Here is a 71,125-nt window from a genome sequence, read left to right on the forward strand (position 1 = left end):
CTCAGACTCCAATCTTTGACATTTTCTCTTTCTGGCGGCGACTCCGATGAACAACTACGCGACCTCAACCAACAAGAACTCTTCTCCAGCGTTAACCTCAAGTCTCCGGCTCGTGCCCCCATCTTCCTCAAGACAATGGCAATCAACTTCGACGTCCCTGCGGTTCGTTCCACTTCCATTACCTTTTACCTCGATTCCCCTAGTTTTTGCATGTTCATACAGTTGGTGATTTTTCTTTTCTTTTGTTCTCCGGATCCTTTAAACTTAGGAACTACGCAATAAATTAGTTATTCCAACCGATCAGCCGCATGTCCAATGCCTAGGACCAATGGGCAACCCAGATCCAACTGATCTGATTAATGCAGAGGTTAACAGAATCCCCTTTAGAGCCCAAAATTTCTCTCTGAATTTATGGAAAGACACATTCCGATCTTGGCCCAAAACCACCAAAGGGTGGAAAGATTGGTACTTGAGGGTTAATAGATCGATGCAACTATACTGGGCAGAACGGAAGCTAGACCAATGTATTAGGCTATCTATTGCCGATATACAGAAGAATGAGTCAATGATGATTGCAGCTGCTTACTTCTGGTCAGACACAACAAATACTTTTATGTTTGGACATGGCCCAGCTACCCCCACACTTGCGATGTATACATGCTCACTGGTTTGGATATTTCAACTGCCGATGAAGGTTCTATCTACGGCAGAAAATCTGAATATAGGGTGAATACCCGCAACATCGGCGGTTGGATAGGATACATCCAAGAATGTCAGAAGACTGGAACAGTTAATCAGAGGGAACACGCCACATTCTTGAATATGTGGTTAGAAAAATTTATCTTCTGTGGTCGATCAGTAGGACTAACCAATGCTTTCCTCCCCGCTGCTGAACTCCTGGCCAATGGTGTAAGATTCCCTCTCGGCCGATACCTTCTGAGCTCCACTTATCATCTTCTTCATCAAGTGTCTCAGAAACTTCTGCTTGGCGAACCCATCGGCAACTTAGGAGGCCCATGGTGGTTCATCAACATGTGGCTGAATACCCATATGCACAAACGGTTGCAATGGGACTTCTTTGCCCAACAATTCCCATGAGAAATTGCTGAAGACCATGTGCTTGGGGACGAGGAATCGGCAACACGCTCACCTCTCAATTTTGGTGAAGCCATAATTGTCCTCCCTAGAACAGAAGCTAATGAAGACCAGATCGGCAGATTCTTTCAAAGCTTCTACAATGGTCTTTCTCGTGATCATAGGGCCTGGGTGCCTTATATTGACGAAGAAAACAGATTCCCCCTTCTTTTCAACTTTGCCGATGACACTCTGAATCAAGATAATGAGCTCATGATGGCTATCATTACTCCTAGGGCAATTCCAGTAAACACATTCGGTAGCGGGAAAAACACCAATATCACATATGAGTTTTACAACCCATCGGCAGTATCCCGTCAGTTGGCTTTTGGGCAACTGCCAATCAAACTTTGTTTTGCCGATGTGATCAAACCCAGAGAAACAATCACCTGCGGAACAGATTGGAACAGGGTAGTGCAACTCTCCCCCGATGCCTATACTACAAATGTCGATATATCCGTCTGGATGCCAGTGTCTTTTATCACCGAATCATATAAGCAATGGTGGTGAGAGTGGAGGGAACAACTGTTTGCAACATCTGTTCACACATATCGGCACATGATCGACCCTGAATACGCCATTCCTGATGACGCAGTAAGTTCCTTTTAGCTCCCTTCCGCTTTTTCCTTTCATATATCGGCAACTAACTTTCTCGTAACAGGTTAACAACCCAGCACCAACTATGAGCAAAAGTGGGAAACCCTTCGATCTTCGGCCTGTTTCCCTGATATCACCAATCAGCTACAATGCCCCCACCTTAGCTGCTTTGACTCACCAGAAGATCCGTACCAAGACCATCACCTCCAAGTCCAAATTGGCTACAGCTAGGGCCACTCCATCGTCTGCTGCTACAACCTTGGTCAAGGCATTTAAGGTAACAACCTTGTTTATTTCTACTTATACCGATCACAAACTGTATTAACATTAATCATCAGGGGGTAAGAGCCGCTGCTGGATCATCATCGGCAATTCCTCTGATATCAAGCACCACCTCTTCTGACAAACCTTCAGAGGTATCCCTTTGATTTCATATTTTATCTATTAAATATCATACCTTACACTTGTTTTGCAGCAACAAATGGGTACATCGACAAGCGTACTAGATGTCCAAGCTTCACAACCAACAAGTGCCGATGCCCCCCAGCCAACCGTTGCTGATGCTCAGGCAAAGCGCAAAGCTTTAACAGATGCTGAGGCACAGCCAAAACGACAGAAGTCCATGCCGATCCCTACATCTGCCCCAATGTCATCAGTCATCATACCTCAAGAGCCAACCACCGATGAGGTTGTAGAGGATATCCCATCGGCAAGCTCAGCCGATCCCCCACACGGCATACTCCAGGTTGCTTCCTCCAGTCAAGCATAGGAAATTGCCTTGAAACATGTAAACCGATTAACCTAGCTGATTTACAATACTCATACTTATTCTTAACTGACCTCCTTTTCTTTTCTTCAGGAACAAGACTCCCCAAATAGCCTATTCTCCTTTGCCATTGACGTCTCTGACGATGATGGAGAGGAAACAAGTTCTTCCCTTGCACTGGGAACAATATCGGCAGAAACTAAGTCCAAGTTGGAAGCTCTCCTGAGCTTGTTACAGCAGGATACCGCCCAACTGGTAGATGACTCGGACCCTGCAAAGGCAATTTTCAAAATAATCCGTGGCCAGGTCCCTGCCGACGTTGAAGAAGTGCTCTTCCCAGCAGCCCATTTAGAAAGCCGCCAACTGCAATATCAACGGGCTGCTCAACATATTGCCGATAGAGCAGCTCAGGCTCAACTCAAAGAGGAGATGCTACAACTGAAACAAATTGCCGATGAGAAGCACAAGGGCATCGACAACTTGCAGACTTCGAGCGCTGAACTTAAGCAGAAAATCTTAGATTTATCAGCCAAGAAGATGGCTCTATTGGCCGAATTGAAAGAAGTCGAGGCAGCCTTAACTCATGCTCAACAAGAAGAAAATCAGCTACCCAATGCCATCAAGGCCCTTCAGCAAGAAAGAGACACCCAGGCTCGCAAAGCCTTGGCCATGAAGAAAAAACTCAAGCCTGTGGAAGGTGCTGCCGATGAAGACATCAAAGAAATGAAGGAAGCCGACCAAATTCGCCTACGTGCGATATTAGCTATTCAATCTTTGTTAAATTTGTAAATCTTGTCTATTGCATCGGCACTTTACGAGACATTGACATCCTTGTATAATTCTAGCCGATAGGACTGTTATCGGCACTTATACTTTTATGCATCCATCCAGATACTAGGGTAATATTTCTTTAAATATTTTCCATTTAATGCTCTAGGAAACACGACCCCTTCGAGGGTTTCTAGAATATATGTGTTACCAGGAACAGACCGATTTATCCGATATGGACCTTCCCAATTAGGAGACCACTTTCCAAATTTTGAACTTTTAGTCCCAATCGGTAAAATCAATTTCCAGACCAGATCTCCATCGGCAAACTCTTTTACCTTTACCTTCTTGTCATACCATCTGGCTACTCTTTTCTTATTTTCTTCAATGCTAACTAAAGCCCTTAACCGATGACCTGCCACATCTTCCAACTCATCCTTCATAAGAGTATCATAATCATCGGCAGTCAGCTGATTTTGAGAACGTATTCGTCTAGAGCCAATTTTAATTTCCCAAGGCAATACTGCATCATGTCCATATACTAACTGATAAGGCGTTACTTTGGTTGCACCATGACATGACATCCGATATGACCACAAAGCTTCATTTAATACTGCATGCCACCTCCTAGGATTTTCTTCAATTTTCCGCTTAATGAGTTTGATGATCCCTTTGTTAGAAGCCTCAGCCTGACCATTAGCTTGAGCATTATATGGAGAAGAATTTAAAACTTTAATTCCCATACCCACAGCAAACTCATCAAATTCTCCTGATGTAAACATAGTACCCTGATCGGTAGTGATAGTTTGAGGAATACCAAATTGGTAAACAATATGCTCTTTCACAAAATCAATCATGTTAGCCGATGTCACCTTTTTTAAAGGAATTGCCTCAACCCATTTTGTGAAATAATTGGTAGCAACCAGAATAAATTTATGTCCTTTGCTTGATGGTGGATAAATCTGACCAATGAGATCGATAGCCCATCCCCAGAACGGCCAAGGTTTTATTATAGGGTTCATAGTCGATGCAGGCGCTCTTTGAATATTACCAAACTTTTGACACCCCTGACATCCTTTAAAATATTTAAAACAATCTTCAAGAATAGTCGGCCAATAGTATCCATTCCTTCTGATCATCCACTTCATCTTGAAAGCCGATTGATGCGCTCCACACACTCCTTCATGAATTTCACCCATCAAACTTTTCGATTCATCATTGCTAACACATCTGAGTAAAACTCCATCTATAGTTCGATAATATAATTCATCATCGAGGAGCACATACTTGGTAGCTTGGAACCTTATACGCCTTTCAACCTTTTTACATGGGTCCTTTAAATAATCGACAATCTCCCTTCTCCAATCATCGGTATTGACTGCCAATGTTAGCACTTCCTGAATAGGTTGATACCCTGAAGCATGCTGAGCCAGTCGATTAGCCTCCTCATTATGCAGTCGAGGAATGTGTTCAAGACGAAAATCTCTAAACCCTTTCAACAATTGCAAACATCTTTCATAATACGAAATTAAAACTTCACTTCGGCATTCATAAATCCCAGCCAATTGATTTATAACTAGCATAGAATCACCAAAGATTTCAACAGCATCAGCACGTATTTCCTTCAGCAATTCTAACCCTTTTATCAAGGCTTGGTATTCAGCCTGATTGTTTGTTGATGTAGCAACAATCGGCGATGAAAACTCATACTTCCTTCCTTGAGGTGAAATCAACACAATGCCGATACCTGCTCCTTCACCACATGTGGACCCATCGAAGAAAAGTGTCCAAGGAGCAACCTCCAGAGAGTCAACTGCATTACAATGTTGAGTGACAAAATCAGCCATAACCTGCCCTTTAACTGCCTTAGCCGATTTGTAACGTAGTTCAAACTCTGATAATGCTAAAATCCACTTGCCGATTCTACCACTTAATATCAGCATCGACAGCATATACTTGACCACGTCGTCTTTGCATATGACCGTATATTCGGTAGATAACAAATAATGTCTTAATTTGACGCAAGAAAAGTATAAGCACAGACATAATTTTTTGATGGCCGAATACCTTATTTCAGCATCCACTAATCTTCTACTCAAATAATAAATAACACGTTCTTTCCCTTCAAATTCTTGAATAAGAGCTGAACCGATAACGGTATCATCAGTTGACAAATACAACCTGAAAGGTTTCCCGTGTTGAGGTGGAACTAGCACCGGAGGATTTGTTAAATATTTCTTAATTTCATCCAGGGCTAACTGCTGCTCAGCTCCCCATACAAATTCCTGATCGGCTTTCAATTTAAGTAATGGACTGAAAGCCTTGATCTTACCCGACAGATTAGATATGAATCTTCTGATGAAATTAATCTTACCAATCAAAGATTGTAATTTAGTTTTATTGGCAGGAGCAGCCACCTTGTTAATTGCATTAATAGACCTCCTACTGATTTCGATGCCCCGCTGATGCACCATAAAATCCAAGAATTGTCCTGCCGATACACCAAATGCACATTTATTAGGATTCATCTTCAATCCATGCTTCCTTGTGCACTCCAATATCTTTCGTAGATCGGCTAGATGTTTTGTGATATCTCCAGACTTAATCACTATGTCATCAATGTAGATCTCCACTAATGTGCCGATGTATTCATGAAAAAAATAAAGTTCATAGCTCTTTTATAAGTAGCACCGGCATTTTTCAAACCAAACATCATGACTATCCACTCAAACAGCCCTACATGACCTGGACATCTAAAAGCAGTCTTGGGAATATCTTCTTCAGCCATGAATATTTGATTGTAGCCTGCATTACCATCTATGAAGCTGATAATTTGATGTCCGGCTGCAGCATCAATCAACAAATCAGCAATCAGCATTGGATAGCCATCCATCGGTGTGGCTTTGTTGAGATTCCTGAAATCAATACAAACACGAAGTTTTCCATTTTTCTTATAAACAGGAACCACATTAGAGATCCACTCTGCATATCGACACTGTCAAATAAACTTTGCCTCAATTAATTTAGTTATTTCAGCCTTAATGTCAGGAAGTATATTAGGATTGCATCGGCGCGCTGGCTGCTGATGTGGCCGAAATCTAGATTTGATAGGTAACCGATGTTCAACTATCGATCGGTCTAATCCAGGCATCTCAGTATAATCCCAAGCAAAACAATCTTTATACTCTTTTAACAAATCAGTCATTTGCGGCTTACACTTGGAATCTAACTTAGCACTAATAAAAGTAGGTCTTGGCCTATCGCCATCACCAATATCTACTTCTACTAAATCATCTGCTGATGTGAACCCTTGACCTAATTTTCCATCATCGGCAAACCTATCCATTAAAACTCTTCTTCAGAACCGACTGCTTGGATCGGTAGAATTTCATAATCAGCAACTCTAAGGAACTCTCTTTCCCAAACTTCTCCTGATATGCATCTGGTTCGCTTATAAGTATCTGATTCTGCCGATGCGATGATATAAGAAGAATCACCAGAAACAACCTCAATCTTATCCCCAATCCACTGTACGAGGCATTGATGCATTGTAGAAGGAACACAACAATTAGCATGAATCCAATCCCTCCCAAGAAGCAGATTATATGCACCCTTGCCATTAATAACAAAGAACGTCGTCGACAAGGTTTTGCTGCCAATGGTCAATTCAACGCATACTGCCCCTTTAGCCGGTGACACATTGCCTTCAAAATCCTTTAGCATCATATCGGTTTTGGTCAAGTCTTGATCTCCCTTGCCAAGTTTCCGATACATCACATAAGGCATAATATTAATCACAGCCCCTCCGTCAATGAGTATCTTAGATACAGGCTGCCCATCAACTCTGTCTTTCACAAACAAAGCTTTAAGATGTTGTCTCTCGTCATTGGTAGGTTTCTCAAAAACAGCCATCATTGGATCTAGTGTCAACTGAGCTATTTGATCAGAGAGAACAACTTCTTCCTCATTATCAGATAGTGCCAAAAACTCCATCGGCAACATGAATACCATATTAACATCTGCCGATGGACCCTTATTTTTGTGTTTTACCTGCCACTGCTGATGACCAGACCTCTCATTGGAGGGATTTTTCTCTCGGTATAAATCCTCCTGATGCTCATGTTGCATCCTCCTTCTCTGTGTCTTTGTTAGACCCTCTGGGCACCATCGAGGAAACTTGATTTTCCAAACCGGCTGATAACAGGTCCTAGTTGATTCTACACGGCATATATTAGGGTCCCTGTAGAATATTTCCTCATCGGGAACTCTTGCGTTTGCCATCTCCTCAAGCTCCTCTTGACACCTTGGAAAATATCCAGCGCGTTTACCAAGCCTCTCATGTACACTTAGTCTGCCCCCCAGCCGATCATGCACTGATGCTCTGCCTCTGATCGGCTCACTGATAGATAAACCCTGATTACCACGTTGAAACCTCCTTTCTGACCGATTGACCCCGTAATAACCATTGCACTCCGGGCAATTTTCAACAGTTGGCAATTTAATACCTTCTTCCCAACAATGGATGAAAAATAGGCACCTCCAATGATCTTTATGCCGATGCCATTCTTCCCGACGTCTCTCTTCTTGCTGTTGTTGATATCGGTCATTTCGCTGACGCCAACTCTCCTGCTGCCTTCGATGAGTAATGCCAGGTCGAGGAGGATTTTTGGAACTACTGCTTTCTCCCAACAAACCCTTACTTTTTGCATCATCGGTAGTTATCCGATGTTGGGGATCCACTGACGCGTTTTTCTCAGCAGCCTCTGACGTTAATACCTTAGTCTTCCCTTTGGCCTCCAACATATTTGCTGGAAAAGGGTGTTGATCAATTTTCATCGGCTTCTGGGCCTTGGAAGTACCAAACTTAATTCTCCCAGATTCAATAGCCGATTGTAACTGTTGCCTGAACACCTTGCACTCATTTGTACTGTGTGAAGTTGCATTGTGCCATTTGCAGTACAAGATCTTCTTCAACTCTTCTACCGATGGGATCACATGATTAGGTGACAGCTTAATTTGGCCCTCTTGAAGCAGAAGATCAAATATTTTGTCGGCCTTGGTGATATCAAAGGTAAACTTTTCTGGCTCTTTTTGACCAAAGGGACAAGATATCGGCTTTTTATTCTTAACCCACTCAGCTAAGCCGATAACTGGTTCTTCATCAGAATCAGAATCTCCCACTTCTTCAACAAATGATACCTTTTTACTCCAATTCTTTTTAGGTTCCAAAACCCTAGTATCTTGATCAGAGATCCTTTGTACAAGATGACTGAGGCTTTCAAACTCCTAAGAAGCATATCTGTCTTTAAGATGTGGCAATAACCCTTGGAAAGCCATATCGGCAAGCTGCCGATCATCCAGCACCAGACTATAGCACTTATTTTTTACATCTCGTAGCCTTTGCACAAAGCTTTCTACTGATTCATCATTGCGCTGTCTCAATTTTACTAAATCGGTAAGCTTCTTTTCATAGATTCCAGCAAAGAAATACTTATGAAATTGTTTTTTCTAGATCAGCCCAGGTAATAATAGAATTTGGTGGTAATGAAATGAACGACGTAAATGCCAATCCAGACAAAGATGATGAAAATAATCGAACTCTTAATTCATCTTTGCTAGCTGCCTCTCCACATTGAATAATGAAGCGATTGACGTGTTCCATTATTGATGTGTCATCTTGCCCGAAGAATTTAGTGAAATCTGGTACCTTGTACCAATTTGGGAGAGGAATTAAATCATATGCAGGAGGATATGGAGTCCGATAAGAATAAGTATTGACCTTGGGCTTTATCCCAAACTGATCCTTCATAATTTCTGCTATCCTATTGGCCCAAAAAACATCAGCCTCCTGATGACGAACTGGCTGAATTTCTACAGGAGGTGCCTGCTGATATCCCTCCACATATCTTTGTGGCCCACGATCTCCAGCAATCGGCATATTTGCCATTACTTGTGGTCCATTAACCTGTTGGAAAGGATTCATCGGCTATGCTGCCGATGCTTGATTCTGGAAACCAGCTTGCATATGACCTTGTTGAATCCCTGCAACCTATTGATTTTGCTGAACTGTATGTTGAACAGGTAACTGTCCTGACCAACCATTACTAGAACTCATCGGTACAAAACTTACCGATGGCTGGTAATTTGCTGACATTGTTGGATAATTATAACCAGCTTGAGACATGAACTGAACCCCAGTTTGACTCATAACAGGGGCTTTTTGCTGCATCGGTAGTAAGCTTGCCGGTGGATTTGAACTGGGTGTTTGAACCAAAGGCATCTAGAAATCTCCTGGAGTTGGTTGCACAGTAGTTGCTGTGGCATATTGAGGCACTTGGGCCATCGGCGAAACAGCCGATGGTATAGGAGCTTTTCCTACTGCGTCAAATACTTGAGGTAACCCAGGATTGAAAGCAGATGACTCCGGAGGCATACCATATCCCCACCAATTAGCAGGAATCTGGCTATTCTGAGACACAGGGCCTGACATAGCTGATGCCGCTAGATCTGTATTAAGCTGAACTCGTCCTACCGGATCTGATCGTATCGGTGTAGATTGAATATTAGGTAAGCCTGTCGATACTAGAGGAGAAGTAACTTCCGTACCCACAATGGCCGAGGGAGCCGATGGAGTATTAATAGATGCCGGCTCTGGTTGGTGATAGGCAGGCCCAACGTAATGCGGTGACGCTTGTCCTTCTTTGAGAGTTTGAACCACAACATTATGAACAGTATTGGACAGTACATTGAAATGATTAATCAAAGCATGATTTACTGCAGAATTAATCATCTCTTGAAGTTTACCAGGATTGGAGTCAAAGGTAACCTGCCGAGGCAATGGTAAATCTTGCTTCTGGATGACTTGTCCACTCTTGTTCAGGCTAAACGATTTTAGACAAAGCTGCCTGTATTCTTCTATAGCTTTTTCCATAGCCTGCCTCTGCTCTTCCTTAAGATCTTCTTCTGATACCGCGATAATGTTCTCTGAATTGATCTCGGAATTGAACATATTGATCGGATTGATTGGTCCCACCAGGCGTGCCAAAAGATGTGTTGATGCAAAAGTGGATCTGCAAACACAAAGGGCTAATACCCGAATCAATATCCAAAGCGTGCCAGTCGATTTGACCTGTTAATCAACAAGGATGAAGATACGAGCACTTTGGTCCTGACAACAGCGATACGCCCGGAAGTCACGGCCAAGAGGTACTCACGTGGAACTCAAGAATCGCCGAAGGTTGCACTGCGATGCAACTCGCCAAATCAATGAGAACTCGTAAAAAGAAAAATGTGCAAATTGACGAAGTCGCCGAAAAGTAAGTAGATGCAAATAGGAGAAAAAATTGGTTTTGATATTGATTGATATATTTTACATTGCCCTTCAATCTATATTTATACCCTGATCTAAAGAGACATAACCAAACATAACTAGGACACCAAATCCATACCTAAGGAAATACGTGACTCTTACATGAATCATATTCTAATAAATACAGAAAAGGAAACCAACTCCTATCTATTTCCCTGTCCGCCTCAATTACGATGGAAATCTCACCGACCTCCTTTCCATCGGCATACTTCCTGTTTCATCGGCAGTAGTCTTCAAGCCTTCCTTCATCGGCATCGACAATAACACCTCCAACCTCATCGGCAACGCCCGAGTCTAAATCAACCTTTCCATCGACCACCACCAGTCATCGGCAACCATCTTTACAAGCTGACTTTCATCGGCTGTCAGCGTATACAGTAACTTTCCTCCTGCCGATTAGTCCACTCCGATCATTTTGACACGTGCAAAAAATGGTGTCAACACCACTCCTCTCCAACAGCTTGGAGGCATAGCGCTCTGACCGAGCATGAGTTCCTCCTTCCCTGTCTCACCTCGATGCTGAGGTAGTAGGAGAGTGCGCCAAGATCGCTCATTCGAAAATGAGCCACCATCTCGCACTAGAAGCTGTTGATGTCCTCTATGCGTGAGCCGGTGATGATCAAGCCATCCACATACACGCCGACAACGAGCTCCTCCTTCCCCCATCATCGCGTGTAGAGCATGTGCTCGGTTGCGCACTGTTGAAACCCAAGCTCGCCCAGCGTGGCGTTAAGCTTGGCATTCCAGGCTCATGGGGTCTGCCATAGACTGTAGAGCACCTTGCGCAGTCGGAGCACCCTATGCTCGTCTCCCTTGATGGCGAAACCTGGAGGTTGCCTGACGAAGACCGTCTCCACCAGCTCGCCATTGAGGAAGGCCGATTTAACGTCTAAGTGATGGATGTGCCAGTCCTTTGCTGCTGCTAAGGCTAGTAGCAAACGGATCGACTCTATGCATGCTACTGGCGCAAAGACCTCCTCGAAGTCTATGCCCTCGCGTTGAACAAAGCCTCGGGCGATGAGGCGCACCTTGTGCTTGACAATGGCGTCGAGCTCGTTCTATTTGACCTTGTACACCCACTTTAGGCTGATCGGACGGCATCCTAGAGGTGGATCGACGAGCTACCATGTCTCATTTCCCTCGATCGCCTTCATCTCCTCTAGCATCGCCTGTCGCCAGTTTCTGTCCTGCTCGGCTAGCACGAAAGTGGGTGGTTCCTCTAAATTGACAAGCTACAGCTTTGCGTCATTGAGTAGCCGACCAGCCAGTCTTGAGGGTCCTGTGCCGCCAATGATGTCGTCCAGCCTGCTGAACCGCACCTCCTCACCTTCATGGTAGGCATCCATGAACTTAGTGATGTCACTTGGAGGTGAGGTGAACTCAATCAGCATTGATGGAGTTCCCTGTTCCACCAGAGTGCTCGGCACAGCACCTAGAGTGCTCGGCACCCTGGTTGCAGTGCTCGGCACTACTTCTGGATAGCTCATCATAACTCCTGCAGTGTTCAACCACACTGTAGGAGTGCCCAATCTCAGTCTTGGAGTTGTTGGCACCACTGCAAGATGTCTTGGCTCCGCCATAGGAGTGCTCGGCACCCTTCCTAGAGTGGTCGCCACCACTACAGAACCTCCCAGCGCCACTCCTAGCATGCTCGGCATCCCTCTAGGAGTGCTCGGCACTCCTCCCTGAGTGCTCGGCATCCCTCTCAAAGTGCTTGGTACTGCCCCAAGAGTGCTCGGCTCTACCGCCAGAGTGCTTGGCACTCCTCCAGGAGTGCTTGGCACCTCTTCCCTAGCGTCTCCACCACCGTGGATACCAAGTGCTCGATGACAAAGGTGCTGGTGAAGCCACCAATTTCCCCCGTGCTTAGACTGCTCTAGTCCCAAGCCGCCTCCTCATCGAACATGACGTCGCGCAAGACAAGCACCTTGTCTCCGCATGGGTCATAGAGCCGGTACACCTTGGTACCCTCCATGTAGCCCAGGAACACCATGGGCATGCTCCTGTCCTCCATCTTGGTGAGGTTCGGCTTCGTCTTTCTGATGTGGCCGATGTAGCCGAATGTCCGGAGGAAGGACACGCTCGGCTTGCGCCCATACCAAGCTTCGAACGGCATCTTACCCGTCAGGGCCTTGGTCAGAGCATGGTTGAGGATGAACACCGCCATGGTCACTGCCTCCCCCAGAACCTTGGCTGCATGCCTTTGGCCTTCATCATGGATCGGGCCATGCCAACCACCGTCTAGTTCCGTTGCTCCAACACGCCATTCTGTTGTGGCGAGTACGGCGCGGTGTGGTGTTGCTCCACACCCTGATCTGCGTAGTACACAGCGAACTCCACCGAAGTGAATTCGTCGCCACGATCAGTCCTCAGCATGTGGAGCTTCTTGCCGCTCTCGGCCTCCGCGCATGTCTTGAACTTCTTGATTGCTGCCGCCACTTCGTCCTTGCTCGTCAGGAGTTGTAGCCACATGTAGCGACTACAATCGTCCATGAGCAGGAGAAAGTACCGCCGACCACCGCATGTAGCTAGCGTGATCGGCCCACAGATGTCACCGTGGACAAGCTCGAGAGCATCCTTCATGCGATACTTGGCCACCTTTGGGAATGGTAGCCTCCTCTGCTTCCCGGCCAGATAGCTGTCACACAGCTTGCCTCCGTGCTTGATGTGGGGTAGCCCTCGAACCATCTTCTCTAGCCGACCAAGCGCGTCAAAGCTGAGATGACCGAACCGGGCATGCCACATCCACGGTTCCTCGGAGTGCCTTGCCGCTAGGCACATCGGCTGCTCTACCTTCAGGTTGAGCAGGTACAACCAGTTCAGGGACCTCTTCACCTTGGCAAGAAGTCGCTGCTCCTGGTCCCTGATCCTAAGGACTTCATCCTTGATCAGTACCTTGCTACCACGCTCATCTAGCTGACCAATGCTGATGATGCTGAAACACAGCTATGGGATGTAATATACATCCGTTAGCGCACGGTGCTCCCCGTTCTAGCACCTGAAAGATGATGGTGTCGCGCCCTTGGATTGCCACCCATGAGCCATCACCAAACTTCACTGTACCGGTAACATCGTCGTCGAGCTCAGAGAAGGATGCCTTGGAGCCCGTCATATGGTTGCTGGCACCAGAGTCTAGATACCACCACTGCTCCTGGTTGGCGCCCGCACGTCCAAGGTGGACTTGGGCGCATGGTTCATCGAGGTTGATGGTCTTCAGGGCCTTCCTAGGTCCTTCCACCATCGTCGCCTCTTCCCTCTTCTCAGCCTCGACGCTATGCAGTGCACAGAACGTCGCCATTAGGATAGTGGCCTCATCCTCATCATCAATTTGCGCCAAATGAGCCTCAGCCTTCTTTTCCTGCTTGCAATTTGGGCACTCCTATGCCCCACTGGCCCATCTTCCCACAGCGCCGACAGACGTTGGGGTTGACCTTTGTCTTCTTATCCGAAGAAGCCTTATCGCGGCGCTTGCCATCGCCACCGTGGCTGGAGGAGGCTACCTTCCCAGAGTTCCTTCGAGCAGCCCACTCCTCTTCCATCAGCAGCAGTTTGCCGCTGTCCTTCGTTGCTGTCGCCTGCTCTAGGCGCTCGTCCACCGCACGTAGATGGCCTGTCACATCCGCAATGGTGAGGGTGGACAAGTCCAGCATTGTCTCTATGGAGAGAGCGATCTGAATGTACTTTGCCGGCACGGAGTGGAGGTACTTGGAGACCGCCTCCTTTTCGTCGATGGTGATGCCGTGGCTCTTCAGCTTGTCGATGAGCGTCTGCATGCGGAGGGAGAAGTCCTCCACTATTTCACCATCCTTGAACTTGAGGTTGACGTACTCCTGCTTCAGAAGCTAGGTTGTCGCCTTCTTTGAGCGGTCAGAACCGAAGCGCATCGCCGCAATAGCCTCCCATGCCTCCTTAGCAGAGCTCTTCGTCCCCAACAGCTCCCTGTACTCTGCCGGTACAGCAGTGAGGATAGCCTCTAACACTGATATGTCATCCTCCTCATTGTCGGTTCCCTTATCAACAGCATTCCAGAGCCGTCGGGCTCTGAGCTTGACCTTCATGGTCACCGACCACTCTCCAGAGTTAGTGCGAGTCAGTGTTGGTCAACTGGTGCCGTTGACCTCCTACACCGTGCGAACAATGACCTTCGGTCATGACTGGGCAGCCATAGCAGTGCCACTGCTGTCGTCGATCTCCGAACCGCCCGTCATCGCCAGCGGTTAGTCTGGCGAAGGCGCTTGTACGGCTCCGATACCACTTGTTGGCCCACAGGATTACTGGCTCAGGTAAATGAACCACTCACTAGTCTTGCCGAGCACCCGCTAGTGTTGCCGAGCACCCACTAGCTTTGTCGACCACGAACAAGCGTTATCCGTTTCCACACACTATGGCTTGAGCTAGAAGAAGAAGGGAGAACAGAGCATGCACACACAGTACAAGACATCAGCGTTGGCCAAAGTCCTGTATGAGAGATGGCAAATCTGAACTCTCTTTACTAAGTTGTTGTGGTAGTCTATTTATACAACTCTATCTATCTAGTCCTAGTACAACCCACGTGCTGTAACAGTAACTAGATAACATACAAGCTGACTCTGCGCCGGCCTCTAGATGTGGATACAGTGCTGCAGGTGAGCCGTGCGGCGCCTGCACTTGCAGCGCCTACAGTATCATAGCAGGGGACCTTTCGACGCCGTCTTCCCTAGCTGTGTTCATACAAGAAAAATAGTAGTTTATTCTAACAAATCCTTCAACGTTTGCACCCAATGTTTGAAATTTGAGGGCCATTGGGATCATAGAAACACTTGGGTCTGAGTGTTCGTCTCAGTAGATATGTTCTCCCCACCCAAACCCCCCCTCCCCCCCCCCCCCCCCCCCCCCCCCCCCACCCCACTCTATTGTAGCTTTAACTTTGCAGCTTAAAATTCGGCCAACGATTTTTAGCCACTCATTTTTCGATCTCTGAGTATACTAGAAAAACTGGCGTATGAACTGATATGTTTTTATTTTATATTTCAGTGATATTATTATCTTATGAGGGTTAATTTATAGATCATGGTACCATGAGTGATATTGTATTGAGCAGAGATTCTTAATTTAAAAACCAAGATTTTTGCTTCGTGTCCCTACGTAGAAGTGCATCATTTGAGAATTGCATAGTGACTACTTGTCGTTGTTTGAATGTGGTAGAAAATAATATGATGCCCAATAATAAATAAATGTCCTAGGGTACAACTGATACAACTATTGCCAAGTTTCACTACTGAAAAATGTCATTATTATTCAAACATGGGGAAGTTTCGGCAAGGTGGCCCACACTCTGTACTGTGCCGCGCTCGCGTTAACAGGCGGATGAATCGAGAGAGCCCGGAAGATTTCGGGTCCGGTGAAGAAGAGGACCGTCCATGTCATGAGCTTGCCTGATCTTACACTAAATGGATTAGCAGGCAACGTGGGCCGATCTGTTGGCCCATTTCCACGAGTTAGGCGTCGATCTTGAGTCAACTCAAAGGACACGTGGCCGGGTGACGAGCTAGAAACGTGGCTGAGACGCGATTTTTTTTTTGTGGAACAAAAACTTTATTAATAATTAAGGAGTACCATTACAGACAAGAGACAAAACAAACTCAGAAAAAGAAGCAAAAAAGGCCTCACTACGATCCGACCTAATTGCAAAATGAGCAAGTTCATGCGCTACATTATTTTGACTCCTACCAATTTTAACGATGTCTAAACTACTCAACTCCTCCACAGCAATCTGCGCTTCAAGCACCAGAGACCAGCCCACCGAGCGGTCTTGATCAGTGTTCTTTAACTTTGCGGCCACCACAGCACAATCAGTTCCCAACACCATATGAGTCTCCGGCCATCGCGTAGCAAGTGTAATCCCTTCACGGCATGCAGCAGCTTCCGCCTCCTCAGCATCCCTGCAATATGAAAGCACACGCCATGATGCCAATTTTGCTTGACCTGCATGATCTCTGATCACCACACCCACAGCAGCGGCCCCCGCGCTAGGGATGAAGGTGCCATCAACATTAATCTTCAAGGAACCCGCGTGGCGGAGGGCTCCACCGTTTTCTGAACCTATCAATCAGCTGCAAAGGGGCGCCTGTTCCCCACAAGTGCACACTGGTTCCCCTTAGTATCATGTTGCGAGCTTCCTTGACCGCATTGTAGAAGAGAGTCCATATATCGTGTCAAGAAAACGATGGACCCCTCCACAGAAACCTTTTGTTCAACGTGCAGGACGCTGTTGTGTACACTCCAAACCCTCCATAAGAGCATAAGCAAGTTTGCATTCACCCCTGCCGTGAATCTGCTCATGAGGACTAACAACCAATCGGGTCTAGTAAACACTAGGTCCTCCTCAGCCGGCAGTACCCAATGCTCCCTCATAGCATGACGCAGGGCAACAGCGTGAGGGCATTGCACACAAGCATGGAAACAATCTTCACTCCAGTGACCGCACATCTCATAGGTAGCTTGGGGAGCAATATGTCGATAACACTTATTAGCTTGAGTAGGAATCCCATTGTTGGCAATTGTCCACGCGAAAACTTTGATTTTTTTCAGGGACATTAAGAGACCATAAGGTCTTCCACACCTTTTTCCCATCAGCAGGACTAGAACTGCCGCCGATCTTCCCTTCACCATGCTCCCTTCTCATAGCCAATCTATATGCACTTCTCACAGAAAAAAGATGCCAGTCTTTTCAAAATTCCAAGCCACCTGACCTGAACAAGCATTGCGGGGAATTTTAATCTTCAGTATTTCCTCGACATCACAAGCATAGAGATGAGACACGAGATTTATTGGTGCAAGATTCGTCTTTTAAAAGATAGCGTTCTAATACTGCTTCCATTTCACATTGGTAGTTTATCATGCCCAACTACATCATGAATTTATGTTTTGAGATTGAGTTAAAAGCATCAGTGGCCCTCGAACTTGTAGGGGTGTGTCACTTAGATCCACGAACTCTCAAAATACATTTCTAGGTCCCTTATCTTGATTTTTGGTTCACCTCATGTCCATATCGCTTTGTCAGCAATATTTTGCTTACGTAGCATGCCAACATGTAGTCATTTTTACATCTAACCCCTTAGATTTACTTTTCTCTAAATAAATAAACCATATCTCTTCTTCTAGACCACACTCTTCATCTTTTCCATTCCATACACCAGCCATGTGCCACGGCTGCCCACCCACCCCATCAGCTTTAGCTCCAACACCAAGCTTAGGTCCAACATCCCTCAGGCTGTCACGTCCATAGCTCGTGACCCATGGATGAGAGCCCTATGATTCGCAGGGACTGGGTATGGGTATGGTGCACTCGCGCAGCAGGAGCAGCGGCAGGCAAGAGAGCGAGGACAACGAACATGCCATGGCCATGTTGTCATCGTCCAGCGAGGAGGGAACGAGCAGCTCCATGGGAACGGGGCAAGGCCGCCGGCGGTACGCAAGCTCGCAGCAGCCGCCGAGGCCATGGCGGTGCAGGCAAGGCATCGGGTCTAGGGGGACAGGCGTGGCACACGGGGAGTACAGGCCTCTCTAGTGGCACCCAACGCCATTCTTCTATACTCATGACGCTGCTGTACAACCCATCCAGCTCCACCATGTTCAGCGTCCTCCGTGCAATAACCAAGGGCCCTGACTACCGATTTTTTTACATTTTAGCCCTTTTTTTTGAAAGTTTCTCACAAATAGACCCCTGGACGAAAGATTTCAGAATATGGACCCTTAGCTCGGTGCCATTGATGCTGGCACCGAGCTAACACGTCTTGGCGCCAGCGTCCCTGGCGGCGAGCTCCTGGGCTCGAAGTGAACATGGGAGGTGACATGGTAGGAAGCTCGGCGCTAGTCACTCTAGCGCCGAGCTCCCTGCCATTTAACCCCGGCCCAACCTTCCTCCCTGAGCGTTCTTCCTCTTCGGTTTTTTCTCTCCCCACTTAATCCTACCTCACGAATCGGCATATTGGACCTTGAAAACTTTGATTTGATCCATAGATCTTCGAGAGCAAGGTATCCTCGCTCTCCTTCTAGTTTTTTTTCGCATCGATTCGGTATATTTTAGTCGGATTTTTGAACGTAATAATCGTCATCACTTAGGATTTCATTCTATCCATCAATATATGTATTATACAACCGTAGGATGATGCCAAGGCGTGGAAAAGCTAACAAACCTAGGCGCATGTAGTTATGTTATGGGTTCATTGTTGTGCATCAAATGGGAAACCCTAGGTTTAGGGTTTAATGTTAACTGCTTTCGGTTCTTAGAACAAAATTAGTTGTATTGTAGTTATGGTTCTCATTGACATTTATTTGTGATGTTTTGATTTATGTTTGTTAAATTACATCCGTTTTGTTAGATGCAAGAAATATTTTGGGAGGAGTTTTGGCAAAAATGGGGTCGTCCTCGAGAATTATACCCCGACGCGTCTAGCAAAGATCCCCTCATCCCTCCTGACCTCCCTGTCCCTAACTGTGACTGTGGTTTCCCGACCCATGTTTTTCAATCGAAACATCCAGACACAGCGGCGCGTTGCTTCAACACATGCAGTTGTTTTAATGTAAGAAATTGTTTCCACTATCCTTTTTCTTTATTTGTGTAAGTATGCTACTAATATTTTGTTAGAATCTCGTTGTGTAGGACCATGAGAGGTGCTTTTTCTTTCCGTGGATCGACGGTGCAGACAAGTTTGATCCTAGGTACCTTCTTTTCGACAATTGGTTTAGAGGGAGACATCCACGTGAGCACTTCAAGCGGTGGGTTCCACCCTCTCTAACCCTCCGCCAATGACGGCTAAGGAGAAGCACCTAGCCATAGTTAGATGACTCGAGGAACCTCCTCTGTGCGATTGTAGAGATCTAGCTATGATAAACCCTGAGAATACATTGGAGTTTGTGTGTCCAAACAAGCACGAAGTAAGTGCAAAGTGCATGTGTTGAAATGTTGAGCTATATGTGTTCATATACTAATGTCTACTTATTTAGGTGTTTTCAATGGCGAAGTGTCGTTTCAGGGAGTGGTTGTATGGTCCTAAGAACCAATGGCCGAAAGAACCGTGAGAGGTTAAGGAAAAGAAGAAAGAAATGGTAATTTACAAATCCGACTAATATATACCGAATCGATGCAAAACAAACTAGAAGGGGAGCGAGGATACCTTGCTCTCAAAGATCTACGGATCAAATCAAAGTTTCCAAGGTCCAATATGTCGATTCGTGAGGTAGGGTTAAGTGGGGAGAGAAAAAACCGAAGAGGGAGGAGAAAGAAGAGGAGAACGCTCGGGGAGAAAGGTTGGGCCAGGGTTAAATGGCAGGGGGCTCGACGCCAGTCACTCTGGCGCCGAGCTCGATGCCAAGATCTACGGCGCCGAGCTCAGCGCCAGAGTGACTGGCGCCGAGCTCCCTACCATGTCACCTCCCACGTCCGCTTCGAGCCCAGGAGCTCGGCGCTAGGGACGCTGGCATCAAGACGTGTTAGCTCGCCGCCAGCATCAATGGCGCCGAGCTAAAGGTCCATATTCTAAAATCTTTCATCCAGAGGTCTATTTGTGAGAAATGTTCAAAAAGGGCTAAAATGTAAAAAATTCGGCCCTGGCTATAGCTCGCTGAGCATATAGGGCTGTGGACGATGCGCAACGAGCGTAGGTGTGAGGTTAGGTGCGGAGGCAGTGTGTCACCGGCGTAGTGCGACATCAGCTTCTAGTGCCCGCGGGCACAAGCTCGAGCCACCACTGCAGGAGCCACCGCTCCCGCTCGTGGCACGCCCAGCGGCAGGGACGTCCGTGGCGGTGGCGCCCGCCGACGGCTACCCAGGAAAAGGGGATGCAACGGCCACAACTGAGGCGGAGCGACTCATTGCGTGCCTGCCTTGTTGTTGTTCATGGTGTCCTCCTCACTGGGTGCCCAAGTCGTCGCGTGACTATGCCATGTGCCAGAGCGCGTTCCGCGATGACGACGAGCTCCGCCTCTTGCCCGCCTACCGGCACGCCTTCCACTCCCGCTACATGAACCCGTGGCTTCGCGCGAACCCAGATCCTACCCGCTGTGCTGCGCCTCCATCGCGCTGCCCCACCCGCCGCTCACGGACCTCCATGCGGAGCTCGACAGCGTTAGCAGCCGCTGCTCCAACCCAGATGCAGCGGCCGCCGCCGTCCATGAGTACCCGCTCCGCGATGGCCTCCCAAACTCGGCGTCGTCGGAGTACCTCATCGAGGAGGAGCTCCAGGTCGTGCTCAAACCAAGCCCGCTCACCGCGTAGCCGGGTCCAACGACCTACCAACCCAGCAGTCACATCAGCAACAGTAGCACGAGCTTGCCTCGGTGGAGGGCGGGCAGCCGTCATTGTCGTCATCGTCCGTGGACCTGACCCCTACGACATCGTTCAGGTCGATGGCATAGCAGTGGAGCAACCGGTGGAGCAGCTGATACGATGCTGATCCGTGACTGCCGGCAGTGCCACATGGGCGTGATCTCGGACACCAGCCACGCATGGCGTGTGAGCTCTGTCACCGGCACAGCCACCATGGGTATGGCCTAGCCACGCCACCACGCCTTGGGTGGGTGAGGGGCCGACACGCTTTGTGTGCATTCGTGTGGAAGAAAAAAAGAAAGGAGAAGCAAAATGAATTTGAGGGGTTAAATGTAAAAATGACTGCTTGCATGGCAAAATAGTGCTGACAAAGTGATATGAACCTGCGGTAAACCAAAAATCAAGATAAAGGACGACTGATGCATTTAACTCTTTCAAATTTACCATGATAAATAATTTCACAGTATGTTGTTAAACTATACAAATTTATAAGTTGGACAAAGGTAAAATTTTTGGTTTAAGACAAAGCTAGAAACATTGTGAAATGGAGGGAGTAGTACTTATTTTGCCTAAAAAATCGATTATCCTTTTCTAAATCATAGTTCACTTTAGCTTTATCCTAAGTAAAATTCCTCAAATTTTTCCATATTTTAGAAAAAAATATGTTGGCATCTATCAGTTAATGCACTGTCAAAAATCATTGTTGAATTTGATAAAGCTAATTTGGTATTAGAAATATGTATGTATTCTTCTACAAATCTGATTTAAATTAGAAAATTGACTTAGAACAAAACTAAGTAAACTAAAAAACTTAAGACAAAAATTAGAGCGCGATATAATTTGAAAAAGGAAATATGTTCCAAGTTACGTAACAAAATGATTTTAAAAGTATATGTTATTCGCCAAAACTTAAAAAAAACATATATTGCAATACACAGGCCTACTAAATTACCAACACACAGACCTTATGGACCAAAGTAAACTAGGCCCAGCCCAAATTGGCTCTTTATGTTTAACCAAATCAAAATGGAGCCATCAGGCTTTTTGGATCCCTGATGAAGCTTAAGACTGCAGCTTGATTCGACAATTCCAGTAGTGGACACTTGAACATATTTTGCCAAAAGAACAAATACTCCCTCCATTTCAAATTATAGGTTATTCTGTTTTTTTTCTAAATACATAGCTTTTATTATGCATCTACATATATACTATATCTAGATATATAACTTTTACTATGTATCTAGAAAAGACAGAGCATCTTATAATTTGGACATAAGGAGTACATATAAACAAAATGTACAAAATTTTGAACAAGACCCATTTGAACTTATCGACTAAACAATCTACACAACAGCCACCACCTCCTTCCTTCCAAAGGACAGCACTTGTCCTGTCACTTGTTTAAACCTCCGATCACACCCTGAGTCTGCCACTGCAAGTGCACAGGTGCTCCCAAATCCCAGTCATCAGCACTACCATCAATTGAGAACCCAGCCGCAGCACATAAAAACAGGGCAATTTAATTCTACTGCCAAGAGAATGGCAGTGCCTGTGAAGGATCCTCAAACATAGCATTAGGAACAAACACATGGTGGCCAACACCGGCCGCGAATGCAGTGGTCATAGCTGTTGTTGCAGCCTGCGACACAGCAGCCATCCGAGAGAGTGAAGAGGCAACCTGGGGTTGGCCAGCGGTGGGGATGCCAGCAGTGGAGGGGCGATGCAGCGACGATGACAGAAGAGAGAAAGCACACTCAGGGCCCAGAGTGCCAGAGAGAGTGTTGTTGCATGTGCTGCTTCCACTGTGGCTGCTACGTTCAGCCAAAAGAAGACCAGGGCGTGCTGCATGGAGCACGCTACCGCCGCCCTGTGGGAAAGAGAACTGATTTGGTGTTCTTGAGAACGATATGGAGAAGGGCTGCTGACGACCCACCAAGTGCATGGCGTCAGAATTCTGGCTGACTGTTGGAATTGTTCGTTGATAGACCTCAAATTGATTCACTGCAGGAAGATAACATTTGTCATCTAGTTTGTTGTTTCCGTATATGCAAATTGGGTAAAGCTTGCTTAAAAAATAAATTTATTACATCAGAAATGAAAACTTTGTCAATCAACCAATCATAGAAGGAACAGTTTATAGAAAATATTGAAGACAAACTCTGCTCACCTAAAAAAGGTGATTAGACAATCTAATAGATTTTTCTTTCTGCTATCATTGATAAATTGATCCATCACTTGATAAAAGCTAAATGTATAGAAATTTTAGTACTCTATCTAAACTGGATTAACAGACTCCTAGGAATAGGATTGTCAGAATACCAAGGCTTCAACATATGTAAAGCTCAAATGTAAAGACCTTGGTGGTATGGAAAGAAACCCCCTAGATTCGTCAGATCATGCTGTGGCTTTCTTCGACGCCTATTATGGCCATCCAAACGCTTCCGACAACTTCTTTTTCCCTCATCAAACTCAGACAACATGTGAAACCTACAAATTTGAGAACAATGAACCACCTTCAGCACAAACATTTTCAAACAAGCACCACAAATTCAACTTCGGATGATAACCTAGGCTTCTTGGATAGTAACGCGATGTATGATTTACATAAGTATTTCACAAAAGCTTATGAAACAACCAAAATCTAAATTTGAATGAGCATAAGAGAAGTATATCTGTGACTTCTTGCGTTGCTGCTTGGTCTGCTATGCGTGCCACCTTCGTTAGGCTTCAACAAGGAAAGTATTTGTTAGGATTTAACAAGCAAATAATATCTGTGGCCAGGTTCCAAGAGTGACAGAAGATGGAAACACGATTATTTAGCATAGGTTTAGTGATACATAAGCTATATCTCGTGTAAAGTCAGATAAAGCCACCGTGCAACATGGAGGTGAGGTAAAATGTTCCAGGTTCCTCAAAAATTGCTGCGCTTCAAGATGTTTTTCACATGCCAGTTGTTTTCAGAACAAGGCTACAATACAAAAACTCAGTTACTTGTTTTATTGAAGTCTCAAATGGAAAAGGCATCCATGGATCCCAAGTGCACCATCCGCTCCATTATTCTCGATAGACTCACATTTACCCTTGAACTGGCATCCACGGAACACGAATGCACATAACACTGGTTCTTGGGTAAGATAGCGAGCACCGGCTCACAGGGTGACATTGACCAAGGGCTCACAACACGATGGACAGCACAGGATTGACAGGGTTAGAAGGGAAAATTGAACGTATAAGAATGCGAAATCAAAGCAATACATTCTTTTGCAGCAACCTTTAATGTATTTGGGAAATGCGAGATGGTAGATAAAAACAAGAGATGCATGAGAGAATGTGATAAGGTTCATGTGGACAGGGCCACTCGAAGCAAAAGTCTAGCATGATTTGGTGACAACCCTTTGCCATGCATAAGGATCACATTGTGTCAACATAGAAGAAAAGTAGATGGTACCATCAAAATAAGAATTTCGAACCTCCGCACCCCACGGGTCCTTTGCCAAATTGGTGCCATCAATTGTTACCTTGTATTTGGCTATTCACCTAAAAGATAAATCTGTCAGCTAACTTAGGATTCCTAGGCATAGATTGGCAGCCACCTCATCTAGATGTGCTCGCCTGGACTTGGTCTCCAAACAGTACGATCTCCGGTGTCATCATGGTTGTCCACCTTCACTTTCTCTAAACCTTGGTGTGGGTCTCGAGCGTCACAAAAAGCAGTCTGTCCAACCTCTCTGTTGTGTACTTGGTGGATTATTTAAGATGCCCCAGTGCTCCGAATGAGCTGGGAAGTCATCGTAGATTCGTAGTTGACCATGGAGGTCGATGACAACCCCGACAATAATACCAAATTGTCAAGAGGGGCTAGATCATAGGAAGCAAGTAGTGGACGTTATAGACGAAGGAGGTGGAGCGCTGGGGAACTAGGAGTCACTTGCAGCCCATTGTCAAAGGCATAGCCAGTTGTGGTGGCTGGCAGCCAGAATAGAAGGGGTCAACGCTTAGGCAGGATTAGTGCAAGGGAGGCCAGAGTGGGTCAACACAGGGAGGCAAAGGGCAAGGAGAGGAAGTCCTCTATTCCTCGCTTGATCAAAACAATTACATATCCTCTTGTTTTATACTGACTCATGACTTGATACCTAAGACAAGTACATAATCCTTATAGATTGGATCCATCTTACAACTCAATCTCAAATCAATCTCTTAGGGTGTGTTTGGTTTGAGATCAAGCTTGGATGGGATAGGACCATCAATGTTGCTTGTTTGGTTAGATGGATGGGACCATATAATGATACAATCATATCACAAATATAATGATTTGCAACAAATATAATGATACAATCATATCACAAATTAGATAAGTAGTCTGTGAGATAAAATCATTTGAAGATTGCTAACAGAAAGGGAAAAGCAATTAATGCATGGACCACCATGAGCAGCAGGGCATGGACAAGCTCATGTGGCCAATTTCTAGGGGCACGCTCATCCAACATATTTAGGAGTATTCCTCATTGGTGGCTGCCCTTATCCACATCACCCGCGAACCATTGGTGGCTGCCCTTATCCACATCACCCGCGAACCAAACACCTCCCATCCATGGACCGTCATCTCCCATACATAGATATCTACCAAAACAAACACACCCTTAATTCTATCTCAACCTCTGTTAAACAAATTCAATCTCTAATTTCCCTTAACTCAGCCAAGGATAGAGGGTTGCTTCATTTGCCAATAAACTTACAACACAATCAAGACTTTCCAATTCTCCAATATGCAGACGACACTCTGATTTTTATGCAGGGAGATGCTAGACAGCTTTTTTTCTCGAAGCCATTCTTCAAAACTTTACAGAATCTACTGGTTTGAAGGCTAACTATTCAAAGTCTATGATGATTCCAATCAATGTTGCAGAAGACAAATTTGAACTTTTAGCACAAAGTTTTGGTTGTTCAAAAGGCTCCCTACCTTTTACCTACCTTGGGCTACCCCTCAGCCTGTATAAACCAACTGTTGCAGATTTCTGGCCTCTAGTAAATAGATGTGAAAGGCGGTGGTAAGCACCTCTAACTTCTTGAGTGAAGCTAGAAGGCTAGAACCTAGAACTTGTTAATGCTGTTTTCAGTGCCTTACCAACCTTTGCAATGTGCACTTTCTTACTTCCAAAGACAGTCATCAGGCAAATAGACCGGTTTAGGAAGCACTGTCTCTGGAGTGGATCAGATATTAACAGCAAAAAACTTCTTAAAGCAGCCTGGAAGATGGTATGTGACTCTAAGGACAATGGTGGCTTAGGGGTCTTAAATCTCAGAACTCAAAAATGAAAATCTCCTCCTTAAAAACTTGCACAAGTTCTATAATAAAGCTGATCTGCCATGGGTACAATTAATCTGGAACCAATATTATTCTCATGGCCATCTCCCCATTATTGGTTCTAGAAGAGGCTCCTTTTGGTGGAGAGACTCTTAACTCTTTTGGACACTTATAAGGGTTTGGCTTCTGCAAATGTAAGAAAAATGGCCACTCTACGCTGCTGTGGTTGGATGTCTGGGATAATCATTTTCTTCCAATACAGTGGCCGGAGCTCTACTCTTTTGTCAGAAACAAGAACATAACGACCTCCCAAGCAGCCCACAGTTCCTCTGTCCAGGATCTCTTTCATCTACCACTGTCTAAGGAAGCCTTTGAACAGTACCAAGACTTCAGTGTCCTAGTTGCTGGTCTTCAGTTGCAAGAAGATTCAGACATCTTGGAGGTCATAGGTTTTTGCACCAAGGGAAGCATATGCTCATCTCATTGGAGACCGGCCGGTCCACAGAGCCTTTAATGGTTGTGGAAATCATGTTGTCAGAACAAAAGAAAGATCGTTTTCTGTCTATTGCTCAAAAACCGTTTAAACACCAGATCTCTCCTCAGGCGCAAAAATATGGTGCTGGAAGACTATAAATGTGTTTTATGTAGCCATCAGACTGAAGAAACTCTGGAACACCTCTTTCTAATCTGTCCTTTTGCAGAAGTTTGTTGGGCTACTCTTGGAATTTATATCCCACAGCATGATGACATCTTTGCAGCCTTGGACAATGTCAAAGTTATGTTGAATATGTCTTATATGGAAATCATTATCACCATGGCTTGGTCAATCTGGGAAGTTAGAAATGATGCGATCTTCAGAGGTATTGCGCCATCAGTTCAGAATTGCAAGAGAATCTTTAAAAGAGAATTTGCTTGGATTATCCTTCGAGCAAGAGCAAGCTACCACCCTTTCATTTCTAAATGGCTAGAAGCTTATGTGTAATCTGTATGATCTTTTTTGTTTCATTATTCGTCTCATGAGACGTCTTTGTAAACATTTTAGTTCGTTGTTTAACAAAGTCCAGTAGGGGGCAACCCCTACTGTTTCACTCAAAAAAATCTCTAATTTTCCTAAAACGCCGATGGCACTAGCATGACTGGCAGGGACAAGGGGTGTGCATGTCAACGTGATTGGTGGGGCCAGGGCATCAACCACTCTGGTGTGACCATCTTCCATGGCTAGGATGAGCCGAGCCATAAAATGAGATCTATTCAGTCAATTGCCATGGGTCTAAACACGTCCGAGGGGTGGGCCCAACATGCCACAGAGGAGAGGCAGGGGCCTGGCCGAGCACCTGCGAGGAGTCTGCATCCAACTCCAATTAGAATAAATTCAGTTTAGGAAATAAAGATTGTTTAGGAAAAGAAGAGTCCAAATCTATAAGGACTCTAGCCCTAGATTGCTTAGGGGTCAAGTCATAGGGAGTATAAATAAAGGGGCCATGTACTCATAATATTCGAGAAAAGAAATAAATTATTCAATCCTCAAAGATTTCACAGCACTCTCACCCGTGTGTCCACCCCCTTTCCCCTAGTGCTGCTACGGCCCCTTTGCCGCTAGCCACCCTCGTCGTACGGGCGGCCATGAACTTCCATCTCTCCTCCATCCCTCATCCTCCTCCCTCCTTTCCTTACAATGTAAATCCACCCCAACCAATCTAGGCCCATCACATCTAGTATCCAGAGACTAGGAATCCAATGCCGACAGCAACAATAACACCTCCATCATTGTCACCGAGATCTGTTTTTTTTAGAACAATTGTCATCGAGATCTAGGCATGGCTCAAGATGCTCTCGGTCCACATCAGCACCCACATGGATAAGGTGGAGCAGCACCTCGACAACGTCGAAGACATCCTTATCGTCATAGAGCAAGGTGGCAACAAGGGAAGGATGACGCCGATGCCACCGCTGCCGCGAAGAACTGGGGGCCCAAACTAGGTGCATCATGGAGGACAACACCTGCGCCTTCCTCCAAGAGAAAGCAAACAACTCGTTGTCCTCAGGCATCTAGGAAATCGACCAGAGATGACAAACACTCTATTCGCCACAACGCTAAAGACCCACCCAACTGCAAAGGTCGAGGTATCCCTTCCAACGAAAGATTCATCTGCACCGATCTCCTTCCCCGTATTCCAACCGTGCTACCACAAGTTTCCTTCCCAACCTTCAACGGCAAGGGCCCGCTACCATGATTGAATCGTTGCGAGCAGTTCTTAAAGGGTTAGTGGATCCCCGACAATGAAAAGGTGTGGTATGCATCTTTTCATCTAACAGGCGCAACAGTGGTATATGCGCCTCGCACAAGAGAAGGTGATCAAGGGCCGGGACTACTCTTATTGTGTCAACAAGCGATTTGGTCCTCCTTCACCAAGCACTTCCTCGCATGTGGCATGTCCGAGACCCCTTGATGAGCTCCTGCAAGTGAACATCTACACCAATGTTTTTGAGGCGCCGCGGCGAGGCGCGGCGCCCGACCCCCTTCACAACGCCTAGGCGTCTGTGGCGGACGCCTAGGCGACGCCATACACACATTGGTAAGGCGTTGTAAGCTAGAATTTTATATACTTGTGCAGCACATACATGTTGCCATGTTGCTGGATGCTACATAAAAGAAAGCAAGAGCCTTATGTTTGGGAAAGCAGAGCACACGCCATATTCAGAGCAGACAGAACAGAGCAGAGCAGAGGGATTCAGAGCAGAGCTTGAGGAGGCAAAGCAGAGAGTATAGAGCAGCAGTACAAGCAAAGCAGAGCAGACAGAAGAGTGCGGCAGCGGCACTGGGGCAAGTGGGTGGCGGAGATCCGCCTCCCGCGGAACCGGACCCGCCTCTGGCTCGGCACCTTCGGAACCGCGTGCGTCCAAGAAGAAGGGCGCCAAGAAGCCCGCCTCCGCCGCTACAGCTGCTGCCACGTCGTCGTCCACCCCCACCAGCAACTGCTCCTCTTCGCCGTCCTCCGACGACGCGTCCTCGACAAAGCAGAGTGGAGGCGGGGGGGGCATACCAGGCGGAAAAGCAGAGTGGAGGCGGGGGGGGCATACCAGGTGCAGGAGGAAGGGGACCCGACGGAGGAAGATGCAGGCCGGCTCCGCGGCAGAGGCGGCCGGCCGGTGGACACGAGCACCCAGCGGAGGTCGAGGTTCGTCCGCCGCCTTCTTTCTTCCTCTCCCCTCGCCCGCACTCGATTCCCACCCGAAGAGGCGCACGCGCGGTCGATTTCCCGCGCGTCTGACGTTTCCCGCGGGCGTGCGGTCGATTCCCCGCGGCGCCGCGCTCTTTTTGGCGCCCTTCCCCTACGACCGGCATCCGGCGTCCGCGGCGCGGTGGTTGGCGTCCGTCCGACGCCATTCGCGCCTAGGCGACGCCTAATCCTATGAGGCGGACGCCATACACGCTGAGGTCGTGGCGACCCCGACGCCCAGGACCTTGACCACGCCTTGTCGCCTAGGCGACGCCTAGGCGACGACTAGGCGACGCCTCAAAAACACTGATCTACACAACAGGACTGATGTAACTGTTGAAGACAGACATCGAGCTACAAAACCCCAATGACATGAAGACATCAATGTCCATGGCTAGGGCATACCAGCGCCACGCCAACATCGTCGCTGACCTCGCCATGTTAACATCTCCAGCAACAAGAATGGCGCCCCAACCTCAACTTGCGCCTAAGCCGACACCTGCTATCGCGCCAGACCATCAACCTTAACAACAACTATAGCAGCCCCGGTCAATGGTACGACATCTCCAGCTGGTCAATAGTTTAGCGCGTGGACACACATTGAAAGGCAAAAGTGGAGGGATTCCATGGGTCTAAACGGGCCCGAGGTGGTGAGCCCAGTATGGCCTAGAGGAGAGCTAGGGTTGGTTGTTAGGCGCATGAGGAAGGGACCCTGAGGAGGGGGGGGTGGCCTCTCCTGGCCAGCCGGTCCCTCCCCCAAGGAAGAGTCCAAATCCAACTCCAATTAGAAATATGATAAGAATAAATTCAGTATAGGAAATAGAGATTGTTTAGGAAAAGTAGAGTCCAAATCTATAAGGACTCTAGCCCTAGAATGCTTAGGAGTCAAGTCATATGGAGTACAAATGAAGGGGTCATATACACATAATATTCAAGAAAAGAAATAGAGGATTCAATCCTCAAAGCTTTCAGCTCTCCAATCCCTATGCCCTATGCTGTCCCCTCTTCCCTAGCGGCCCCTACCTGCGTTGCTGTCATCCCTTGCACTAGCCTATGTCGCCGGCCACCCTCGGCGTACGGGCGACCATGGGCTTTCGTCTCTCTTCCATCCCTCTTCTCCTCCCTCCTTTCCTTACAATCTACTCAATCCACCTCCAACCAATCCAGGCCCATCACACAACAAACATTAACTTCATTTGGACAGTCCATGTTTCATTTTTCTCATCATTAAGAGCATACCCACTCAACCTTAATGATTGTTGTAATATACTTCCTAAACTGATCTACTACTAGGATCATATTGTTCAATGGATAAGACACGTGAGACATACTTCCAATAATTTGTACATGCCTCCTGGTCGTATTGCACATGGACTGCATGAGACTTTGGAATCCATGATTCATGGTGAAAAGAATCCATGATATAATGATTATTTGTAGATCAAACATGTGAACTGCATGAGACTTTGGAACACCAACTTTCTGCTAAGGTGTTAAACAAAAGTACAAAACAGCAGCTTTCCCTTTGATTTGTCACTTACAGTTCCTATATTTCATTTCCATTGACTAATGGCATTGATAGTTCTATTGTGGAAGATAGTACAAAAATCTCAAATACACAGCTACAGAAGTGAAACATCCAAATGGAAATCTCTTCTGGATCAGGATTGCACTTAGAATTCCATGTTCTTGGTTAATTTAGAGATTAAAGGAATAAATCAAATAACATAGATTGTTTTACTTATTCACCAATAAGTCAGCTTGCAAACATTAGTGAGACTTCACTTTGAGATCCAGTTCAAAATCACCAGTGCATGCTATCAAGGATATTTTCAGAGTAACAGACAATCCTGATGCCATTGAAGGATTAATGTCTACTACTTTAAGGAAAAATATGTCTTCTTAATATATAAAGTTTCCTACTTGATGATGGGATAAGTCTCATGTGCTGGTCTTTGTGGGGCTGGCTGCAGCATATGGTGGCTGCAGGTCCTTGTGGCTGCAAGGACAGCATCTCCTTGACTGACTGACTGGAGGACAGCATCTTAGCTAGGACAGCATATTAGCATCTTAGACTAGCATCTTGGCATATGCTTGGCTGGCTAGCAGCCTATAAATATGTATCCTCAACCCCTCAGGTTGGCATGGCAATGAGAAATAAATCAGAAAATTGTCCCAACTCCTAGTGTCATCCTCTCTCGATGAGAGTAAGAATTCTGCTACTACCAAGAGTGCGAATTCAGCGACTAACAACTGGTATCAGAGCCGTACTATCCTGTAGCCTGAGCATCTCCTGCTCATCTCCTCTCCCAGCCACACAACAGCCCCAGCTGCGAGCAGCAGCTTCGGCCGCTCCTGCTCACTCCTCCCCCGCGCGGAAGCAGCCCTCTCCCCACGCAGCAGCCCCCCAGTAGCGCGTCATGTCCGCAGGGCAGTCTCAGCGCTCGGTCGCCTCGAGCACGCGGCGTCGGCAGGAGGCCGAACTTGCCGCGGCAGAGGAACGCGAGCGAGCGGCGGCGGCAAGGGCGTCGAGGCTGGCAGCGGCGGAGCTGGCAGCAGCCAGAGCGGAGGCGGAAGCAGCGGCGGCGGCGAATGCAGCGCGTGCGGCGGCAGTGGAGGTCGAGGCTCTGCGCGGCAGCATCGACAGCTCCATTTCCGCTGACGACACCGCCGACGCGGACCTCGAGCTGCTAGAGAGGGAGGCAGCGCGAGCGCGGGTGGCGCAGTGGGCAGCCGCGCACGCCCACGAGCGTGGCGGCAGCCCAGACAGGCGCAGACGCGCTGGCGGCGCTCCTGGAGGAGGCGCGCACGGCGGTGGCGCTCCTAGGGCAGCCGCGCACGCCCACGAGCGCGGCGGCAGCCCAGACAGGCGCGGACGCGCCGGCGGCGGAGGAGGCGCGCACGGCAACGGTGGCGGACGGGTCGATGGAGAGCGCGGCCTTCACAGACAGCGTGGCTCTCTCTCCCCGGATCGGTACCGACGGGTCGATGGAGAGCGCGGCCTTCACAGGCAGCGTGGCTCTCTCTCCCCGAATCGGTACCGTGGTTACCACGGGCTCCAGGCTGTTGTCAAGGACGTCGGTCCCGGTGGTGGGTGGCCTACCCTCACCAAGACCAACTACGTCGAGTGGGCTGCGGTGATGAGGGTAAAGCTCCAGGTGCGGCACATGTGGGAGGCAGTCCGATACGTCGACGTCGACTACGACCTAGATCGACGGGCGCTGGATGCCCTCATCGCTACAGTCCCGCCCGAGATGCAGTTCTCGCTTACCAGCAAGCGGACTGTCAAGGAGGCTTAGGACGCCATCGCTGCGGCACGCATCGGCAGCGACCGTGCCCGCAAGTCCACACTGCAGGCACTTTGCAAGGAGTGAGAGAACCTGGCCTTCAAGCCAGGTGAGGACGTTGATGACTTTGCTCTCCGTCTCAACACTCTGTTGCAGAAGATGGTGCAGTTCGGCGATGACACCTACGGCGAGGAGAGAGCTGTTGAAAAGCTCTTTCGCTGCGTCCCCGAGAAATACAAGCAGATGGCTCGCTCGATCGAGTCCCTGCTGGATCTCTCCACGATGTCGATCGAGGAGGCGATAGGTCGCCTCAAGGTCGTCAACAGCGATGAGCCACAGTCTCTCTCGGGGCCCATCACCACTGGCGGGAAGCTCCTTCTCACTCGGGAGCAGTGGCTTGCCAACCAAGGTGACCGGAAGAAGGGGGAGCCTTCTTCTGCGACAGGTGGTCGCAAGCGTGGCAAGCCACGCAAGGCGCGCAGAGACGCCCAGGCCGGGGCGCGAGGACGTGCCGAGGGTGATGCCCGCGGAGGCGCCCAGGGCGGCGCCGCCGGCAGGCACAAGCCGGCACGAGACAACACCTGCCGCAACTGCGGCCAGCTTGGCCATTGGGCCAAGGACTGCCGATAGCCACGACGCGGCCAGGCCCACATCGCACATGCGGAGGAGCCGGCTCTGTTCATGGCACATGCAAGCATCGAGCTACCTCCAGCGGCACCGGCCGCAGCGGCCCTCCTCCACCTTAACGAGCCGAAAGCACACGCCCTCCTCGACGACGGCTCCGGCAACGACAAGACTGACGGGTGGTGCCTCGACACCGGTGCCACCCACCACATGACCAGTCGACGGGAGTTCTTCACCGAGCTTGACTCTAGCGTCCGAGGCTCCGTCAAGTTTGGGGATGCCTCCGGCGTGGAGATCAAGGGCGTCGGCTCCGTCATCTTCACCGCCGTGTCTGGTGAGCACAGGCTGCTCACCGGAGTCTACTACATCCCCGCGTTGAGGAACTCCATCATCAGCTTGGGACAACTGGATGAGAACGGTTCGCGCGTGGTGGTTGAGGACGGAGTCATGAGGATTTGGGATCGTCGTCGTCGCCTTCTTGCCAAGGTATCCAGAAGCGCAAATCGACTCTACGCCCTGAACGTGCAGGTGGCACAACCCCTCTGTCTCGCTGCTCGTTGGGACGACGAGGTGTGGCAGTGGCACTAGCGTTTTGGGCACCTTCACTTTGAGGCCCTGAAGCGGCTCAGTGCCACGGAGATGGTGCGAGGCCTGTCGTGCCTCGACCATGTGGAGCAGCTCTGCGACGTCTGCGTGTTGACGAAGCAGAGGCGACTCCCCTTTCCCCAGCGGGCGAGCTTTCGAGCCAAGGAGAGGCTCGAGCTTGTGCACGGGGACTTGTGTGGCCCGGTGACATCGGCCACACCGGGAGGATGACGCTGCTCGTCGACGACCTCTCCCGCTACATGTGGGTGATGGTCCTCGGCAGCAAGGGAGAGGCTGCGGACGCCATCAGGCGCGCGCAGGCTGCTGCGGAGGCGGCGTGCGACCGCAAGCTGCGCGTGCTGCGCACTGACAACGGCGGCGAATTCACGGCGGCTGAATTCGCGTCGTACTGCGTTGACGAGGGCATTCAGCGCCACTACTCCGCGCCGTACAGCCCGCAGCAGAACGGCGTCGTCGAGCGGCGCAACCAGACGGTTGTGGGGATGGCTCGGGCCCTCCTCAAGCAGAGGGGGATGCCGGCTATCTTTTGGGGAGAGGCGGTGGTGACGGCCGTCTACATCCTCAACCGCTCGCCTACCAAGGCGCTCGACGGCAGGACGCCGTACGAGGCTTGGCATGGGCGCAAGCCGACGGTCTCCCACTTGCGGGTCTTCGGCTGCCTCGCGTTCGCCAAGGAGCTTGGCCACATCAGCAAGCTCGACGACAGGAGCACTCCGGGAGTGTTCATCGGCTACGCGGAGGGCTCGAAGGCCTACCGCATCCTCGACCCGAAGACACAGCGTGTGCGCACGGCGCGCGACGTTGTGTTCGACGAAGGGCGAGGATGGGCATGGGACAAGGCGGTGGACGACGGCTCGGCTCCGACGTACGACTTCACTGTCGAGTACGTCCACTTCGAGGGAGCTAGGGGAGTAGGCAGCTCTTCTTCGGCGAGCGCGTCTACCCTAGTCCCCGAGCCTCCACCGACCCCGGTGCCTGCTACTCCGACAGCACCACGCTCTCCAGCCAGGACCTCGGCTGCGATGAATTCTTCGCCGGCTCCACCACAGCCGGCAACGCCACGCGCTCCAGCACCAACAGGCACCACTCCAGGCACGTCTACTCCACCACCAGCTCGTGTCGAGCACGGCCCGGTTGAGCTCGCTACTCCGCTCTCTCACGACGAGGAGCGCGTCGACGCGTACCACGACGGCGAGCCATTGCGGTACCGTACGATGGAGAACCTTCTCGGCGACCAGCCGGTGCCGGGACCGGTGCCTCACGACCTGGAGGCGCAGTTGCACCTTGCGTGTGACGACGGCGAGCCTCGGTTGTTTGCAGAGGCTGAGAGACATGCGGCATGGCGCGCCGCGATTGAGTTGGAGATGGATGCAGTTGAGAAGAACCGCACCTGGGAGCTTGCTGACCTTCCTTGTGGTAACCGCGCGATCACCCTTAAGTGGGTGTACAAGCTGAAGAGGGATGAAGCCGGTGTCATCGTCAAGCACAAGGCTCACTTGGTGGCACGAGGTTTCGTGCAGCAGGAAGGGGTTGACTTCGACGACGCCTTTGCTCCCGTGGCACGGATGGAGTCTGTGCGACTCCTCCTTGCGCTAGCTGCCCAGGAGGGCTGGCGTGTTCATCACATGGACGTCAAGTCGGCGTTCCTTAACGGCGACTTGAAGGAGGAGGTCTACGTGCACCAACCGCCGGGATTTGCGATCCCCGACAAGGAGGGCAAGGTGCTTCATCTACGCAAGGCCCTCTATGGCTTACGGCAGGCACCGAGGGCGTGGAATGCCAAACTGGATTCCACGCTAAAGGGGATGGGCTTCGAGCAAAGCCCGCACGAGGCGGCCATCTACCGATGGGGCAGTGGAGGAAATGTTCTGCTGGTGGGTGTCTACGTCGACGACTTAGTGATCACCGGCACCAAGGATGCGGAGGTGGCGGCATTCAAGAAAGAGATGAAGGCCACCTTCCAGATGAGTGACCTGGGACCTCTCTCCTTTTACCTGGGAATCGAGGTGCACCAGGATGACTCCGGGATCACGCTTCGACAGACTGCCTACGCCAAGCGCGTCGTTGAGCTAGCTGCGCTCACCGACTACAACCCAGCTCTCACTCCAATGGAGGAGAGGCTGAAGCTGAGCCGCGACAGCATGACGGAGGAGGTGGACGCTACGCAGTACCGGCGTCTTGTGGGGAGCCTTCGCTACCTCGCCCACACACGGTCGGACTTGGCATTCTCCGTCGGCTACGTCAGTCGGTTCATGCAACGACCGACGACGGAGTACCAGCAGGCTGTGAAGACGATCATCCGCTACGTTGCAGGGACTCGACCACGGCCTCTACTACCCTAGGTGCCCTGGGGCGACACACTTCGTTGGGTACAGCGACAGCGACCACGCCGACGACATCGACACCAGCAAGAGCACGAGCGGGATCCTCTTCTTCCTCGGCAAGTGCCTGGTTAGCTGGCAGTCGGTCAAGCAGCAGGTGGTGGCCCTGTCTAGCTGCGAGGTCGAGTACAAAGCGGCCTCCACCGCTTCGACTCAGGCGCTCTGGCTCGCTCGACTGCTTGGTGATCTCCTCAGCAGAGACACTAGAGCGATGGAGCGCAGGGTGGACAGCAAGTCCGCTCTGGCCCTGGCAAACCCCCATCTTCCATGAACGCAGCAAGTACATCCAGGTGAGGTACCACTTCATCCGAGGCTGTTTGGAGGAAGGGAGCATCAAGGCGAGCTACATCAACACCAAGGACCAACTTGCAGACCTGCTCACCAAGCCCCTTGGGAGGATTAAGTTCCTTGAGCTCTGCTCCAGGACCGGAATGGCTCAACTTTCCCACAAGACGACGCACAAGACTTAAGGGGAGAATGATGGGATAAGTCTCATGTGCTGGTCTTTGTGGGGCTGGCTGCAGCATATGGTGGCTGCAGGTCCTTGTGGCTGTAAGGACAACATCTCCTTGACTGACTGACTGGAGGACAGCATCTCCTTGACTGGAGGACAACATCTTAGCTAGGACAGCATATTAGCATTGTCGGTGTTTCAGACCGAGGGGTCCTCAACCAACTAGTAAATTTGTACTGCGTGTTCTCAATCCCGGATGGTGATGTAAAGAGACACAAGGCTTACACTGGTTCAGGCGATCGATACCCTACATCCAGTCTGAGAGATTGATCTTGTATTCCTTGCACCGAGGTGCTTGTAGTAGGGGGTTACAAGCTGGGTGAGAGAGGGAGCTAATCCCAGGTCTCAGCACGGTGTGATGGGGGCTGCTTGAGACGTTGCTCTCAGACAGCGGGTGAGTATGCGTGTTACAGGGTGTTGTTTTTGTGTGTCTCTGTGTTCCTCCCCCCTAGAAATGGCCCAAATCCTTTCTTTTTATAATTGAAGGGAGGACCAGGGTAGTACATGTGCTAACTATACGGCGTCGTGCGAGCGGAGGCGGCGTGTCCGAGCTCTGTAGCCTGTTCCTGTGGCGGCATGGTCGTCGGAGTGGTCCGTTCTTGAAGCGCGGGGGCGACGTGCTGGTCACATCCGATCCTATGCGTCATGGGAGCTCCAGGGCTACCTCGAAGCGGGCGCGGCGGTCAGCGTGCGGGTCGCTGTAGGTTGACTGCCGGCGAGGCCGAGGCTCGGTTGGTGCCGAGGCCGAACCATGGTGGGGTCTCGGCAGACGTGAATCTCAAGATGGCCGAGGCCTTGAAGTAGGGTGTCGAGGCTCGGAGGGAGCGGTCGGCCTGGTACGCTGGTTTGGAGGCGATGATGACTCGGGCCAGACCTCCCATGCCGCGCTGTCTTCGGGGCGGGTGTTACGGGGCACAGCGTAGCGCCGGCGCTGATCGCGGGCACACCGCCGGAACACAGTAGCCGGTAATCCCTGCCATGCCTTGTATTAGCCGGTATGGTGTTGATGCGACTTCTTGTCCCGTCGGCCACTCCGCGGTGTTGAGCCGTCGTCAGGCTGAGATTGCGGGAGTGGTTGACGCATTAATAGGATGTGATAGGCTATCGGGAAGACTGGTCGAGGCGGGAGCGACGGGTTACTGACAAGTCGGTCTCGGGCGATACGGAGAATAGCTGTCTCATTCGAGGCTGTACGCACGGGGCCTCGGGCGAGACGGAAATTGGGCTCCTTGCCGAGGCCTCTCGTGAGAGGTCTCGCGCGAGGCGGAGATTTCGTCAGGGTGTCGAGACCTCTCGCCCGAGCCTCAGCGGAGGCGGAGAGCCGGTGGGCTCGGACGGGGCTGGTGGTGAACCCACGACTTACCTTCTGGCTTTGTTTGTTGATGAGATTTAAGTGACTCTTTTGGTATACGCTCGGGGTACCCCGATTTATGGTACCCGACAGTAGCCCCCGAGCCTTAGGGGGAGTGCGTGCACTCTCCCTAAGGGTTTGTCGAGACTCGGCTTGCAGCCGCTCCTGTAGGGATTTGCGTTTTTTGTACTTCGAGGCCTCGGTGGGTGCGCGCGAGCGCACCCACCGGGTGTAGCCCCCGAGGCCCTGGGGGAGTGGATTCATTCCCCCAGGGTCTTTTTTCTCACTTTGAGCGAGAGATTTCGCATTTGCCGAGCCCACAAGTGCGAGTTCGGGTCGCGGGGTTTAGGCAAGGTTGCAGGAAGAGCCCCCGTGCCTCTGCATGGAGCGAGAGGACGATCGGGAGCACCCCTGACTTTTTGTACGACCCTCACGTTTCCTTTTCGCTCGGAAGGAGGGGTGGGATATGCCAAGCTACCCTCGGTGGGCGCGAGCGGTGACATTGCCGGGGCCGTTCGCTAGGCCCCGGTGGCTCGTTGCCTCCCTACGGTGGGATCCCATTCGGAGACCTCCCTGCCGGTCTCGGACACGACTTTGGGCGTCCTGAGCGATCGTTCGCTCGGGCCTTGGCCGTACTTGGGCTCGCCCCCAATCGTCCCTGACTCTGTCGCCCTGGGGCGGCTGTCAAAACCCTAGGGGGCCCAGCCTTCGAACCCCTGGACCGTAACGGGCTCGATGCCCTTTGTCGTGTTTTTAACGAAACTTCCAGCGCGGGCTCTGGTTGTTTGTCTTTGTCTTGGGTGCAGGAGAAGCCCCCGAGCCTCCGCGCGGAGCGAGAGGGTGGTCAAGGGTCCTCCTGACTTTTTTGTTTGACCCTCACATATCCTTTTCGTTGGGACGGAGGGGTTGTTTGCCGAACCCATTCGGGTGCGAGCCTGGGTCGCTGGGTCTCAGCAAGGTTGCAGGAAGAACCCCCTAGCCTCCGCATGGAGCGAGAGGGCCGTCAGGAGTTCCCCTGGCTTTTTGTACGCCCCTCGCGCGTGAGGGTTTGTTTGCCGAGACCCCTTTGGGTGCGAGCCCGGGTCACGGGGTCTCGGCATATCTGCAGGAAGGGCCCCCTAGCCTCTGCACGGAGCGAGAGGGCCGTCAGGAGCTCCCTTGTCTTTTTGTACGACCCTCACGCTTCCTTTTCGCTCGGAAGGAGGGTTTGTTTTGCCGAGCCCCCTCGAGTGCGAGCCGGGGTCGCTGGGTCTCGGCAAGGTTGCAGGAAGAGCCTCTTAGCCTTTGCATAGGGCAAGAAGGCAGTCAGGGGTTCCCCTGAATTTTTGTACGACCCTCATGCTTCCTTTTCGCTCGGAAGGAGGGGTGGAATGTGCCATGCTACCCTCGGTGGGTACGAGCGGTGGCACTTCCGGTGAGCTATTATCGGGTAGTCCGAGTGGAGGCCCGAGCCCCGTTCGCTAAGGGTCGGCTAGCGGTCCGGAGACGCACTCCAAGAGTACCGGAGGGTTTCTCTAGTGGGTGCCGGGGCCGTTCGCTAGGCCCCGGTGGCTCGTTGCCTCCCTACGGTGAAATCCCATTTGGAGACCTCTCTGCCGGTCTCGGACACGACTTTGGGCGTCCCGAGCGATCGTTCGCTCGGGCCTTGGCTGTACTTGGGCTCGCCCCCAATCGTCCCTAACTCTGTCGCCCTGGGGCGGCTGTCGAAACCCTAGGGGGCCCAGCCTTCGAACCCCTGGACCATAACGGGCTCAATGCCCTTTGTCGTGTTTTTAACGAAACTTCCAGCGCGGGCTCTGGTTGTTTGTCTTTGTCTTGGGTGCAGGAGAAGCCCCCGAGCCTCCGCGCGGAGCGAGAGGGTGGTCAGGGGTCCTCCTGACTTTTTTTGTTCGACCCTCACATATCCTTTTCGTTCGGATGGAGAGGTTGTTTGCCGAGCCCATTCGGGTGCGAGCCAGGGTAGCTGGGTCTCGGCAAGGTTGCAGGAAGAACCCCCTAGCCTCCGCATGGAGCGAGAGGGCCGTCAGGAGTTCCCCTGGCTTTTTGTACGACCCTCATGCTTCCTTTTCGCTCGGAAGGAGGGGTGGAATGTGCCATGCTACCCTCGGTGGGTACGAGCGGTGGCACTTCCGGTGAGCTGTTATCGGCTAGCGGTCCAGAGACGCACTCCAAGAGTACCGGAGGGTTTCTCTAGTGGGTGCCGGGGCCGTTCGCTAGGCCCCGGCGGCTCGGTGCCTCCCTATGGTGGGATCCCATTCGGAGACCTCCCTGCCGGTCTCGGACACGACTTTGGGCGTCCCAAGCGTTTCGCTTGCTTGGGTCTCGGCCCCGTATGGGCTCACCCGCGGTCGTCCCTGACTCTATTGCCCTGGGGCGGCTGTCGAAACCCCTAGGGGCCCAACCTTCGAACCCCTGGACCGTAACGGGCTCGACGCTTGGTTCCTTCGTCTGAAAGGAATAGGGCGGGGGGAACATCTTCCCCATCGGCTCGGCAACAGCTGGCGCGCCTTTTGAGGCGGTTTTCTGGGGAGACGGAACGTCGCCTGCTGCCGCAGCGGTCGTGCGCGACGTGGTGTCAGTGGATGGGACGTAACTGTTCCCGCAATTAATGAGAAAAAAGGTGGGCACGCGGGCGGTAAAATCGGATCAGGGTTAACCGCGCCGGATTCAGGGGAAACTTCCCGATTTCATCGCCCGTCCATTTCGTTTTTACCCTGCATAAATACGCAACGAGCCTCGCCCCTCCTCACCTTACCTTGCCTGCGTTAGTTCTGCCCCCATCGAGCCGTCGCTAGAGCAGCGGACACCGGGAAGAAGGGAGAAAGGCGAGCCAGAGAGAGAGAGAGAGCGAGACAAACTCACCACCGCATTCGAACCCTCCACCGCCCTCATGGCCGGCGACATCGTTGTCATCGAGACGGACCCTTGGGATCCGTCTGACATCACCGTGGAGGTGCTTCAGTCGCTCGTCGACGGTGGACTCCTTCGTCCGGTGACGGATCCCAACAGGCCGGAGTGGATCGCTCCGTCGGGGGAGCCGGAGCCGAGGCCTCGCGACGGCTACGTCGTGAGCTTCGTCTCCTTTCACGAGCACGGCCTCGGCGTTCCGGCGGATCGGTTCATGCGGGCGCTCCCGCATTACTATGGCGTGGAGCTCCACAACTTCAACCCCAACTCCATCGCGCAGGCGGCCATCTTCGTCGCTGTCTGCGAGGGGTACTTGGGGATTGCTCCCCATTGAGAGTTGTGGCTCCATCTCTTCCGGGCGGGGCACACCACTAAGCCGACGGGCATGTCGGGCACGAGGAAAGCGGTGAGGGCCGGTGGCTGCACTCTCCAAGTGCATCAGGACCGCCAGCACCTCTACATCCCGGCCCAGCTCGCGTCATCCAATCGTCGATGGTACACGAGCTGGTTCTATCTTCGCAACGATGACGGAGGACTTCCCCCCTATACTGGGCGGATTGTGGGGAGCTGCCCGGAAAGGTGGAAGTACGGCGTCCCGAGGGAGGATCAGCCCAAGCTGAAGCCGCTTCTGGAGGGGCTGGAGAGGCTACGGAGCCGTGGCCTTACTGCGGCCATGGTCGTGGCTGCCTTCCACCGCCAAAGGGTGCTGCCGCTGATGGCTCGGCGGCGGCACCTGTTCGAGATGAGGCCGGGTGAGGCAAATGAGGGCATCCGAATGTCCTCCTCCACCCTTTCCGACGAGGAGATTCTTCGCTGGGTGGGGAAGACGGTGGAGGCGAAGCTGAGAGGCGGCAACCTGACCCCCATCGCGATGCGCCCGTCGCGGGGGTTCCTCTCGCTGGTAAGTCGCGCGCCGCTGCAGCCCCCGAGCCCTCTCTGTTTTCCACTATTTCTCGTTCCCTTATGCGCGATTGCCGTTCCTGTAGGGAATGAGGGATGTGCGAGCCTCTCCGCCACCCGTTCCCGAGGACGCGAGGCGGCGGGCGGTCAACCGGGCACACCCCGAGGCGCAGAAAAAGAGGAAGGACGCCAAGGCGGCGAAGCGTACGAAGCAGATTCTTGCGCGCGAGAAACTAGATGAGCGTCGCCGGCAGCAAAGGAAGGATGGCCTCCCGTCGGAGGAGTCCCCGTCGCCGTCGTTATCGACGGATGCCTCGGACGAGGATGACGAGGGCGAGCTGGGGCGGGGTCCCTTGGACCATCTCCCTGACGTAGGGGAGACGGTGCCCGGGGCGTTGGCAAGCAGCCCGGCGCTCCCAGGAGGAGGAGGAGGAGTTGCCCCGGGGTCAGCGGTTGCCCGCCTCGGGGCCGAGGCCGACACGCCCGAGGAGCGGGCGTTGGGCAAACGCGCCATCAGCCCGGTGGGCTCAGCGGCAGTGGTGGAGCAAGTGGCGGCGGGTGCAACGCTACCGCCCCCGCAGAGGATCGAGGGTGCGCCGAGGCCCGTCGTGGACCGGCCGGTGTCAGCGGATGCGGAGGCCGCGCCCCTGCCGCCGCCACCGCCCTTGCAGACGAGGGTTGCAGTGCCGAAGCGGCTGCAGCCTCGCTCATGGTAAGCGCATTTTTTGGGTAGAGCCGCAGCGTTTTCTGTTCGCTCTTTGGTCTCGTGCTGACCCTGTAGGTGATTTTTCCTTAGTCGGAAGCGACCTGCGGACGAGCTTCCCTTGGCGCCCCTCAAGGTGCCCAAGGTGAGCCCCGGCTCCTCCGCCCACTGGGTGGCGGAGGCGCAAGCCACCATACAACGCAGCGCGGCGTCGGCGAGGGCCGACCCGAAGGAGCCGGCCACCCAAGGAGGGGTTGCCGAGGCGACCCCGACTCAGACGGGGGAGGGAGCGCTTCCGCCCCGCGAGGGCGAGGCTCATGAGTCGGATGGGGCCGGGGTGCCTTAGTTGCCGAGGCCACCGAGATCGAGGTCCCCAGGGTCTCTGAGGCTGAGGCGACGGTGGCCGGGGCGCACAAGACCGCCGAGGCCGCAGCGGCCGGGGTCGATGTTTCCGCGACCACCGAGGCCACGATGGCGGAGGCCGGAGCCCCCAAAATCGCCGAGGCCGACGTGACGGCGGCAAGGCCGTCTGCCTAGGAGGTGGAGATGAAGGCGGCGGAGGCCTTGGTGGCGCCCTTGGTTCAGGGCCCGCCGTTGTTACGAGAGAGCGCCCGGAAGGCGGAGGTCTATCCGATCTCCTCCGACGATACTTCCCGGGCGCGGGAGGTGGTCGACGCCGAGGAGACCGGCGCCGTGGAACAGCCGGCTCCGACCTTGGGCGAGAGAAGCTCGGCCCTCGTGCGGGTGCGACCCGAGCCTCGCGGGTGGGATCACCCGCGTGTACTGTGGCGGAGCCGGGACGACCCTGAGGGGGAGCCTCTGTTCGCCCTCGAGGACGCAGCCGAGGGCGAGTGCTGGGATACCTTCGAGCAATACCGCCAGCTGGCGGAGCGGTCGCTATGGACGGCGCTGTCCGTGGTGGCCGACGAACTGCCCGGAGTCGCCCAGGTTCGCGCTTTCTTTTCTCGTGCGACGTTGTCTTTTTCTGAGTTTTGTTGCAGTGAATGACCCCTATTCTGCTTCCCCAGGAGCTCGAGACCCGGTCCCTTGGGAAGTCGGTCTTTCTCCATCGGGAGAGGGACGTCTGGGACCAGCTCCAGCGGCAAAGGGGCCTGCTTGCGGGTGCCAACGAGCTTCTGGCGGCACGGAGCGCGGAGGTGGAGGACCTTCGGCTTCGTTGTGCCGACGCGAAGGTCGAGGTGGTCACGGCCCAGGGGCAGGCCGCCCCTTTGGCGGCGCGGGTCAAGGAGTTGGAGGAGCTTACCCGCGTCGCCGGTGATCGGGATGCCTTCAGGTCCCGGGCTGAAGAAGCGACGGCCTCGGGCAAGGCCCTTGCTGGGCAACTGGGGGCGGAGCAGAGTGCGCACTAGCTGACGAAAGGCGCCTTGGACGAGGCCCTTACGGCGGTTGAGGCCTCCCGGACCGAGGCTGTGGTCTGGAGGGGAAAGGCTAAGGGTGAGTACTGTCCCCCTCGTTTTCTTCGTTTTTCTTGTGTTCGCCTCCTAACTCCCTGGTGTGATGCAGAGCTGGGGAGAGAGGTCTCCAGGGCTGCCGAGGCTTCTCGGATCGAGGCCCAGCGCCTGAAGGAAAAGGCTGAGGCCTCCATGGCCGAGGCCCAACGCTGGGGAGAGAAGGCCGAGGCCTCTCGCGTCGAGGCCCGACGCTGGGAGCAGAAGGCGAGGGGTGAGTTCCGCAGGCTTCCGTCCATTTTTTGGCTTGTTTTTCTTCGCACTCAATCTCACTCCGTTTCCTTGGGCGCAGGGTTGGAGGCGGAGGTCACCCGAGCGGCTGAGGCTTCCAGCACGGTGCAAACAGTGCTTGAGACCGAGATCGGGGAGCATGAGGCGCTGAAAAGTGCCGCCCTGTTCGCCTGCGAGGCCTTGGAAGTTGAGGGGGTTCAGTCAGGCAGCTCCCTTGGGAGCCGTTTGATTGCGCTGAGCAGCCAGATGCGCGAGCGGCTCCGAGGAGCGCTGCACACGGGTGTCAAGCGCGCGTTGGCCGTCATCGCCTCTCACTACATTGGCGTCGACCTCCCGGCCATCAGTCATGGCTATGTCCTGCCTGATGATGACGAGGAGGCCGACGCGGTGGTCACGAAGCTGATGGAGGCGGCGGAAGGCCCTGGCGCGGCGCTGGCAACGCTGTTCGAAGAGGTGGTCCCTGCCCTGCCGTCTGCCGATGCTGAAGGCCCTGAGCCTTGACCTGGGCCCAAGGGGCCATGTAAAATAGAGTAGGAATTATCTTTGTATAGTAACGCTTGTGGCCGTCGAGGCCTTTCTTTTTGAAGTATTCGTGTTTCTTAGTTGTTTTCTCGTGTTTCCGAGCCTCTGCCCTCTGTTGCTTCTGATCAGATTTCTTTTGCAAAAAACCTCCTTGGAGCTTAAGCCGTCCCTTGGGCGAGAGGTGGTGAGGGAGTGCCGTAGCCCGGAGGCGTAGGCTGTCTCGCGACTCTACCGGCCTCTTGCTTAGGAAACAGACTTTGGTCCGTGGGCTTTTTACACCCGATTCGTCAGAGCGTGCTAGAGACTTGGCGTACGAATTTTTTCGAAAAACGACTGAAGAACGGTGCTTGAAAAATGGTGAGTGGGACTCAGGGGGAGTCCCCCATCTAGCCCCTGAGGGAGGCTTGGTTCTGTAGAGGCAGAGCCAAGTCTCTCCCTTACAGTGTTATCGTATTGCCGAGACCCACGATGGGCTCGGGGGCGTTTCTCGAAAAATTAGAACAACTAAAGAACGCTTCTTAATTGTATTCCGAGAAACAATATATACAATGCTTGGAAATTTAAGGGTAAAAGCGACGTAGTTGTTCTATGTTCCAAGTGTTGGTGAAGATTTCGCCCTTCTCGTTGGCTAGCTTGTAGGTCCCGGGCTTCAGTACTTGGGCGATGATGTACGGCCCTTCCCATGGTGGGATCAGCTTGTGGCGGCCCTTGTTGCTCTGTGTTAGCCTCAACACCAGGTCGCCTACCTTCAAGTCTCTGCTTCTAATGCGCCGAGCCTGATAGCGCCGTAGGGCTTGCTGGTACTTGGCCGAATGTAGCAGCGCAACGTCTCGGGCTTCTTCCAGTTGGTCGAGGGCGTCTTCGCGGGCGGTGCGGTTGCTTTGCTCGTTGTAGGCCTGTAGCCTCGGGGAACCATATTCCAAATCAGTGGGGAGGATGGCCTCGGCACCATAGACCAGGAAGAAAGGTGTGAACCCCGTGGCTCGGCTTGGAGTGTTCCTTAGGCTCCAGGTGACCGATGGGAGTTCGGCGAGCCATTTCTTGCCAAACTTCTTCAACCGGTTGTAAATTCTTGGCTTAAGGCCTTGTAGGATCATGCCGTTGGCACGCTCTACTTGGCCATTTGTCCTCGGGTGTCCTACGGCCGACCAGGCCACACGGATGTGGTGGTCGTCGCAGAACGCCAAGAATTTTTTGCCGGTGAACTGTGTCCCGTTGTCGGTGATGATGGTATTTGGGACCCCGAACCTGTGGATAATGTCGGTGAAGAATAGCACTGCTTGCTCGGATTTGATTTGATTGATCGGACGAGCCTCGATCCACATGGAAAATTTATCGATTGCTACCAAGAGATGGGTGTAGCCCCCGGGCGCCTTCTGCAGAGGCCCGACCATGTCAAGCCCCCATACGGCAAATGGCCAAGTGATGGGGATGGTTTGGAGGGCCTGGGCCGGGAGGTGCGTCTGCCGTGCGTAGTACTGGCATCCCTCGCAGGAGCGTACTAACTTGGTGGCGTCGGCGACCGCCGTCGGCCAGTAGAACCCTTGGCGGAAGGCGTTTCCGATGAGCGCCCGAGGCGCCGCGTGGTGCCCGCAGGCCCCTGCGTGCAAGTCCCAAAGTAGGGCTTGGCCTGCCTCGGTGGTGATGCATCGTTGGAGGACGCCAGAGGGACTTCGTCTGTACAATTCGTGATTGCAGAGGACGTAAGTCTTGGCTTGTCGCGCAAGCCGTCGGGCTTTGGTCCTATCGCTAGGAAGCTCTCTCTGAGCGAGCCAATCAAGGAACGGGACTCGCCAGTCCGTGTTCCGGTCGGTTTGGGGAGGCCCCGTGTCCACTTCCATAACCTCGGGCTCGGCCGAAGGGGTTTTGGCAACCGAGGAGGCGTCGAGGCCCGCCGTGGGTTCGGCTGGTGGGCCCTCTTCTGCTGCCGAGGCGTAGTCAACGGAAGGCTTGTGGAGGTCCCTGGCAAAGACGCTCGGGGGGACCGGAGCCCATGTCGAGGCCATCTTTGCTAGTCGTCTGCGGCCTCGTTGTATTTGCGGGCGATGTGATTGAGTTCGAGACCGTCGAACTTGTCTTCTAGGCGACGTACCACCTTGCAGTACGCCTCCATTTTGGGGTCGAGGCAGTTTGACTCCATGACTTGATCAATGACGAGTTGCGAGTCGCCCCGGATGTCGAGACGCCGTACTCCAAGCTCGATGGCGATCTGCAAGCCGTTGACGAGGGCTTCATACTCGGCTGCGTTGTTGGAGGCGGCGAAGTGGAGCCGAACCATGTAGCGCATATGTACTCCGAGGGGCGAGATGAAGAGCAGACCCGCGCCTGCCCCGGTCTTCATCAGGGAGCCGTCGAAGTACATGGTCCAACACTCCGTCTGAATTTGAGCAGGCGGCAGTTGGGTGTCGGTCCAATCAGCCACAAAATCGGCCAGGACCTGAGACTTGATTGCTTTCCGAGGCGCAAAGGTTAGGGCTTCCCCCATGAGTTCGACGACCCATTTGGCTATCCTACCCGAGGCCTCCCGGTTATGGATTATCTCTCCCATTGGGAAAGATGATATTACCGTTACCGGGTGGGACTCGAAGTAGTGGCGCAGTTTGCGTCGAGCCAAGACTACGGCGTAGATAAGCTTTTGGATGTGGGGGTAGCTACTACAACGGCCGCGCTGACCACTTGGGTTGTTGCGGCGACGTATAGTAAGAGGGCCTCGTCCCTGGCTGGCGGTACCAGGATGGGAGGATTGGTGAGCAGCGCTTTAAGCTTGGCGAGGGCCTCTTCGGCCTCGGGGGTCCAAGAAAAGCGTTCGGATTTTCTCAAAAGGCGGTACAGAGGCAAGCCTTTTTCGCCGAGGCGCGAGATGAAGCGGCTCAGGGCCGCAAGGCATCCCATGACCCTCTGTACTCCTTTGAGGTCTCTGATTGGTCCCATGCTGGTTACGGCCGAGACCTTTTCCGAGTTGGCTTCGATGCCGCGTTCTGAGACTATGAATCCCAAGAGCATGCCTCGAGGGACCCCCAACACACACTTCTCGGGATTGAGCTTGATGCCCTTCTCTTTAAGGCATTTGAAGGCTATCTTCAAGTCGTCGACGAGATCCTCGGCCTTTCTGGATTTGACTACGATGTCGTCCACATAGGCCTCAACGGTTCGCCCGATGTGGTCACCAAAGACCTGAGTCATGCACCGCTGGTAAGTGTCCCCTGCGTTTCTGAGGCCGAAAGGCATAGTCACGTAGCAGTACATGCCGAATGGGGTGATGAAAGAAGTCGCGAGCTGGTTGGACTCTTTCATCTTGATCTGATGGTAACCAGAATATGCGTCAAGGAAAGACAGTCTCGCATCCCGCAGTGGAGTCAACGATTTGATCGATTCGAGGTAATGGGAAGGGGACTTTTGGACAGGCTTTGTTCAAACCGGTGTAGTCTACACATCCTCTATTTCCCATTTTTCTTTTTGACCAACACAGGGTTAGCTAACCACTCTAGATGGGATACTTCCCTGATGAACCTGGCCGCCAAAAGTTTCTGCACCTCCTCGCCGATGGTCCTGCGCTTTTCCTCGTCAAATCGACGTAGACGCTGCTTCACCGATCTGGAGCTGGCCCGGATGTCTAAGGCGTGCTCAGCGACCTCCCTTGGTATGCCCGGCATGTCCGAGGGACTCCACGCGAACATGTCGGCGTTTGCGCGGAGAAAGTCGACGAGCACGGCTTCCTATTTGATGTCGAGGGTGGCACTTATCCTCAGCGCCCGGTCGTCGGGGCAGGCGGGGGTCGACTGGGACGAGTTTGATGGCCTCCGCGGGCTCGAACGTCCCGGCTCGACGCTTGGGCTCGGGCAGCTGACTGCCGAGCCGGTCGAGGTCAACAATGAGGGTCTCGGCTTCCACGAGAGCCTCGGCGTATTCGATGCACTCGACTTCGCAGTCGTATGCATGCTCGTACGTGGACTCGATCGTGATGACGCCGTTGGGGCCCGGCATCTTGAGCTTGAGGTAGGTGTAGTTGGGGACCGCCATGAACCTGGTGTAGCACGGGCGCCCCAGGATGGCGTGGTAGGTTCCCCTGAATCCGACCACCTCGAAGGTAAGTACCTCCTTGCGGTAGTTGGACGGGGTGCCGAAGCAGACGGGAAGGTCGATGCGTCCGAGGGGTCGCGTGCGTTTCCCCGGCACGATGCCATGGAAGGGCGCGGCGTCGCCCCGGAGCCGCGAACGGTCGATCTCTAGGAGCTCCAGGGTGCTGGCGTAGAGGATGTTGAGACCGTTGCCTCCGTCCATCAATACAAGCGGGTACTGCCCGGGATTCGGAACATGATCGGGGTGGTCATCTCGATCAAAGGTGATCGCTTCCCGAGACCAGTCGAGGTATCGGGGAGTGGCCACCTTGACTGAGAAGACCTCTCGGCGCTCCCTCTTCCGCTGGCGCACTGTGAGGCACACCGAGGGTCCACCAAAGATCATGAAGGCGTTGTGAACCTCGGGGAACCCCTCGTCCTTATCATCGTCCCGGTCGCCGGCCCCTTTTGGCTTGGTGTCGTCGTCGGGGGGCCCGAGCTTGGCGTAGTAACGCCGGAGCATGGAGCAATCCTCGAGGGCGTGCTTTACCGGGCCCTGATGGTACGGGCAAGGTTTCCTAAGCATGTCGTCGAAGGGCCTAGGGCCCTTGAGGCCTCGGGGATTCTTGCGTTCTGCGGCCGCGACCAGATCGGCTTCTAGGACCTCCTGCTTCCCCAGGCAGCCCTTTTTCTTTCTCTTGGGGAGGTGGGAGGCTGAGGCCTCGGGGGCCTCGTCCCTCCGCTTCCCCTTGGCGTCGCTGTCGGGGAAGATGGCTCCAACAGCTTCTTCGCCCGAGGGGAAGTTGGTGGCGATGTCGAGGAGCGCGGCAGCTGAGCGCGGCACGTTCTGACCTAACTCTCGGACCAAGTCTCGGCAAGTGGTGCCGGAGAGAAAAGCCTGGACAATTTCCGAGTCGCCGACGCTGGGCAATTCGGTGCACTGTTTGGAGAAGCGCCGAATGAAGTCTCGGAGAGACTCGTCCGGTTTCTGGCGACAGCTCTTAAGATCCTAGGAGTTCCCAGGGCGCACGTATGTGCCCTGGAAGTTCCCGACGAAGATCCTAACCAGGTCGCGCCAGTCGTGGATTTGTGAGGGAGGAAGGTGCTCGAGCCAGAGTCTGACAAGAGCAAGGGGAGGTTGCGGATGATGAGCAGGTCGTTGTCCGCGCCGCCTAGCTGGCAGGCCAGGCGGTAATCGGCAAGCCAGAGTTCGGGGTTGGTCTCGCCGCTATACTTCACGAGATTGGCTGGTTGTCGAAACCGGGCCGGGAAATGAGCAGCGCGGATGGCTCTACTGAAGACCCGAGGGCCTGGCGGTTCAGGAGGACCGCGGTCCTCCTCGCTGTCATAACGGCCACCTCGGTGTGGGTGGTAGCCCCGGGCGGGCCCCTCGTTGTCGTGGCGTCGTCGCCTGCTGACCACCTCATGGTCTCCCTGCGCCTCGCGTCGATTGCCGAGGCGGTCAAGCAGCAGGGGCACCCTATGGGCTATCGGTGCTCGAGCGGGCTCGGGACGAACCGAGGCTTCCCTATCCTGCCGAGGCGGTGCCGCGGGCAGGTTCGAGGCGCCCCCGTGCCGTCGGGAGGCGGAACTTTCGGCCTGCTGCACCGCGGCGGTCTCTAGGAGATCTCGGAGCTCGCCGCGGACCCGCGGCCCCTCCGTGGTAGAAGGCTCGGGCATCGCGCGGACCAGCATTGCCGCAGCCGCGACGTTCTGGCTGGCGCGATTGAAGACTGGGGGTTGCTCGCTCCCTTCGTCGTCGTGGATGCGGTGATGCACATCGCGGACCCTCCGTCGGGCTCCTCCGCCGTCGCCACGACCTCGCTGCTCCTGTTCGAGAGAGTCTCGAAGCTGCTGTAGTAGGAGTCGGTCTTGTTCGACCTTGGCCTGGAGCTCACGGAGCTGTTCCAGGTCCGGGCATTGAGGTCGTGCAAGGGCGAGGTTCTCGTTCCGTGCTGCCGGCAGGACAACGCGCGGAGTTGTGGCGGCGCCTGTACCCGGGCGAGGTGGGGAACGGCTACCCGCCCCCTCGTCCTCCTCGTCCGCCCTCGGCATCCCGAGCCCGACGTGGAAACACTCGAGTGCCCTCGTCGTCGGAGTAGCCGAAGCAGTAGTCGCTTGCGGCCAAGAAGCGGCGCATGGCTTCAGGGTCATGGAGTCCGGAGAAATCCACTCCGGGCCATGCCTCGTCCTCCTCCGAGGAGTCGGCGTGGGTGTCTAGGTCGAGAGCGAAGCGATGGCGGCGTCCTAAGGGATCCTCGTGAGCGGCAGTGTAAGCGTAAGCATAAGAGGCGGCGGCATTTCTCAACCCAAAGGGGTATGGGGATGGTGCCGTCGCCGGGCTCTGCTCCGCCGGAGTTGGCTCCTCAGGGAGTGGTGGAGCGGAGCTTGATGACTGGGCGTCGCCGCGTGCCACCGGCGTTTTTCCCTTGTCTAAGCTCAGGCTAGACAGGTCCCCAACCAGGGACCTTGCGCCAACAGCTGGTCGTAGGATATCGGCGGGGAGCGGTGTGTCGCCCTGGATTCGCGTAGCGTCGGGGTGATCCTGCTCGCGTCGTGCCTGGCGAGCGCGGCGAGAGCGGCCGCCCGGGCGCCGCCTGCGCCTGGGCTGCCGGTGCGTGACTTCGTCGTCGGTTGGTGGGGCTCGGGGCGTGAGGAGTACCATGTCGTACTCATGCCCTAGAGACATGAACTCTAGGCTCTCAAACCAAACCACCGTGCCGAGACGCAACGGTCGTACGGGGTCTGCCATCCGGAACTTGTTGGGATGACGAAACTGACACGCAGAGGCCCTTACCTGGCGCCAACTGTCGGTGTTTCAGACCGAGGGGTCCTCAACCAACTAGTAAATTTGTACTGCGTGTTCCCAATCCCGGATGGTGATGCAAAGAGACACAAGGCTTATACTGGTTCAGGCGATCGATGCCCTACATCCAGTCTGAGAGATTGATCTTGTATTCCTTGCACCGAGGTGCTTGTAGTAGGAGGTTACAAGCTGGGTGAGAGAGGGAGTTAATCCCAGGTCTCGGCACGGAGTGATGGGGGCTGCTTGAGACGTTGCTCTCAGACAGCGGGTGAGTATGCGTGTTACAGGGTGTTGTTTTTGTGTGTGTCTCTGTGTTCCTCCCCCCTAAAAATGGCCCAAATCCTTTCCTTTTATAGTTGAAGGGAGGACCAGGGTAGTACATGTGCTAACTATACGGCGTCGTGCGAACGGAGGCGGCGTGTCCGAGCTCTGTAGCCTGTTCCTATGGCGGCATGTTCGTCGGAGTGGTCCGTCCTTGAAGCGCGGGGGCGACGTGCTGGTCACATCCGATCCTGTGCGTCATGGGAGCTCCAGGGCTACCTCGAAGCGGGCGCGGCGATCAGCGTGCGGGTCGCTGTAGGTTGACTGCCGACGAGGCCGAGGCTCGGTTGGTGCCGAGGCCTAACCATGGTGGGGTCTCGGCAGACGTGAATCTCAAGATGGCCGAGGCCTTGAAGTAGGGTGCCGAGGCTCGGAGGGAGCGGTCGGCCTGGTACGCTGGTTTGGAGGCGATGATGACCCGGGCCAGACCTCCCATGCCGCGCTGTCTTCGGGGCGGGTGTTACAGGGCACAGCGTAGCGCCGGCGCTGATCGCGGGCACAGCGCCGGAACACAGTAGCCGATAATCCCTGCCATGCCTTGTATTAGCCGGTATGGTGTTGATGCGACTCCTTGTCCCGTCGGCCACTCCGCGGTGTTGAGCCGTCGTCAGGCTGAGATTGCGGGAGTGGTTGACGCATTAATAGGACGTGACAGGCTGTCGGGAAGACTGGTCGAGGCGGGAGCGACGGGTTACTGACAAGCCGGTCTCGGGCGATACGGAGAATAGCTGTCTCATTCGAGGCTGTACGCACGGGGCCTCGGGCGAGACGAAAATTGGGCTCCTTGCCGAGGCCTCTCGTGAGAGGTCTCGCGCGAGGCGGAGATTTCGTCAGTGTGTCGAGACCTCTCGCCCGAGGCCTCAGCGGAGGCGGAGAGCCGGTGGGCTCGGACGGAGCTAGTGGTGAACCCACGACTTACCTTCTGGCTTTGTTTGTTGATGAGATTTAAGTGACTCTTTTGGTGTACGCTCGGGGTACCCCGATTTATGGTACCCGACAAGCATCTTAGACTAGCATCTTGGCATATGCTTGGCTGGCTAGCAGCCTATAAATATGTATCCCCAACCCCTCAGGTTGGCATGACATTGAGAAATAAACCAGAAAATTGTCCTAACTCCTAGTGTCATCCTCTCTCGATGAGAGTAAGAATTCTGCTACTATCAAGAGTGCGAATTCAGCGACTAACACTTGAAAAGGAAACAAAGCTTCACATGTTCTGAGAAAACCCGGCTACACCTATTCTTTTTTTTTAATATGAAATACAGCAGGGGAGATGCCCACTGTATGATTTTATTAAAAAACTGAGCTGTACAGAAAAACCTCCAAAGGGAGGAGAAACAACAGAGGAAAAGAAAAACCCAGGGGAGGGACAGCAGAAAACTAAACTAAGGAAGCTATACAATCTAGGAAAACAGGACGCTTAAACTCACTAAATCTATGAGCTTGTAATTTGGCCTCAACACAGAAAGAGCTCTTCTTGGAAACAAAGGAAGGCTGGCCTCTATTGAAGATAAAATTGTTTCTTTGCTTCCAAATTTCCCATGCCGCAATGGTGAAAATCTCCATGAAGAAGGTGCTTTGATATTGAAGCTTCGCCTGATGCATCATTTGAAAGAATTCCAAAGAGAAATCCCAGCTAATTCCAAGATGCTGCCAACAAGACTGACTGAAAGGGCAGCTGAAGAACAAATGGAAAGCAGATTCTTCAGTATTGTTGTTGCAGAGCACACAATTATAGTTGTCTCCTTGGAGTTTTTTATTTTTTCTTCTAAGAATATTTCTAGTGTTAAGCCTATCCATGAGGAGCCGCCAAGAGAAGACTCTAAGCTTATTACAGCATTTGGAGTTCCAGATCCAAAGAAAAGGAGCTGGGGGTTGAGAGTTCTTCTAGGGCAGGTTGTAGCATTTAGATGAGGAGTAATTCTTGTTTCCCCAAATGTATTCCCAAGAGTCTGATGTATTTGAATCAATCTGTAAAGCTTGTTACACCTATTCTCAGTTCAAGTTTTGTTTGCTACTCATGTATGTAACAACGAAAAAAGAAGAAGAAATACACATTCAGAGACAGGAGGAAAATTAAATCAACCAAACCAAATGCTATGGACTGATTTCAATTCATGATGATGGGCTTGCCTAAAGGAATGACCCATGAAATAACGTCTATGCTAGTTTGAAGCCTCCTTTTTATCACCATCAGTAATAATAAGCAATAAACTTGATTAGACCTTACGAAATGGTTTCATATTTGGTTGCTGGGAAACAGCAATGTTCTGCAAAGTTGCATCTTATTACAGTAAGAGCTCGAACTGAGGATGCAGCTGAAGAAACTTCAAAACTCCATCAATCATGAGAAAGATTCTGCAGGATGCTGAATATCCCATAGAAAAAACAAACCCTACCCAAGGGAGTCAGTTGTCCACACCACCAACATTCTTTAAATAGTACCAACGGCACTAAATTAATGGGGACACAAGACCCTAAACAACACCAAGTTACCAACCCAATAGTTTAATGGGTGACGCATCCCACGCGTGAGATTAAATTATCAGCACGCCATCAGATCCTAAACGCCACCAAATTACCAACCCAGTTGTTTAGATTGCCAGGTTGGGACCAAACTAGACCTGATGTTTTTGCCCCTAAATTTGCCCCAAAGTAAGCAAGTAGATGGGGACCAATACACACAGAATTATTAACTAATGACCACATCAGCACAAGCATTGCTGAATAATAGGATCAGTACACTGCCTGGTGCGAGGATTGGATGAGACGGTGCCCTTACCGGCTGCATTGCTGGCAGAAGCGCTGCTCCTGGCCGCCGACGACCACCACCGGCGTCTTGGAGTGCGCCTCACAGACCTTATGCCTCCGGTGGTACTCGCGGCACCGGCTGAGATCAGAGCGGCAGCCGTCGACGGAGCACGCCTCCGCGCCGGCACTTCCCCCTGCCACGCGGGACCTCCTCCCGGCTCCCGCCGCCCCCGCCGGCCGCGCGCTCTGGGCGAGACCCGCGGCGAAATCCTGGAGCCGCACCTCGGCGTCGGCGGCGGGGGAGGTGGAGGAGGACGGACCCGCGAAGGACAGCATGGTCGGGCCGGGGTCCGTCGCCGCCGCGCCCCACGACGGAGCCCCGGAAGCCGCTGCCCAGTCCATGCCGCCGGCCAAAGAAACCCCTCCGCCCTGCTCCCAACCAAGAAACCGTCAAGACAGCGGGGACAATTCCAGGAAAAATTCCTCTGCAACTGCAAGAAACAAACAACTAGCCAAGAAAAGAGCATTCACGCAAGAAGGCCCACAAGATGTCCAAGAACGCCACCGATTCTTGCACTCCCAAGGCAAAAAAAAAAAAACGCAAGAGCTGCGCATGGCGCGAAATCGAAGGCGGCTATTCAAGTGCAGGCAAAACAGAAGGGGATGAGGCAGACAGGAGGAGCTCGGCACATACGATCGGAGAAAGACGACTCGGCAGCGGCAGCGGCACCGGCACCGCCTCAGCAGCAGCCAGCAGCACTGTAGAGAGCGGCGGGTGGAGGTGGGGACTAGGGAGCGCGCGAACAGTGCGGGCGCGTGCTTGCGTGTGTGCAGCTCGGGAAAGTATACCTGCAAAGGGTGCGGGGTATATATGGGCAGAAAGGGCAGTCTACAGCATGTTGGAAAGAGGCAGAGTGATTTGGACGTCCTGTACAATTTTTTTTCCTCTTGTTTTGACCTACACTGTTCACTAATCCCTAGCTTTAGTAAGCCTTAGGTTTTCCATGTTAGTCCTTATGTTTGTCCAAAACTCTGAAGCCCAACTAGGAGAATGTTGAGAACGAGCGCGTAGCTCAGTGGCTAGCTTCTCCGGTGTGAGAGCTGCCCGCCAGAGTTCGATCCCAAGGATCGCAACTCTGGTGTCTCACCAGGTATGCCCCCAAATAAATTTCGTTGTCCCCGTGTGGTGCCACAATAGGATCGTGACGTGCCCGTCACCTACGGAATCGGTGGATTTCGGTGATCTCGACAAGGACGCGACCTTCTAGATCTGAGTGTAGTTGTAGGTTTATTTGTACATGGGTGGTATGAGTAGCGTCCGTATATGTTGAGTGGGCGTGCGTGTGTACGAACAGATGCTACAGCTGTACCCAGAGGAGAGACAACAAAAAAAAACTAGGAGAATGTTGAAAACCTAAGCAGTTATCGTGTAGGGAGTGAGGTAAAGGATCCAAGTTCATTGAAGAAGTAAAAAATATGGATTTGGTCGTGTAGAAAATTGGATATTTAGGACTTCAATTGTTGCGTTTCGCAGTTTGACATTTGTAACGTTGATTTTGCAAAAAATAGATCTCCAAATATGTGGCACTTGATTTACATACATTATGTGTATTTCCTCTCTTTTTAATCTCTCTATATGTATTTGGCACCAAAAAAAGACTCTTTTGCCCTTGTGGCCTTACGTACAGGTGCTGGTCTCGTTTTGGCTTGTTGGGCAGGTTGTTTGGCCGCTGATGGCTTGGTAGGAAGGCCATGTTGGCTGGGCAATCATTTTTTTAATAACATGTGTCAGGTGTTTTGAAAACTGATGAGTAAATTTAGCATTGCGCTGCTCAAGGGAATCGATGGCCAGCACTCGAGACACTAGGAAATTATACTAGCTCAGGACAAAGCCCTACGTCCAGTGCTGGAGACTTGTGTTCCTCAAGTTCAAGTGCTCCAAACGCTTACAACAGGGGGTATGTAAGCTAGGGTTCTATAGGTAAAAGAGATTCGAGGCACGGGAATTCGATCCTCTAGGAAGAAGGCCTAGCTCCCCTTATATAACAGCGGGGGGCAGGTTATATGCATGAGTGTAGGGTTCTCCCGACCTGAGTGGTCAGGAGCCCGAGGGAGGGAGAAGCTAGCAAGCTTGGTCAGCCATCCTTCTGCTCTTGTCAGCACATCCAGGCACGGTCATCGAGGGCGTGCTCCCTACGCCAAATTATGGCATACGGTGGCGGCACTGTGCCGGCCGTGATGGCATCGTGGGAGTGGTGGTTGTTCACCAACTTCCCTGCATGGTATGGGCTCGTTGTAGGCGTCGTGGCCTCCGTCCAAGTGTTCGTTTCTTTAGGGGGAGTCGTGATGTCACCGTATGGAGAGAGTGGCTGGCTATCGTGGGCTGCCTACTCTCTTGGTCACGGACCCGTTGCCCCAACTTCTCCCGGTCAGGTCGGGGGCATTGGATGCAGCCGATTTGATAGGATCTGGCTCCTGGTCATGATTCACATACCGTAGCGGGTGAGATCGTATGCCCATCCATCAGGTTGGATGGGATTTGGGCGGTGCAGAGCCACGCGAGGTGATGTAGGCAAGTCTTGGTATTGTCTTGTTTGGCAGTGGAGTGCTGCCAAGATTACGCTTTGTCTCAGGGCCTGATGATCAGGAGGGTGGTTGTCCTTCTCGTACCTGATGGAGTGCGTGTGTACGCGTCCTGTCCGGGCAGGTGCATTTAATGCGTTCACCCGCCTCTTGTCCTTTCCTTAGCAGCTATGGTAGGAGGTGGTTGAGGGCACCACGTGGTGCATGGTCGAGAGGTGGGAGAGGTCGAGGCAGGCCTCGTATGGCTCGGGGGACGAGAGGTCGAGACAGGCCGTGATTTCGCTGGGTTGTGGCCGGCTTGAATGTCCTGAGTGTCTCTATAACTATGCTTTGGGGTCCCCTAGTTATATAACCCTAACAGTAGCCCCCGAGTGTCTTTAAGATTAGAAATAATCATGAAGGCACTCTCTCTTCGGGTGGCGTTCGAGTGGTCGAGGCGTTTAGTGCGGGCCTTAGCCGCTGCGTGTCTATTTTGTTGGCTGTGTCTCGGGGCACGGTGCATACGCGCTTGTCAGTTGTCGTCTGTCTAAGGCGCCTACCATTCTTTATTTTGACGGGACTAGTAGACTAGCGTGCACTGAGTCTGGTGGCTCGGCCTCCCATGTGTGGTCTAATATATGCTAGTCTCTGTGCTACGAGCTTTGCGTGCCTTAGGGGATCTTTGAGGCATAGGCCTGTGCGTAGGCTTTATTTTGACCATCTCGCATCATGCCACGTGGCGTGTTACTCACATGCTGCATAATCGCGTGCGGGCCTATAAAACGAGGGCTTTCCCCATCGGTGTTGAGCTATCCTTATTAAGTATCTTGCCACGCTCGGGTGTTCTAAGCTCGTAGGACTAGGATACGGCCTTCTAGGGGTCGATTATGCCGACATGTCTCCCAATATTTGTTGCTAGAAGAATGCTTGCGAGCAGCTAGGGGAGAGATGGCACAATCGCCGGGTCCGTGGCCTTGTGACCTCCTCGTTCCTCGAACTTTGGTGGTTTGGGTGTTCGAAGTGGACGCTGGACGAGGATGACTTCGACTTCTTTTAGGAATCTCTTGGCTGACTGATGGTCTATCACGGCCTCGGTGAGTGTTCACGCGATGACTATTGAAAGTGGCATGAGATATGGAGAGGGGGACAAATGGTTTGGCACTATCATGTCATCCTCATCGTATAGGACATGATAGCTGTTGATAGTAGTTAGTGTCAATCATGAACCATCAATATATCCTGCATATATGATTAAAATGAATCACCAGCATAGGTATAGGGTTTTTAACTAATGAGTTCTACAAGTTTTGGTGATTTTGTGACTACAGGAGGATTTATTTAGAAAACTGGCAATGTGGACCCAATCTTCAAAGCAAATCATGATCATCTACGACAAATCTAACTTGGAAGAGTCCCAAATCATCATAGAAGACAAATCACTGAGACTCGACCCTAGATGTCAGAGTGTTGAGCCGGTCGGCCCCACCTGTAGGCCGATCAGCCATGTGGCCTCACCTGGTAGCCTCTCCTTCGTACGTCGGTTTCCCACTGCCTCTAAGATTCAATCTACGCTGTTGCTCAAGGTCAGTTCGTATCGAGGGTCTAGATGAAGCGTTGCCATGGATTCATGGGCCCATAGGACTCCTGGTGCCCCGTATGAAAGGCTCCCCATACCTCCCCTTCTAGGGGCATGTAAGCAATCAAGAGAAAAATAAGTCCTCCATGTTAGGATCTACCTTTTTGTAAATAGAGAATAGTGAGATAGAGAGTGAGAGAAGAGTTTGGAGTAAGTGTCACTTGTCGATGCTCTCTCTATGGCTTATACCTTAGCGGATTCAAGTTCAACTTGAGCTTGCTTTTGAGATATCTCTGGTAATCAACTTCTGATTCAAGTAAGTATTGTGTTTATATTGTTCATCAAGTTTGCGACTCTTTTGAGTACTTTAATCCTTGTAGCTCTTGGGTTAAAGTAGTAACCATAGTGTAAGCATGGTGCTTAGACTAGGTTACTCATGGATGCACCCTGTATTTCAGATCTGTGGTAGATCATGAGGGTGATAGCCTCATTGAGTCCTTTATAGTCCATCTCCCATTTATAGGCCAAGTAGGACCCGGTTACTATGGAATAGCATACTTTGTTTGTGCCTTTCCTTAGTAATGTCCCCAGTTGAATACTAGAAGACATAGCTTGCCCAAGTTAGAAGAAGAGAACCTTCATAATCCTCTCTATGTTCCTATTTATCCTTAGCCTTGTTCCTACCCCTAGTTAAGTTAGACTTAGTTAAATCTCTCACATGTTTCCTTGAGTTTGATATTCTGGAATACTTCGGATGAAGTTCTACATCGGTATCCATATGCTTGTGGATTAATCTGTGTGCTTCTAAAATGTACCAACAATAGCATCGTACTGGCGCCCTAGAAGCCAGCCGACTCTTGTGGCTATGCCCATTTCCTTCACCCTATGTGTCCCAATGGCCGCAATGCAAGAAGAAAGGTTGTGAGGTATTCTCCCCACTTTGACCTTCTTGCGTGTGTAGTTGGTGCCTCTAGGTTTTCTGTGATACCATCCATCATTATGGCAGTATCAAGTTTTTTGTGTCTTGTAAGCGGCTTGGCCGCACTTGCTTTGTAATCGTTTATCCCAAATGAATAAAGATTAATTGTTTTGTGGCATGATCCGTTCATTTGAGAGGCCAGGACAAACCCCCAAGCCATTCGGTCGAGGTTTGGCCTCGTTCCTACATTTCTTAACCTGAGCCTAGTTCCTAGTCTTGAGGTTAAGTGCGTCGGTTGTGTTTCGAGCCAAGGTCGAATGGTTTAGTTAGGGAAAAATAGATCAAGGCGTTACCTTTGTGGTCGAGGAATTGGGCCCTTGGGAGAGGTGACTTGGCAGCTTGGCCCTAACTTGGTTGGGGTTAGCAATCCTTGTTTCTGCTCTCCTGAGGCTTCCTTGTGAGCTTGGAGAGGTCAGGGACCTTTCGTGTGAGTTGGTTTTTTGCCCCATGTGGGGTGAGACTATCCACTATAACCCCACCAGTTGAGCAGTGTGCCTCATCGAGTATCCATGGGTAGTCTGAGTGAGACCCAATTGTCGTCCAATAGTCGACGTGGAGTTCGGCTATACATCATTGGGAGACGTCTCGTAAATTGTCGACTACCTATCCCGTTGGTCCCTGATGGCCTCAGTAGCAATTAGAGGGAAAGATACCTCGCCAGGAGGGGATTAACCTAGGCTGGCTTCGAAGCCAACAACTCGAACACAGGGTGAGATGGTCAGGAGACTCATCATCTCCTAGTCTAGGCCACTAGGGGCCCATCTCCTATGCCCCTAACTCTTTTGCGGGCCTCAAACCCTTCAATGGGCTGGCCTATCTTGGAAGATGGATTCACTGTCGTGTGAAGCATGGTCATGAAGCTGGAGGGGCACTGTACATGCGGAACGATGAGAATGACAGGTTTGCCTGGTCACATCATGCAATTAATGGCACTAGCTCGCATGCGTTCATGCAGTACATAGGCGCGTGTTTCAAGGGGAAGTGGGAGCGTTGCTTGTGGGTTTCTCGCGGGTGTGGTTTGCCTTCCTAGCCGCCACATAAATAGCCTCATCCTCAAATTGTTTCTAATCTCTTGCTTTTGCCTTCCCTATCATCTACTGCAAACGAGGGAAGGTAGAGAGGGCAGAAGTCAAGCTCGAAGCCTACCTTGCGCTTGTCACTATTCATAGTCTTCTCGCGTAGCCACTGTCCTAACCTCCTCAACGCCGACATTGTTTGTTGTTTCTTCTATCGCCGCCTCCTCGCACACCTTGCCCTATTAGATGAGACAGTGGGTGCCATCATTAGTGACGGAGGTGAAGCTATTGTAGCTTGTGGAGAAGGGCGTCCTTCCTCCCAAGGAATTGGTGAGGTGGAGGGCCGTTGCTGAGGAGCAGTTTCCACAAGACGGTGTCCTTCACTGATTACAATGAGCGTGGCTTTCGGATCCTAACCTCCAACTTTCTTCATGGGTTCCTGCACGAGCACAAGGTCAAGTTGTAGCACCTTCTGCCGAACATGCTTCTGCACCTCATCGGCTTTGTAGTTGTCTATGAGGGCTTTCTCGGGATCGAGCCCTCCAAAGGCTTGTTCTGGCGCATCTTCGAGATCCATAGCCAGAAGGTGGACACCGATAATGCCGAGCTCGCCCCTTTGGGTGCGTTGACAATCCAGATCCAAGGCACATTCATCAATCGATATCCTCATCTACTGCTCAAGGATTCGAACTAGGGTTGGCATGCTAACTGGTTCTAGATCCATGATGATGCCGCGACCCCACTCCCTCCCTTCATTAGTGGTTCACCGGTGCGAGGGGAGCCTTCGCGCTAGGGGTGTCCTTAGGAGAGGGTTGACTAGGTGGACGAGACTCTAGAGATCCTCTACGATTGAGTTTCAATGGGCCTGACTGGGGTCTAGGTCCTTTAGACCATGGTCAAACGACACATGCAGCCGCTGAAGGCGCATGTGCATCCGCTGTACTGGTACTCGGAGGTCGATGACCTGACCCGTAGGACGATGGAGGAGCTAGATGCTGATGAGGTGGCATTTTGAGTCACAGGCCTAATCATGTCCAGGGTGCCTATCAACATTGTCGGTACTCTAGGTGCGTTCTCAGCGGCCGTCCCTTCGAACTTGGTAAGTCATCCGTCTAGGATTTTATTCCAATTTCGTAGCCTGCTTGGGCCTAATTGGGTCATTTATGTTGTTCGTGCAGCACCTACGGTCATGTCGCTCTAGGTTCTGTTTGCCTGGCGATGACGAAGAGGATGATGACAAGGATAAGGATGATGACAAGCTGGAAGTTCTCTAGGGGTGCTCCTCCTGTGTTTTTGGGTCCAACGCTAGGGATGGATCACAGTCACTTAGCTGGCGGCATGGAGGAAGAGGGTGTTGCCTAGAAGCACGTGGATCCATCCCCGCCTAGGTGAAAGGTTCTAATGGCTACAGGGGGTGAATAGCCTATTAAAAAAATCCACAACAACACTAAGATAAGTGATTAGTAAATAAGATGGTGAAATGAATTTTGCGCTAGCTCTACACTTGTGTGGCAAGTCACCTAACCAATTCTAATTTCTATGATCTCTAGTGTATCATACAATGGCTAGGTCACTAATTCTACCACTAGTGAGCAACCTAAACAAGTAATTCAACTAATGACTTCTAAAATACACTAGAGAGCTACTCTACTAGCTAGGCTACCCTTACACAAGATATCTCCACAAATGTAAATACAAGAGAGGTAGAGAGATCAATACTGAGCCAGGCAAGCAAAAAACCAATCACAATGAATACCAATTGACACAATGATTTTCCACCGAGGTTCACTTGCTTGCCGACAAGCTACGTCCCTGTTGTAGCGATTCACCCACTTGGAGGTTTATGCGCTAATAGGCATCACACGCCTAACTAGCAATCGGGTGCCACATAACCAACATAAGATGGGGATCCACAAGCTATGAGCAATCCACTAGAGTACCTTTAGGCTCTCCACCGGGGAAAGGTCAAGAACCCCTCACAATCAGAGCCGGAGACAGACACCTTCCTTCGCTCGATGTTCCTCGCTGCACCAAGCCATCTAGGTGGTGGCAACCACCATGAGTAACAAGCGAATCCCACAGCGAAACATAATCACCAAGTGCCTCTAGATGCAATCACTCAAAGCAATGCACTTGGATGCTCTCAAATCTCACCAAATGATGAATCAATCAAGCAATGTGAGTTAGAGAGGGATATCTAGGCTCACTAGGATGTATTCTCAATAGAAATGGCCAAGTTTTTGAGCCCAAGCCAGCTACCACGTATTTATAGAGCCCCCAAATGAATAGAGCCGTTAGGGTACCCACTACACTAAAATTGGGCTAACCGGACATGCCAGTCGGGATGACCGGACGTAGCCCAGCCAGTGTCTGATCGACAGATGGAGGCCAAGTGTCCACCGCGTTCAACCATAGCCGCGTGATCCCAATGGTCAAGTTCCAACACCCGCATGGTTAAGTTCACACTAGACGTAGTAGCACACGATCGGACGCAGCACTATCGCATCCGCTCGCACATGTGCCCGTGCCACCAAGCCAGTGACATGACGCACCGTTAGTATGACCAAACGCTCCACAACGTGTTCGGTCACTTCCAGTAAGCACCAAGAGAGGGTTTTTTGTGACCTGACGCATCCAATCACACGTGACCTGGCATGCCAGTGTCCGATCCTCTCTGGCCTTGCTCTACCATGCCACATTAGCAGTGATCGGACATGGGAACAGTGTCCTGCCTGCGTTTGGTCCTCTCTAGCTGCCAGCGTCCAGTCACTTACTGAGAGCACGCCCTTCTTTGCGCCACTGACCGAACATAGGGCAAAGTCCGGTCACTACCCAAGGCAGAGTCCGATCCCTACGCAACTCCTCCTTTTCAACTCCAACTTTGCCACCCTTGCTTCCAAGTGCTAACTACCAAGTGTATCACCAATGTTCATGTGTGTAAGCATTTTTCACAAGCAATTTCTAGGGTGTTAGCACTCACTAGAATCTAAATGCATATGCAAAGAGTTAGAACATCTAGTGGCACTTTGATAACAACATTTCACAATGAGTTTCACCCCTCTTAATAGTATGGCTATCTATCCTAAACATGATCACACTCACTAAGTGTCTTGATCACCAAAACAAAATTGCCCTATTAAATATACCTTTGCCTTGAGCCCATTTTGTTTTTCTCTTTCTTCTTTTCCAAGTCTAGAGTTTTATCATCATCACATGTCCAACACCATCACCTTGGACTTCATCTTTGCTCCACCACTTGGCTTGAACCAATCTATCTCAATTCCACACTTAGAGCATAGGTTAGTACCTAGGGGTTCATCAATTCACCAAAACCAAACTAGAGCTTTCACCACGGGGCTAAGTCCAAAGCGCTCCCACACTGATTATGGTGGTGGTCAAAGCTCCCCATCCTTGACTCCTGTGGGCCACTCCTTGGTGGGGCGTAGAGCACCTAGCCTAGATGGCCATGCCACAGGCCCAGCACTACTACACTCGCACCTTTTGCAGCCACGTTGTAACCCATATCACAGTCCAATTTTGGCCTTAGCAATGAGCTATCGATAGTGATGGTCATAGCCTTCACCGTCACCATCTGGGACGGACTGCGGTGTACACTAACACCACTAATTGGCTTATTATCCATTCGTGCTTAGGTCCTTACTTTTGTTGCATTGGAGCACAACCCAGCTATGTATGTACACTAACACCGCCGCATTGGCAAATGATCTGACTATGTCAAGGCTATCACAACTGTCATGTGGGCACATCAATCATTTGTGTAGTGGTCACCAGCACCATCACCTTGCATGCTGACCTGATTGTCAATGGTGTGGGTTCACTGTTGGTTCGACGACCGAGATGCCTGTGTAGAGGTTAACACCACCATCGCTTCAGCGTATGATCCACCAGTACAAAGGTCATGGTCACTATCGCCTTGCACCATGATCTGCCTTTGATGATCATTTAGTTGGTGTCGGGTTACTAGAGGATTCGGTGGTGATATACTTTTGATCTGTGCCGCATCATACCTATAGCGACGGTGACATAATTTCATCCCATTTCACAATAGTTACTAATTCAGCTGGGCCCTTAATAGCTTGATGAACACAAAACATACAAATATATAATTATTACATCCATAAATCATGTTCACAAACAAGAGTACTTTTTACAATAACAATAGACACTACCATAACATCTTTCTCAACTGATGTCCTAACACAAGCGGTACATAGAGCATACTAAAGGTACTGATCTATACAGACTTACATAACCAAACGACGTAGCTGTGCTCCTTATATGTGGCACTCCTGCTTGCAAGGCCAAATGAATATAATTAGTGCATCCTTTGGATTGGTAGCCAATGCACCATAGAACCCTTCTTATTCATCTATGATCCACAATCTGAACAAAGAGGCAGAATTAATAATATTGAACATACTATTCCTTTAGTTAACAAGCTAAAATTGGCCTATACATACATAGAATGAAAACAACTGCCTACCTGAACAAAGACTGTCGTGACGACAAAATGCAGGAAATGCACATTTACCGCTCTGCTAATGACTCCATGAACAAGAGAACATAAGGAAGATAGTAAGGCTTGTTCATATGGAAACGCCCTCTTGATCTATAAAATTGGATGACACGAGCATGGATGACATGAACCTTTCTACGGTCCGTGTCATATGCAATCAATGTTCAATGCTTCCAAACAAGGAAAATGAAATTCCATTCTGGGTGAACTGTAATCACTCTGTACTCCTTATCACAAAGCTCAGAACCAACTTTAATATTCATCTATCTAAACAGTTCCTCTATGTCCACAACATGCTTCAAATTTTAGTTATCAGTACCATAGTCTTCAAGTATCCACACTAAAAGCCAAGACCTATTGTGAAAATCAGCACAACACACACGTAGGTGACCCTGAGCTTGATGGATGGACATTTCAGCACCATCAGGTTTATGAATTGTCCTCCATGTCTTCCCCTCCATATCCACAGCAACTATCGTAGAGTACTCAACCATGTGCATAAAACCATTAAGAAAAACACTTCTTGATTTTGAACGTAGACCCTCACCCCATTCATATTCCATAAAGATCCATGTTGTAGTTTTAGATGAGTAGATCTCCACACTTACACATGCACCCTCCACCTCAACAAATTCAATCACATGGAAGTGCGAGGACGTTGGTTCAAAACCTAAGCAAGCCTGACCAATAGAACGGATGCTACGCGGCAGTACATGCCATTTGTCAGTTGCTGGATTGTAGACAACATAGCAACATAATCCATCAGGCCTAGCACACCAGCAAAGGACGAGGCCACTACAACAATCTGAGACTATGACTTTTTTAACGGGGAAGGGCAAGAAGGACAAGGAGGGCCATTCACCAATGATGCTGGTGAAGTGGCGATTGCCCTTTCACCAGCTGCCATAGAAGAAGCCGACGATAGTCTGTGAAAGCCTCTTACGTTGATAGGAGTTGGAGATGACGTGGCTCCAAGAGCGATAGACACACTTGCGGTAGCACAAGGACTGGGCGGGGAGGTAGCTAAAGATGTCGATAGGCACATTGTCTGTGTGGCTATCCACTGCACTCATGTTGCAGGCCTCCTTCATCTGGAAGGACACCAATAGCCAAAGAGATGAGGCCGCCCTGCCGTGGAATTGCATCAATAAATATTAGTAATGAGATGAGTTTCAAGGAGAAGGAATGGCAATGCCAGTAAGGCCTTATTACACCTGCCTTTGGATCTCGCGGTGGTGAGCACGAGTGGCAACGCTGGTGACAATAGTAGTTTGTGTGCCGGTGGATCTATGTGGGCAAGCTGGCGATGTGCACTAGCATGGAGCAAGAGCTAAGCAGTGGTGATGAGCAGGAGCGGCGATGACGAATAGCAGCAATGAGGACATGAAAATCTATGTGTGTGGGGGGGGGGGGGGAGGGAGGGGGGCTATGGCAGGGGAGGGGAAGGGTTAGGGGGATGTTGGGGCCAGGGTTGCTTGGTCCCTACATAACTTTCACGCTGTTGGCAGTCCCTAATGACAACATTCGACCGCCAATTATTATCCAAAATAGGAGAAATAAACATACTTTTGACACATGCATATACTATTGACCTAATTCCACTTGTATTGGAGAAAACATATTTTGCAGGACATATACATGAATACAAGTGGAAAATGATCAAAATGCGCAATCTAGAAAGCATAATGCAGATCCTATATCAAAGAACCAAGCAAAGGCCCACTCCAATGAAGAATCTAGGCCGAGCACTGACATGGGAGGGGCCCAGGCCTAGCCACCAGCCCACAGTGTGAAGGCGGTGCTGAGGAGGGCCGACCCAGGTGCGGGGCGCACAAGTGGTGCGAGCGCACTGCCCCCACCTCCTCCTAGCCCCACCTTGCATGGGTAGTGCATTAATGATGCTTGGAGTCGGTTTAGGCTAGTTTCCTATTTTATCTCTGCTAAACCAACCTCTAGCTAGTATAAATAAGGGGGTAGGGATCATTCTCAATACACACACCAACATTTGGAGCTATCACCTCACCTCTCTCTACTTGTACTCTCTTATAGTTTTAGTAGTAGTATTGTGAGCTAGCAAAGCTATCAAGGAGGGCTTGGCTCCTTGGAAGAAGATATACATCTTGGTATGAATATTATGAAGATTTCTTCCAAAGTCATGCTCTCATATCATTTATATAGTTATGCTATAGAACTAGAGTATAGTTGTGTTGTTATAATCGTGATATATGAACTAGCATATAGTTTGTGTGTCATGATCTTAACATGTTGAACTTCATGCTTAATCATTCATATGATTTGTATGAGTAGAAGTAGAGCTAGGGTTGGGGTGATGGTTCACCATTCCTTCGGGTTTGCCCATATTATTACTTGTCGATCCATAGGGTCAGAGTCTTGGGGGGATATGGGTAGTTTCCTTGTACACAGGTGTGGTGCTCGGGTACACAGGAACCTTCGAATATGACTGTATCCCTCGGTTGAGGGGTAGGCGGCAGGTGGTGACATCCTTGTCCATCCCTTGTAATCCCCCATGTTTGGGTATTGTGTAGGAGTCTTAAAGTCTCTCATGCTTGCTGGCAGACCAGTGCTCAAAGATCTCCCCGTCCATCTCACACTTAGTTCTAACTCTAGTCATTTAACTTGTATGATCATTAACTATTCTCTACATGGCTATATTGGAACATGCCGGCTCCACGTACGAATATTCTTTTATTCTTTGTTTTCCTTTTATCCTTGAGGTTGGCCGAGATGTGTGTCCACTATCCTTGAAATACTATTTTACCCATGTCATGAACTATGGTCCACTATGCAAGTATGAAATCATGTTTATGCTCATGCTAGACTCTTATACCTTGCTCTCCTTTGGGAAAATATAAATAACGATACCCTAAATACTTCCGGGTGAAATGCTACAACGATAGATGCGTGTCCTTGGGGATATTCTCTGTAATCATTAAGAACTATCATAGTTGGTGTCTCTTGGCGGCGTTGCTAAGATTAACTCAATCTTAGTAATGGTATTAAGAAATACCAACAGACGTTTCTGGCGCCATTGCCGATGATGGACTTAAAACCTCCCCACTTGGTGATTGCACTAAGAAATGCCAATAAGCATTTCTAGCACCGTTGCTAGGGATGGACTTAAAACCTCCTCACTTGGTGATTGCGCTAAGAAATGCCAACAAGCATTTCTGGCGCCGTTGCCGAGGAGGGCATAGGTTAAAGAATCTAGTAGGACATGATCATAAGCACATGCATGTAATGGTAGCCATAGTTTATGTAGGCTAATTCTGCTTATTTTCTTCCTGTTGTGGATGAAAATAGGATAGTGTATGAGTGGTTTTGATCTGCCAAATAACTACACCGATAATCCGGAGGCACTCCTAAGGAAGAACAAGTCTTGTACCACTTCTTCTGCTACTCCATAGGTAGTCGAACCAATCACCCCCGTACCATCTGCTACTACCATTATGGCCAAGTCACTTCGTGACTACTCCACCCCTGCCGTTGCCAACATGCCCGTTGGGACCGCTGTCAACATTGGCCTCATTACGATGGTGCAGGCAAGCCTGTTCTGTGACTTCCCAAGAGAGGACACGAACGTGCATCTGCAACACTTCCTGGAGCTATGCGACACCATCGTCATAAAAGATGTCGCACCAGCTAGCATCAGGCTCCATCTGTTTCCCTTCTCCCTCATGGGGAAGGCGAAATAGTGGTTTTATAAGGAGAAGGAAGCTGTCAACACATGGGACAAATGTTCTGTAGCGTTCCTCGTGAAGTCTTTCCCCATGGGCAAAGCCAACGCCCTAAGGGGGGGGGATTCAAACTTCCAGCAATCTTCGCTCGAATCCATCCCTGAAGCATGGGAAAGGCTCTAAGATTACATCCAAGCCTGCTCGCACCACAGAATGGAAGACTGGCTCGTGCTCCAGAACTTCTATGAGGGGCTCACGCCCATGTCAAAGGGGCACGTAGATGCCACTGCTGGAGGGGTGTTCCTTTCCCTCACTGTCGCTAATGCCACGGCACTCATCGAGAAGATGGTGGCCAATCAGAGTTGGGGTGAGGAGCGCAAACAACAAAAAGGCATGCATATCGTGAAGGAGACAGATATGCTTGCCACAAAAATGGACTTGTTACTAAAGAGACTTGATGAGCGTGCCACCGACAAGGAGGCAATGGAGGGCACCGTCAAGGCCATGGACTCACACATGACGTGTGGAGTTTGTGGAGAAGTCAGACACTCAGGGAACAACTGCCCTGAGACCCATGAAGAAGCATCTACATCAATGGGTTCTGACAAGGTAACAATACAGGGTGGAACAATCAGTCCTGCCCACAAGGAGGTAATTCGAACTTCAATTCAAATTACAATTTGAATCAACCTTCCTTGAAAGACATGGTATTAAGCTAGGCAAAAATAAATGAAAACCTCACTAAAAAGCTTTTATATAATGATAAAATGATTGAAAATGTTAATTCAAAAATAGAAGGTTTATCCTCCTCTATGAAAAATCAACTTAGTTTTAATAAAATGATTGAAACACAAATTGTTGCCGCTATAGCTATCAACCATTTGAGGAAAATTCTGGGGCAACCCGAGAATTCCCCCAAATTTGTTCATGTAGCTACAGAGCAATGAAGGGGGAGAAGTCTTGCCGACGGACTATAAATGTCAAGCCCTTGCCGAAGGTAAATCGGTAGTTATCCTTTATAATCTATTACTAAAAATGCTAAAAATAAAAACAATTAGTTCACCTTTCGTGTATCTAAACTCGAATAAACTTTGGTTACTTTTCTATGTCTATGCAAGGCATGTTTTGGTTTGAAGTATGATTAGTGATCGATCATATCTTCATAGGCTTTTTAACTTAAGCATGGTGCTTAGGTTAACTAGCTTACCTTGATCAAATTATTCTAATCATTGAAGTAAAACTGCTGAGTATAGACATGGATGAGTTAAACAAAATAAAAATTTATGCAATAAAATAAAAATAATATGCCTTCTTCTGAAACTTCACCAAGGAACTGGCCTCAAGCTAGCTTGGGGGAGGGCCCCGCAAAGGTAATATGTATCTTTTATTTATCACTTATATTTCTTACATTTATTTTCATTCATAAAAATAAAATATGAAAACACCAAAAATATTTATTTCACTCTCATATGTGTTTAAGGAATGTTTAGTATCTCCTAAGTTGAAATGATGAATAGTTGCTATGTCTATAATTCATCTATGCCTAGGTTATAACTTAGTATTCCCCAAGATTTAAGTTTATTGGCTAAAAATATCTCATCCTAAAAACTTGAAAACTTATGGGTTGCAAATGCATGCTCCTTTTATAAGTTTTTGTGAGTTATGATATGGTACAAATAGAATTTGCTATGACTTTGTTCTAAGAGAAGCTTGACATCCGAAGATTTTACTTTCAAAAATACTAAAATTCAAAGTTCATCTATGATTATGAATACCTACCAAGGCCATATGACTTGAGTTACATTCAAAACCTTAGTCATATGCTACTTGTTTGATCATTGAGCTTTGTCAAATTATTGT

General features: G+C 51.0%; 2 protein-coding genes and 2 pseudogenes across 3 annotated transcripts; 2 read left to right on the forward strand and 2 right to left on the reverse strand.

The window, feature by feature from the left end:
- The first annotated feature begins 657 nt into the window (after nt 1-657).
- Nucleotides 658-2,005, forward strand: LOC136483234 (uncharacterized; annotated as a pseudogene).
- Nucleotides 2,006-12,875: 10,870 nt separating this feature from the next.
- Nucleotides 12,876-14,692, reverse strand: LOC136479896 (uncharacterized). Its single transcript, XM_066477612.1, has 4 exons — nt 14,540-14,692; nt 14,321-14,464; nt 13,633-13,992; nt 12,876-13,253 (listed from the first exon to the last, which is right to left on the reverse strand). Exons 1-4 carry the CDS (start codon nt 14,690-14,692, stop codon nt 12,876-12,878), a joined length of 1,035 nt encoding a protein of 344 aa, XP_066333709.1.
- Nucleotides 14,693-20,262: 5,570 nt separating this feature from the next.
- On the forward strand, nt 20,263-21,059 carry LOC136479897 (E3 ubiquitin-protein ligase Os04g0590900-like; annotated as a pseudogene).
- Nucleotides 21,060-21,959: 900 nt separating this feature from the next.
- Nucleotides 21,960-55,733, reverse strand: LOC136483718 (putative squamosa promoter-binding-like protein 19). Of its 2 annotated transcripts, XM_066480854.1 has the most exons (5): nt 55,595-55,733; nt 54,932-55,329; nt 23,300-23,430; nt 22,877-22,944; nt 21,960-22,810 (listed from the first exon to the last, which is right to left on the reverse strand). In XM_066480854.1, the coding sequence occupies exons 2-5, from the start codon at nt 55,300-55,302 to the stop codon at nt 22,469-22,471; spliced, it is 912 nt and encodes a 303-aa protein (XP_066336951.1). In that variant the 5' UTR covers nt 55,303-55,329; nt 55,595-55,733; the 3' UTR covers nt 21,960-22,468. The 2 variants fall into 2 exon arrangements, with proteins under 2 accessions (XP_066336951.1, XP_066336950.1); XM_066480853.1 differs by having other exon boundaries at nt 21,961-22,944.
- Nucleotides 55,734-71,125: the final 15,392 nt, after the last annotated feature.

Source organism: Miscanthus floridulus, chromosome 9, assembly GCF_019320115.1.
Source record: "Miscanthus floridulus cultivar M001 chromosome 9, ASM1932011v1, whole genome shotgun sequence".
NCBI classification, from domain to species: Eukaryota; Viridiplantae; Streptophyta; class Magnoliopsida; order Poales; family Poaceae; genus Miscanthus; species Miscanthus floridulus.

Bases quoted from the DNA above. Each gene is read 5' to 3' on its own strand.
- LOC136479896 (XM_066477612.1), bottom strand. From the start codon at position 14,692: ATGAAGGTCAAGCTCAGAGCCCGACGGCTCTGGAATGCTGTTGATAAG. The intron at 14,465-14,539 runs GCATGGGAGGCT...CTTCTGAAGCAG, and splicing joins CGAAGAGCTCTGCTAAGGAG to GAGTACGTCAACCTCAAGTT. The intron at 13,254-13,632 runs GTGCTAGAACGG...GCCGGGAAGCAG, and splicing joins GCGACACCATCATCTTTCAG to AGGAGGCTACCATTCCCAAA.
- LOC136483718 (XM_066480853.1), bottom strand. From the start codon at position 55,302: ATGGACTGGGCAGCGGCTTCCGGGGCTCCGTCGTGGGGCGCGGCGGCG. The intron at 23,431-54,931 runs GTAAGGGCACCG...TCAAATTTGTAG, and splicing joins TTCTGCCAGCAATGCAGCCG to GTTTCACATGTTGTCTGAGT. The intron at 22,945-23,299 runs GTCTTTACATTT...ATCTTCCTGCAG, and splicing joins TTTCTTTCCATACCACCAAG to TGAATCAATTTGAGGTCTAT.